We start from the raw sequence: 60948 nt of genomic DNA on the forward strand, positions 1-60948 counted from the left end.
ATTTAGTAGTTGAAATCTAAATAAATCAAAATTATTTCGGTCTGGGTGTGGTGACTCATGCCTGTAATCCCAGCACTTTGGGAGGCCGAGGCAGATGGATCACTTGAGATCAGGAGTTCAAGACCAGCCTGGTCAACATGGTAAAACCCCATCTCTAATAAAAATACAAAAATTAGCCGGGCGTGGTGACACACACCTGTAATCCCAGCTGCTCAGGAGACTGAGCAGGAGAATCCCTTGAACCCAGGAGGCAGAGTTTGCAGTGAGCCAAGATTGCACCACTGCACTCCAGTTTGGGCGACAGAGCAAGACTTTGTCTCAAAAAAATAAAAGTAAAGGCCGGGCCAGTGGCTCACGCCTGTAATCCCAGCACTTTGGGAGGCTGAGAAGGGTGAATCACGAGGTCAGGAGACAGAGACCATCCTGGCCAACATGGTAAAATCCTGTCTCTACTAAAAATACAAAAAATAGCTGAGCGTGGTGGCACGCACCTGTAGTTCCCAGCTACTCCAGAGGTTGAGGCAGGAGAATTGCTTAAACCGGGGAGTCGGAGGTTGCAGTGAGCCGAGATTGCGCCATTGCACTCCAGCCTGGTGACAGAGTGAGACTCCGTTGGAAAAAAACAAAGAAAGAAAATTAAATAAAAAATATTTTTAAATAAAGGTATTTGGGGGAAGTGTGATTTGCAGACTCTTTAGATATAAATTCCTTTATAGACTTGGAGAAAATGTATGGTAAGTTAGACTTTAAAACAACCCATTTGAGCTCTTTCCTTTCGCTGCTGCAGCCGCAGCCATGAGAATGCTCAGGCTTCAGAAGAGGCTCGCTGCTCGTGTCCTCCGCTGTGGGAAGAAGGTCTGGTTGGACCCCAAGGAGACCAATGAACTCGTCAATGCCAACTCCCGTCAGCAGATCCGGAAGCTGATCAAAGATGGGCTGATCATCCACAAGCCAGTGACTGTCCATTCCCGGCTCAAGGCCAGAAAAGCACCTTGGCCCGCCGGAAGGGCAAGCACATAGGCATTGGTAAGCCAAAGGGTACAGCCAATGCCCGAATGCCAAGAAGGTCACATGGATGAGGAGAATGAGGATCCTGTGCTGGCTGCTCAGGAGACACTGGGAATCGAGGAAGATTGAACACCACGTGGTTCACAGCCTGTACCTGAAGGAGCAGGGGAATGTGTTCACAAACAAGCGGATTCTCATGGAACACAGCCAGAAGCTGATGGCAGACAAGGCCCGCAAGAAGCTCCTGGCTGACCAGGCTGAGGCCCGCAGGTCTAAGACCAAGGAAGCACGCGAGCGCCATGAAGAGCGCCTCCAGGCCAAGAAGGAGGAGATCTTCATGACTTTGTCCAAGGAGGAAGACACCAAGCAATAAAAGCTCCCCCTTTGTCTGTACATACTGGCCTCTGTGATTGCATAGATCAGCCATTAAAATAAAACAATCCTTTAAAAAAACATCCATTTTATGGAGGTATCATTCACGTACAATAAATGGGTCCACTTTAAGTTTCTAGTTCAATGAGTCTTGACAACCACACACACTGTGTAACAGCTGCCGCCATCAGAACGCAGAACATTTCCACCAACCCAGGGAGTTCCTTCCCGCTCTCTCCAGTCAATCCCCCCACCCTCGTGCCTCACGCCTTTTTTCTTTGTTTTTTGAGATGGAGTCTTGCTCTGTCGCCCAGGCTGGAGTGCAGTGGCACGATCGCGGCTCACTGCAACCTCCGCCTCCCGAGTTCAAGCGATTCTCCTGCCTCAGCCGCCTGAATAGCTGGGATTACAGGCGTGCTCCACCACGCCTGGCTGATTTTTGTATTTTTAGTAGAGACAGGGTTTCACCATGTTGGCCAGGCTGGTCTCAAACTCCTGACCTCGTGATCCACCCACCTCAGCCTCCCAAAGTTCAGGGATTACAAGCCTGAGCCACTGCGCCTGGCCCCAGGCCATTTTTTAAATCCCTATAGAGCAGTTTCGCCTGTTCTTGAACTTCAGGATTCTTCAGAGAAACCGTGTATGGAATGAGCTTTATTTTCAGGAACTTGCTCACACGATTGTGGAGGCTGACGAGTCCAAAAACAGAGGGTGCACAGGGTGAGCAAGGCAGGCCAGCAGGCGAGAAGCTCAGGCAAGGGCTGATGCAGGAGGCTGGAGGCAGAATTTGTTCTCCAAGAAACCTCAGTATTTGTTCTGAAGGCCTTTGATTAACTGGATGATGCTCACTCAAATTATTATCAAGGGTAATCTCCTTTTCTCAAAGTCAACTGACTGTGGGTGTTAACCACATCCACAAAACACCCTCGTGGCAATACTTGGCTTAGTTTTGATGAAATAACTACATACTATACCCTCGCTATATTGACACATGAGACTAAGTACGGTAAAACAAAGGGGCGCATGCAGCTTGCATGCCTCCGTGTCCGGTTCCTTTCATTTTCATATTTCGGGGACTATTTGGGACTGCTGTTCGTATCAGTAGTAGCTCATGCCTTTTTGTTACTGAATAGTACTGCCTTCTATGATGACAACAGGCTAGATTCTAATACACACCAGGCGTTTTCAATTCAGCTGTGAGAATTTTAAAAAATAAAATTGCTGTCAATACTCAGAAACTTGTAAACACCAATTAGAATCCAAACACAAAAATTCATTGAGCTATTATTAGGTTGGCACAAAAGTAATTGTGGTTTAGCCCAATATTTTAAGTTTTTAGCATCATCAGAAGAATAGTTAAAAATCTCTTGCTGGTCAGCTGATGCACAGTGGGACGCAGGGAAGGCAGCCCACCAGTCTCAAAAATATGTTACTTTTGTGGCTACATCTTGTTTTTACAGTTTAATGGTAGCTAATTAACCAGAAAATATATTCTAAACAAAAACTAATTATATTGTCATCACTTCAAAAGACATATTTAATACACATTAAAGCAATTACATATGAACTAAAAATAAAATCCTATGTCCCCCACTGGCTGAACAAACCCCCCTGTGGCCAGGGGGACCCCAGGAAAACCTTAACACTGAGGCTATAATGGGGGATGGGAAGTCAGACAAGCCCGATACCCCTTCCCTTTTGTGGTTTAGACACAACAGACTAGCGTTAACGTTAAGCTAGAGATCGTAAGACTGACAGAATGGACTCTGTGGCAGTAAGATGCCAAATTATAAACAGGGCCTAAGGCTGTGCTGGGGGAGGGTGAAGCCACACACGGCACACTTACAGAGAAACAGACGTTCTCACTGCTGTCAGGTTGCCTTCCCTCCAGCAGTTAACTAAGCACTGGCCTCGAGATGAGCAACCTTAAGCAACTGCAGCTCCACCAGCCATTAAGTGACCCCCAGTCCTGCTCCAGGAGCCGTAACTACAGCTTTCATTGGACAGAAGACTGTAACTTTTTCCTCATAAGAAAATGCTGACCTGGGACCGGTTCTGGCCGGTTTACAGAGGCTGCACATCTGCATGCCTTCTGTCCTGAAAAGACCTCTGGAGGTACAGGGCCTAGTCGTAAGTTATTTATTTATTTATTTATTTATTTATTTATTGACAGAGTCATGCTCTGTCGCCCAGGCTGGATTGTAATGACACAGTCTCAGCTCACTGCAACCTCCGCTTCCCAGGTTCGAGGGATTCTCCTGCCTCAGTCCCCCAAGTAGCCAAGACTACAGACACATGCCACCACACCTGGCTAATTTCTGTACTTTTAGTAGAGAGGGGGTTTCGCCATGTTGACCAGGCTGATCTCGAACTCCTGACCTCAGGTTATCTGCCAGCCTCTGCCTCCCAAAGTGCTGGGATTACAGTCGTAATATATTCAAAGGTTTAGTCTGCCCCACAGAGTGAGATTGGGTCCGTGTTACACAATACGCATGTGTCAGGACCCCCTTCCTGAGTATTCATAGCTCCTCCCAAAGCCTGTTGACTATGTATGTTTAGCCAACCTGTTCAGTGTAGAGCTTCTGCCCCAATCCCTCCTCCTTCGAAGAGCCATCTCCCATCTTGGCCTGGGGGATGGCCACCTTGCTGGCTGTAACCATGTATAAGAAATAAAGTTCCTCTTTTTCCAAATGTATAAATTGTCGGGTTTTTATAAGAGGGATCTGGTCATTAACCCACTTTTTCAAGTGCCTTCCTGGGCAGATAGGCTAAATCTACATTTTAATAAGGAGATTACAGCCCGATTTTTCTGCTCTTCTCCTCAACAGAGAAGTAGGTATTCACTGCCTCCAGTGAATACCTGCCACTGTTCCCAGAGCCCTCTGCAAACTTGTCATTCCATAGTCACTGCTCCATCCAAGTCAGTAATGGCCTCCCAGTCACTACAACCAAATGGTCCATCCTGTATACTCATCACACAGCATCACAGAGCAGCCACTCCCTCCCGTCTTCAATGGGTCCTGAAGTGGGTTCTCCAGGAGCCCACCTCGCAGGCTGCTCGCTCATCCTCCACATCCTCACCCCTTCAGGGTTCTGTCCTTGGTCCTGTCCCCCATCTGTCCTCCCTCCTGGGGTGACCTCACCCAGTTTCCTGACTTGAAACTCTAAGTGCTCTCACCTTGATGCTCTGGCTCTGACTTCCCTGCGTGCTCCAGGTTTGTCTGTGCAACAGCGCTATGTGTTGACAGTGAACCTCTGGTCGGGCTGCACTGCCCCCACCCAGATGGGCCTTTTGCAGCCCTTCTGTTGCAGAAACTCCATCGTTCCAGGTGCTCAGACCACCCGAGAGCAGTCATTCCTAAGTCCCTGCATTCTCTCACACCACATCTCTTCCATCAGCGAATCCCAGAGCCTCTGCTGTCAAAGTGCTTTTCTCTGAAATCTAACTGGTTCTCACCATCCAACCCCACGTTCACCACTCTATCCTCATCCCCATGCCTGGTCAGCCCAGCTGGCCACTTGATTGGTCTCCCTGCTTCCTCTCTTGGGGTCCCCACAGGCTATTCTCAGCAGAGCATCCACGGTGGCTCTGTGAAAGCCCCAGTCCATCACGATCCTCTTCTGTTCATGAGCCCATCTCACTCAGAATTCAAGTCCCCTAAATGGCCTGCCCACCGTCCATCCTCCTCCACTTACCTCCCTGCCTTGACTCCAACCCCTGGCCTCCCCTCCACTCACTCTGCACCCATGCGGCTTCCGGCTGCCTCCTGCCCATGCCAGGCATGGCCCTCCTTCCTGTCCTGGCACTTGGTAGTCTCTCCTCCTGGCCAAGCTTTCCTAGACGTCTGCATGCTTACTCGTTATCCCTGAGTCTTCTCCAGTCACCCCCGTGCAAGATTCCAACTCTCTCCATACACGTTTCCTTCTTCTCTGATTTTTCTCTCCAGCTCCGACTGGAGTGGACGAATGTTCCTGATTTGCAGCGACTGTCTTTTAGTGGTGCAATACCATCAGCGCCCACTGCAGCTATACTGAAAGTAGTTCTGATTCCGGACATCAATCCCATAGGGACAGTCTCCCTGATGATAGCTCGACTTCACATTTTTCAACTTTACGATGGGTAGATTGGGTATTAGATGCATTTTTGACTTAGGAAGAGCTTATTGGCGGGGAGGGTAGCCCCACTGCAAGTCGAGGAGCACCCGTAATCGCTCAGTATGCCAGAGAAAACCCCCCGCAAATGAAGAAACGATCGGCCCTGTTTCCCCAAGACTGCACTGGGAGCTCCGAGAACGTGTAAGGTAGCCATCTGGTGAGCAACGGTGCGCTATGAAAGGGAGGTGGACGGGGTTGGGAGACCGAGGCAGGCAGACGGCTCGAGCCCAGGAGTTCGAGACCAGCCTGAGCAACATAGACCCCCGTCTCCACAAAAAATTAAAAAATTCGCGAGCCTGGCAGCGCGTGCCTGTGCTCGCAGCTACTTCCGAGGTGAAGCAGTAGGATGGATTGAGCTCAGGAGGTCGAGACTTTAGAGAGCCGAGATGACGCCCCTACACTTCGGCTCGGGGTACCGAGCGAGACTCCGCGCGGGGGGCAGTGGGCGGGAGGTAGGGCTCAGGTGCGGCGCGCTCAGGTGAGGACGGCCCACATGCCCGCCCACCGCCGCCAAGCGCGCCCTCCATTGGCGGTTCGGTGGAGAACCCACACTCCCATTGGCCGATGCGGGATGGGGGCGTGTTCGGCCCAGTGGCGCCCGGAAGGCGTGTCCGGCCGCAGCCCAGGCCCTCCCGGAGTTCCCGGAGAGTAGGGGCGTTCGGCGGCGCTAGTCTTCAGGGGAGCGCCGGGCGCACACCGGACCACTACGGGAGGCCTAGCGCCGAGGGCCGAGGACTTGGCCTGCGCCCGCCGACCCCAGCTACCCTCTGCAGTCGCCCAGGCGTCCCTTCCCCCCTAGCCGACCGGCGCCGGGCCCAGGGCCGGGGTCGGCAGGCGCAGGCGCATTGGACGCCCCCGGCAACCCCCGCGTCCCGCCCCGTCCGCTGCCGGTCCGAGGAGGCGGAGGGCGATGACGTCATCGAGCGGGGCGACGGGCATTGGGCGCCATTTTGAAAAGGGAAAAAAATCCCTCCCCGGCGGCGGCGGCGGCCGGGGCTGAGCGCTCGGCTGTAGCGGCGCGGAGGCCGTCTCCCTGGTCCGCCGCGGTCCCCGCCCGTCCCGCCGCCGGCTGCCATGGCAGGTGAGGGGCCTGCGCGGGCCGGCGGGGGCCGCGGGGGCGGGCGGGGGCCGCGGCCGGCCTGACCGCCCCGTTGTGTTTGCAGGAGCCGGAGGCGGCGGCTGCCCCGCGGGCGGCAACGACTTCCAGTGGTGCTTCTCGCAGGTCAAGGGGGCCATCGACGAGGACGTGGCCGAAGGTGAGGCCCGCGCCGCGCCCCGCCCCGGGACCTTGGCGGGCAGCCCCCAGGCCGACCGCGGCCTCCGGGCCCCAAGCGCCCAAGGAAGGCAGGCAGGAGGATGGGGGCCGGGCGGGGCAGGGGCTGGGGGCCGTGGTGGGGGACCATCGTGGGGCGGCCGTCGTCTGTCCGCTGTCCTGGCCCGCGGGGCACGGGCGGAGGCGCCGGGCCCGCGGCGGGGCTTATGTAAGTCACCAAGGTCACGGGCGGCCGGGCCCTCCGAACCCAGCGCCTGGGGCTGCCTCCTGCCCGGGGCGGAATCGCGGAGACCGCGGCGGAGTCGGGGACGGGAACGGAGTCCAGATTCTGCGCTCAGGCAGCGCGGCACAATGGCCCGGAGGATGGGAACGCGCCTAGGGCTGGGTCGGGGCCTCGGCCCCCGCCCGGCTCTGCGTTTCCTCGCCGGTGCGCTCTTGAGCAAGCTGGTTGCCTCGGTTTGTCCACCCTTAACAAGAGAGCTGGACGCCCTGATTGTTAAGGTCTGCTTTCTGAGGTTCTAACATCCTTGAATTTTACTGTGAAGTATTGCTCCTTTCTCTATTGATATATTTTGAAGTCTCTACTCCAGATTTTAATCTTGAACTTTATGGTATTACTGAAAGTTCGCTGGTCATTTCCTTAAATCATACCCTTAAATTGGCCCAGGCGCAAAGTTTTAGGGTGGTAGGAGGAAACTGGGGAGTGCCTCCCGCCTCAGCTTCCCATGAAGCTTGCATGTCACCCTCGAGTGAAAAAGCTGTGTAGCTTTCCTTCTTCACCGTTGAATGGAGAACTTGGTCAAGTCTTAGAAGTTTGATTAATATTTCAGATTTAGAGCCATAGTGACTTTTTTGTTGTTTGTATATCTTACTGAACATTGTAAACCTTTAACCTTTTCTTAAAAATGATTTGTGTTTGCACCAAATACACCTTCCCTGCCTCAAGTTACTAGAAGCCCCTTGTCAGACATTCTGTTCACTTCCCTCCATCTCAGCCCCTCCCATGACATTTTACTCCCTCTTCCCTACCCTGTACCTTTCCCTGGCAGTGTCTGGTTTGGTGCATGACCCCTGAGGACATCTGGAAGTTCTGAGCCCCCTGGCACAAACAGGGCCTAGGTTATTAAGCAGGTGAAACTGGGCTCTAAGAAATGCATAATGTATACTGTTTGAGATTAAAACTAGGTACATTTTATGTGATGTAAAAAGTTTATTGATTTTATTTATTTAAAATACGTTACCTTTTTTTGTTTGATTTTGTATATGCCAAGCAAGTTTGAAGTGTGACTTCTATCGCAAGTAAAGCAAAACTTGTTTGGGAGTAAGGAAGGTGAGAGGGCTTAATGCCTGCCTTAATTTCTGTTTTTGTTTTTTTTTTTTAACTCTTTCTTTTTTGGAGACAGGGTCTCACTTTGTAGCTCAGGCTGGATGGAATGCAGTGGCGTCATCTGGGCTCACTGCAACCTCTGCCTCATAGGCTCATAGGCCCATCTGAGCCTCTGGAGTAGCTAGGACCACAGACATGCACGCGCCACCACACCAGGCTAATTTTTGTATTGTCGTAGAGGATTTCACCATGTTGCCCAGGCTGGTCTGAACTCCTGGGCTCAAGTGGTCTGCCCACATCATTCTCCCAAGGTGCTGAGATTACAGGCGTGAGTGACCACACCTGCCTTGTTTCTTTACTTGAAAAAAAAAATGATAAACTGAATGAATTAAAATTTAAGTATAACTAAAGTAGTGTATTTTAACTGTGAATTTACACATGTGAAAATAGCATTCTTTCTTTAAAAAAAAATTCTTGGGCCAGGTATCGTGGCTCATGCCTATAATTCCAGCACTTTGGGAGGCCAAGGTGGACAGATCACTTGAGGTCAGGAGTTTGAGACCATCCTGGCCAACATAGTGAAACCTCGTCTCTTTTAAAAATACAAAAGTTAGCTGGGCGTGGTGGTGCATGCCTGTAATCCCAGCTACTTGGGAGGCTGAGGCAGGAGAATCACTTGAACCCAGGTGGTGGAGGTTGCAGTGAGTGGAGATGGCGCCACTGCACTCCAGCCTGGGCAATAGAACAAGGCTCCATCTCAAAAAAAAAAAAAAAAACTTGACAAATACTTTGTTCTCTGAATTAAACTGATGGGAACTTTTTGCAGTTTTAAATCCCTATTTTAAGTTAAATTTTGAGTAAATCCAAAAGTTTGGTATTTTGAGTTGTCGTGGTTTATTTTTTGTAACATTGTTTTGTGGTAGTTATCCACACGTTTTGGTTATTGTAGGTATTCACAGCTTTCTATTTTAATCCATGTATGCTTTGGCCATAGTAACCCATCCAGATTAACACATTTATAACTCACCATCGATTTGTCCCATAGTTGTGATACTGTTGGTTTGTATGAAGACCACACAGTCAGTGATGATGAAGGGAAGTGTAGTCGTTGGTCACCAGTGATTGCTGAGCAGCAAGAATTGAGAAGCTGGTCATGCCCAACGCAACCTTGAGGGAGAGATGTTGGTGAGAGATAAGAGATGGGTGGCCAGGTGTGGTGGCTCACACCTGTAATCCCAGCACTTTGGGAGGCTGAGGCGGGTGGATCACTTGAGGTCAGGAGTTTGAGACTATCCTGGCCAACATGGCGAAACCCCATCTCTACTAAAAATACAAAAATTAGCCAGGTGTGGTGACACCCACCTGTAGTTCCAGCTACTCAGGAGACTGAGGCAGGAGAATCGCTTAAACCCGGGAGGTGGAGGTTGCAGTGAGCCGAGATTGTGCCATTGCACTCCATCCTGGGCGTCAGAGTGAGACTCCATCTCAAAAAAAACAAAAAAAATAGAGATGGGCAGTTCACAGGGGTTTTTATCGTGCACTGCTGCGCAGGCTGTAGAACTTAAGGTATAGCAGATTTTATTTGTTTAGATTTGTGGCTCGTGAGGCATTTTGTTCTTGAAGGCTCTGTTCTGGGCCTAGTTCAGCTCTGTAGAGCTCTACTGCAGCCCTGCACTCTGGCCGTCTTTCTGCCCTCTCTACAATGGGTAAGGAGAAAGGGCCTTAGAGATTGAGGCCTGGGTCCTCTCCTGACTTCAGGGGGGTGGTGCCCAGGGCACAGGAGGTGGCGCAGAGGTAAGAGCAGGCACTCCTGACTTTGGAGATCATGAAGTGAGTAACATAGGAAAAGCCTTTGGTTTTTGCTTTGATTTCTGTCTTGTTTCTAAAACTAATAGTTTTGGGCTGTGGGTCAGAATCATAAGCTCTGATGAAAGTGTTGGCCTGTGTAAAATTTGATGCCCCCCCAATTTTTTTTTTTTTCCAGAGAATTGGGTTTAGCTGTGGGTCAGGTCATTTTGCTAAGAGTCATGATCCCACTGGGTAATCAGACTTCTCATCCCCTGTAAGTAGGAGTATAGCTGAGCTCACAAGGAAGTTATCAAGTGTCCTGCTGGTAAGCAGGTGTATGGGCAGCAGTCAGTGGTGACTTGCCTCTCCTGCCCTTTCTGGAAGATGAGACTAGGTGAGTTCGTATGCCGAGGTGACCAAGAGTTAAAATAGTAAAACCAGGGGGCAAACCAGGGGGCTTCCGGCAGGAAGCGAGGAGAAGAGCTGTTTGTTAGCTTCTATCTCCACAGTGTTTCGATTCTAAATGGTGGTTCTCTTCTGGAAATTAACTGTTGTGCAGATTTTTTCTGCATGTTATGGAGTCACCTTCACCCAGCCCCTGCTCCCTCTCCTGGAATGTACTCATTCAGCATGTGATGTGTTTTGCAGTGTCACATGGTATTTCATCCTTTGCTTCTCTCTCTGGTAGACTGTGAGCTCCTCAAGCTTGAAGGCTGGGTGTCCCCCTTCCCACCCCAGCCTTTGTAGAGGACCCAGCACGAAGGTCATGATAGGTAACAGTTGCTGAGTGGTCATTCTGTGCTAGAGATTGCGCGCAATGCTTTTCCCACGTCAGTTAATCTTCACACAACCCAAGAAGGAGGAACTATTGTTCTTCCCAGTCTCAGAGGCAGAATCCAAGGTGTGGGAGCAATGAACTTGGGTTACAAAGCGAGTATATGGCAGGGCCAGGGTTTGAAGCCGTGCCGACTGGCCGCAGAGCTGTGGAGTTCTATATTGCTTCAGTGACCATTTGCAGCCAGCACAGTACTGACGAAACCGCATTGTGGCATGTGGCCGTCCAGTCTTGGGACGGAGCTGTTCTAAAGCTCAGTAAAAATCTTACCACCAAGAATTGTATGGAAATGTTTTTGAAGGCAAATGAAAATGGAATGCCTTTAAAGGAAGTGCGTATCAAAACGATAGAACGTTAGTGACAAGGATTCAAGAATAGCATCGCTTTCCAACCAATTCTCAAACTATTTGAAGAGTAGATCTCACAGAGACAGTGAGTGAGTGAAACACCTGCGTGTCAAGCAAGTGCTGCGGTACCTTTGCCTGCGACGTCACTTTGCACATGACTGTGACCTGCTTACCTGCAGGGAAGCTTTGGGCCTTGCTCCTTTATATGTTACACCTACTTGCTGCCGTGGAGAAACCATGGGGGGGGTTGGGGGAGGAGAGTCTTATATCGAACCCGGTTTTATATAACTTTATAGCTTGATAACAGCTGGTTCCTTCTCAGAATTTGTAGTTTTAAGTGTATTGAGTTTTTGTTGATTTTGCTTTAATCAGTTTCTTAATCCATGATTTATTGCTTTGAATTAGACATTAACCTGTTTCTCAAGAGACACACTAAACAAAATTGAAGGTTTGTTTGCTTAAGTCAAGCTTGAATCTGGCTAGTTGTGTAAGTAACATGGATATCTGGTTAATCTGGTAGGATAGCCTTTCCAAGGGGTTTACATGGGTACTTTGAAAGAAACATTTGAAGTCACAAAAAGATAACAAAACTTAAGGTAACTTGAGTATCAGTACCAGAAAGTTACTGTGTTTCGTTGAATGTAAGATAATGTCTGGTTTGGTGGCTCACGACTGTAATCTCAGCACTTCAGGAGGCCAAGGTGGGAGAGGATCCCTTGAGCCCAGCAATTTGAGACCAGCCTGGGCAACATCGTGAGATGTTGTCTCTACAAAAAAAAAAAAAAAGAAGTTTAAAACATTTGCCAGGTATGGTGGTGCACACCTGTAGTCCCGGCTACTCAGGAGGCTGAGGTGGGGGAACCACTCGAGCCCGGGAGGTAGAGGCTTCAGTGAGCTATGATTGCAGCACTGCACTCCAGCCTGGGCAGTAGAGTGAGACCTTGTCTCAGAAAAAAAGAAAAAAATGAAATATGTAATATATATAACATATCTATAGTATGTATTATGTATTATATATAACATATAAAATATGTATTATGTATTATATGTATGTTATATATAATGTGTATTGTGTATTATATATGTCTGAAATTAAGTATATCTTTTACATATAATCTTTTATAATATCTTTTATATGTGTATATATAAAATCTACATCTAATTTTGGAAATACTAAGATGTAGGGAAATGCACTGAGAATCAATGAAATATGGTATTGGTGAATGCAAAACTTGTCTGTCATATTTATTGATTTCTTCTGTGTGTAGAAAATGGGCGTTTAGTATTTATGATTGATTTTTTTTTTTTTTTTTTTTTTTTTTTTTTTTGGTCTTGAAGGGACATGGTGTCTGCTTATTTGAGTTATTCCTGGTCTGATTTCTGTATTCCATTGTAGAATTTTCATTTACTTAATATTTATATCTGTGTCATTAAAGAGAACCTTTCAGGAAAGCATCCTCTGGGGAAGGCCGTCAAAGAAGCAGTCAGTCTAGTAACATTTTGCAGTTTGACTTAGAGAGTTTCATAGGAAGCCTCTGTCTTTAGGAAATCAGTTGTGTGCCTTACGATTCACAGACTCATCATGCTTAGTTCAGCCAAATCTTAATGCTCTGGAGGCTGGCCTGGTCATAGGTACGTCGTGAAGTTAAGTTTGCAAGATACATGGTGGTATTGAGTCATAGCTGGTGATTTTCCATGTTCCCTGATTTTAAGCAGTCTGCTGTTCTGATGGGAAGTTCCAGGTTGGGTCTGTGTCTGCTGTTTTCAGCTCTGAGGGCCCCTTCCTGAGCCTCAGCTCGCTTATCTAGAAGTTAAATCGGAAGATTTTTGTTAAGATCAAACAATGTGCGGTGCTTTTATAACTTGAAAAATGCTTTTCAAGTGTTAGATACAACTGTTAATTCTTTTGTATTTTAAGGTATTGGGGCTTGGTTTTAGCTATATTTAAACACAAAACACAAAAATAGTTTCTTGTTTTTTTTCACCTGCTTCATCTCCACCTGCCCAGATCCCTTCCACTGGGCCTGGCCTCTTAATGTTTCCATTATTATTCAGTGATTATTGCCATCCCTTGATCTTTGCCTCTGTTTCTTTCTCTCCCTAAAGTATTCTTTTTGCTTCCTGTTCACTCCCTAAGCCCTGCTGATCCTTCTAAATCCACCTCCAGTCCCCCTTGGCGAGTCCCTGCTCCAGCTCCCCTCAGCGTTCAGTGTCGTCTTAGACTCCCTTTCACTCCCTATTCCGTGTTGTTTAGCAATTGGCTGTGTCCTGCTTGTGGTTCCCTAATTTTATCACATGTATCATTAGGCTTGTCTCTCCCACTGGATGTCAGTCAGTGTATGGAACGCCACTATACTACTAGGTGATAGGCGTTGTGAATGTGGAATTTGGTACACATCCCTTTTCCCCCTCTTCAGGCTTTGTGTTAACTTGGCAAGTTACTTACTGTCTCTTTTCTCATCTGTAAAACGGGTACTATTACATGTGACCGTTGCAGGGTTGCTGTGAAGATTCCAGAAAATGTATGGAAAGTTCTGGCAAACACACACGTAACTGGTAACTGTTTAGAGGCTGTTGTCTTAAGAGACCCTCTTGCATAGGAGAGTAGCTGGCTGTCTCTCTCCAGGGAGCCAGTTTAAGAAAAATGAAGGTAATGCAGGGGCCAGCTTTCAGCCTGGCACATCTGAAAAGTTCACAACAGTGTACCAAAGGGCTGCTAGTGCTGGCTGTTGGAAATAGAAATGCGGTTCTTGCCTTCAGGAAGTTCTGTTCGGACACAGACAAGCAGGTGGGTCCCTGCACCATGGCTGGGCCAGGGCACATTGAGGCAATGTGAAGAAGTACCCAATACACAGGCTTGGGTCGGGAGTGGAGGGGAGGACATCAGGGTGGGTATAAGAAGAGGGAGGAAGGGAAGGGGAGAAGAAGGTTCCAGGTGGAGAGGGCTTGGTGTGGAGGTTGGACAGAGCATGGTATGTTCTGAGAAGTCAGTGCTTGGCATGGTCTGACTTCTGGCAGAGAAGGAAGTGGCTGTGATGAGCAAGAGGCTGGCTGGGGCTGGATGATGATGAATAAAGGACTTGAATACTGTGCTGAGGACTCGGAGTGATTGTGAGCTTTTCAGATCCTAAGCGGAGGAGTGACATCAACTTTGTTTTTAACAAGGTCACTCTGCCCTTTGGAGAATGGATGGTGGTGGGTAAGAATGGAGGTAGGAAGTTACTGCAATAAAGGTTGGGAAAGTTGGCTTACTCTAGTTTCAGGGTGGAGAAGCTTCTTTGTAAAGGGCCAAATGGTAAGTATTTTAGACTTTGAGGCCATACTGTCCCTGTTGCAACTACTGAATTCAGCTCTGCCTTTAGCAGGAAGACAGCCATAGACCCTGCAGAGATGGATGGGTGTGGCTCTGTGCCCTGCTTCCACACGAGCGTGCCTACAGAAACAGGCAGCTGGCCAGATGTCGCCCAGGTTGTGGTTTGCTAACCTCTGCCCTAGAGTTGGTTCGCAAAGTCTATTGGTGCTGGAATACTTTTATGTTCTTAATAGTTCTACTCAGGATCCAGAGAGCCTTTGTGCTGGTTATAGCTGTTGACGTTTTCTATATTTGAAATTAAAAGAGAACAACTTAAAATATTTATTTTACTTTAAAATAATCTACTACATGTTAATATTTTTAGTGAGAAACAACTTTTCAAAAACAAATTGAGCAAGAAGAACAGTGTTTTTTTACACTTTTGCACATTCTTTTAAAATATGTGGCTTAAGAGGTGACGGCTGGATTCTCAGAACTGCTTCTGCATTCAGTGTGTTCCAGTTACTTTATTGAAATGTGTAAAGAAAATGTGGCCTGACGCTTCCATGTGGGCAGAGGAGGGGTCATCCCGGAGGCTCTTCGCGATGCACCATAACTCGCCAGGTGGTAACTTGAGTGTGCCGGCCCTGTGGGGTCAGTGGCGTTTCTGTCCTCTCTTCCGTCCGAACCGACTGTGTGGGGTCAGTGGCGTTTCCGTCCTCTCTTCCGTCCGAACCGGCCGTGTGGGGTCAGTGGCGTTTCCGTCCTCTCTTCCGTCCGAACCGTGTGGGGTCAGTGGCGTTTCCGTCCTCTCTTCCGTCCGAACCGTGTGGGGTCAGTGGCGTTTCCGTCCTCTCTTCCGTCCGAACCGTGTGGGGTCAGTGGCTTTTCCGTCCTCTCTTCCGTCCGAACCGTGTGGGGTCAGTGGCGTTTCTGTCCTCTCTTCCGTCCAAACCGGCCGTGTGGGGTCAGTGGCATTTCTGTGCTCTCTTCCGTCCGAACCGTGTGGGGTCAGTGGCGTTTCTGTCCTCTCTTCCGTCCGAACCGGCCGTGTGGGGTCAGTGGCATTTCTGTGCTCTCTTCCGTCCGAACCGTGTGGGGTCAGTGGCGTTTCCGTCCTCTCTTCCGTCCGAACCGGCCGTGTGGGGTCAGCGACATTTCTGTGCTCTCTTCCGTCAGAACCTGAGGTCTGTCTTGTGCTCAGAGTGGGTCTTTTGCTCATGGACATGATTTGGTTACCATCACATGGGGGTCGTTCGGAAATGTTGTTACATAGAGTTGTTTTTTTTCCTAAATGTTAACACATTCCATTATATAAAATTGAAGAAAATCATATTTTTTAACGTCACCACTGACCTCATCAGAAGAGAAAGTGAGAAACTGTCTAATTAGCAGTAGTAGATAAAAGTTTTCCAAAATTCTAATTTTCTGTTGAAAGCTTGGATTTTATCATTGGTAACAAATACTGTCAGTTATTTTCTGTGAAATGAGATTTTCAAGTAAATTTCTGCCATATACCAAACTCTTAATAAGCCAAAGTTGGTCAGTTTTTTCAAATAAAAATGGCATTCCATGAAAAAAAGGGCTAGTTCAGTTTGTGTGATACTGTGGAATGTGTATTTGGTCTTCACTAGTACACACCTCCTAAAATCATTGGGCTCTTCAGTGGTGTCTTTTGGGAATGAGTTGGCTAAGGGCTGGCAACCCCTGGGTAACTTCACAACGGGGGCTGGTCAGGTCACCAGAAAGACTAGGCAGGATTAGAGGGTTGGGACTTTCAGCCCTAATCCCCAACCTTGGGGAGTGGTGAGGGGCGGGGAGCTGAAGGTTAAGCTGATCACCAGTGGCCAGTGATTTAAACAGTCTTGCCTATGTATGGGCTGGGTTTGAAGATAGCTTCCAGATGTTTCTGTAGGGGGGCCCGCCCGAAGAGGGCATGGGAGCTCTGCATCTCAGCCCCCATCCCTCGCCCTATGCATCGCCTCCGTTTGCATCGCCTCCATGTCCTTTGTGGTAGCCTTTATAATAAACCGCTAAATTAAAGTGTTTCGCTGAGATGTGTGTGCCCAGTCGGGGTTGTGGACACTCTGATTGATAGCGAGTCAGTCAGAAGCACAAGTAACACAACGTGAGGCTTGCCTTTGGCTTTCAAAGTGGGGGGCAGTCTCGTGGGACAGAGCACTCAACCTGTAGGATCTGATGCTTTCTCCCAGCGTCAAGATCTAATGGAATCAGGGGACCCTGGCCGGTGTCCGGCTGCAGAATCGATTGCTTCCTTGCTGTTGGGAGAGGTCCCCACACATCCGGTGTCTTAAGTGTGCTATGAGGATGTGATGGGAGAAACTCAATTTTGTGTTTTGTTTTTCAACACAAACAACTACTGTGTGCTTTTTCTTGGGACAGTTGTACTTGGGGATGCAGCAAAAGTTCTTTTGTGGCACATTTTATCACAGGGTTGGAATTACATAAAGTGGAGAATTATTTTAACTGTTCATCAGGGAATAAGCTAAGCAAAACTGGCCTTTTTCCTTTTTCTTTCCCTTTTTCCCTGCCTGTGTAGGGTGTGGAAAGGAGAGCTTGGGGCTGCTGCCACAGATCGTGCTGAGCCGCCAGCAGCTCCACCTGCCCTTGGCTTTGCTCATCCGTGGAAATGACAACAGCATGAAAACGGCAGATGACGTACAAGGATTATGATGAAAATAGTCTCGACCTCATGGACCCTCTGAGAGGTTCTTGAGGACCGTTGCATCCTCAGGGGCCCACAGACCACCCTTTAAGAACTGCTGCTTGAATGCCAGCCGTTAGCAGTAGGAGTGAAGGACAGGGCAGACCTCAGGGTTCACTGTCCTCTCTCCTCTCTACCAGACTGTCTGGTTTTGTCTCACAATACAAAAATAGAGTGTTTATTATTTAAAGAAAATCAAATGATAGAGCAGCTGAGAACAGCTGGATCAAGAGCACAGAGCGAAAGTTCCTCTTCATCCCACTGCTGTCCTGGCGCCTTCCTCAGAACCCACTGCTCTTAACTGTATCTTTGTAGATCATTTTCTATGTGTTTATGTGTTTGTTTATATTTTAAAACCTAGTTTGTGTATCGGCAATCTTTTTTGATCCACAAATGTGGAACCTTTTTCTAAACGTTGAATAAGATTTTCTGTATTACTCAATATTGTTTTTTGCTATTTCTTTTCCTTTCCTTTCCTTTTTTGGAAATAGGGTCTTACTTCTCTGCCACCCAGGCTGGAGTGCAGTGGTACAATCAGAGCTCACTGCAGCCTGATCAGGCTCAAGCAGTCCTTTCCCTACTTAGCCTCCCGAGTAGCTGGAACTATAGGTGTGCACTGCCATGCCCAGCTTTTTTCTGTTTCTTTGTAGAGACAGGGTTTTGCTCTGTTGCCCAGGATGGTCTTGAACTCCTGGACTCAAGTGATCCTCCCACCTCAGCCTCCCAAAATGCTGGGAATAGAGGCATGAGCCATGGCATGCAGCCGCCACTTGCCTTTTTTCATTAAGAGTCTATAATTGGAGATCTTACAGTGAACTGGGCTTTCTGCTCAGCCATACTCGAGCTCATTTGACCCCCGGCCGCAGCCCCTTGAGATGTAAGTACTACTGTGTTGCCTTCATCATATACATGAGATGATCGAGTATCAGGAGGATGAAGTTACTTGGTGAAGGTCTCAGAGTTAATCGGTGCTATACCCATTATTTGCACGCAGACGTTCTGAGTCCAGAGCCCATACTTAAATTTTTAACCAGGCTGCCTTTTTATGTGGCTCATTTCATCCTTTTTGATGTCTGCATAGTATTCCCTTACTTATTTAGTCCAGTGTTTCTAATGACAGTGCAGGAGAGTCTCATCCTTCTGCCCTTCCTGGGTGGCAGACGCCCAGGAGTGGAGATGCGCTGTCAGAGGCCATGCACATTCCTTGACTGTTTCTGTTCTGTGAATTGCTTTGGTCACATCTTTTGTCCATTTTTCTACTGAACTTAAAAAAGTCAGTCTGTAAAAGTGGGTTTTTTTGTTTGTTTGTTTGTTTGTGATGGGATCTCGCTTCATCAGCCGGGCTGGAGTGCAATGGTGCGATCTTGGCTCACTGCAACCTCTGCCTCCCAGGTTCAAACAGCTCTCCTGCCTCAGCCTCGTGAGGCGTGATTACAGGCATGCCACCATGCCCGGCCAATTTTTTTTTTTTTTTTTTTAATTTTTAGTAGAGATGGGGTTTCACCATGTTGGCCAGGCTGGTCTCGAACTCCTGTGCTCAAGTGATCCGCCCACTTCGGCCTCCTCCCAAAGTGCTGGGATTACAGTTGTGAGCCACCGCACCCAGCTTGTAGAAGTTCTTTATATGTTATGAATATTAGTATTCTGAGTTTTTAAAAATTATTGACCTTGACTTTTAATTCTTCGGCCCCCATTCCACACTCTCCTCTCCAAGTACAGTTGAATTTATTATACATGTGTCTTTGACTAGGTTTTTTTATTGCTGTTGCTACTCTGGAAATGAAGAAAAAGAGCCGAGATCCATGTTTGAGTCAGTAGTTGGGTGGAAGAGGAATAATGAGTGGGACAAAAGGCGATTGGTGAATTGAAGTTAAATACATCATGCGAGGCTTAATGATGGGGGTGGATATTTTCTGAGCAATGCGTCGTTAGGCCATTTTGCCATGCGAGCGTCTGAGAGTGCACTTACCAAGCCCAGGTGGTAGGGCTCACTCCGTTACAGGCTTCCATTATTATCTCATGGGACCGCCATGGCAGATGTGGACTGTCAGGAGTTCAGAGCTCAGAGGCAGGGGCAACCACGAAAACAGGCAATCCTGGAGTAGTCACAGAAGTCTTGCTAATGATGTTAGATACCTGAGAGCATGAAACATACTTGAGCTTATTTTATCTGGATCTCCAGAGATGATAAAACCACAACTAAAATAGGAATGCAGCCGTGTGAAGATACAGGCTGTGCTGATCTTTTCTGCATTGTGCACAGCACCTGGCACTGCACCGGCACACAGGAAGTGCTTTTAGGAGTCCTTGGGTGAGTCACCACACCTGCCCGAAAGAGGCAATCAGTTCTCTGATAATTAGCAATATTTGAGTGAAAAAAACAAGAGGTCTGCATGTTTAACCACATCTAATGGCTGATTTGTTTTAAATGGGTGGTGAGTAAAAGAGTTAACATAAATCATCATAGAAATGGCATTAATGAGCGAAGATACGACCGGCCTCACACCTGTAATCCCAGCACTTTGGGAGGCCAAGGCAGGAGGATCCCTTGAGCCCAGTAGGTTAAGGCTGCTGTGAGCTGTGATCACGCCACTGCATTCCAGCCTGGGAACAGAGTAGACCCTGTCTCAAATAAAATAAGCAAAGACATTCTAATTAAAGCAACAATAATGTTCCATTTTTCCTAGTCATTTCTGGAAAGCGTGTACACTCATTTTTTGGAGGGTAATTTGACATTTCTCTCTCAAACTTAACACAAGGGTTAGGACCCCAAGGTTCCACTTGTAGGAATCTTACAGGAAATAGGCCAGCATTTCCGAAAGATGTGCACTGCAGCAATACAGTGTTGAAAACGCTAAATGCCTAAAAGTAGTGAGGCGGTTAAGTGTGTTAGAACACACACTTTGTGGAGTGAGAGTATTCTGTGCCCCTCGGAGAGCAGTCTGTGTTGGGTGAAAAACAGCAGCTTTTGCAGAAGAACAGTGACCCCATCCGAAGCTGAGTGTGGTCGTAAATGCTGCTCTGGAAAGCAGATATCCAGGGGCAACATCGGGGTGTCTGGGGGAAGGAGGGGTCGCGTCTGCACTGAACAGAGACTTCGGCTTTTGTTCTGCACATTTCTGTATCATTTTATGTTCCACACGAAGAATGCATTGTTTTGTAGATATAAGGAGAAAAGTGCCCTTAAGAAAAGGTAAAGAGGGAGTTCTAGCAACTCGAAGGAGGAAGGTTTTTCCGTCCGTGCACCTCTAATAATGACTCAGCACTGCTCATCACCCCACCTTCTGTTGTGCTCCGGTTTTCTGGAATTTTAACTGTTTTAGGCTGTCATTTTGTCGTGTTTGAAAATACCTTAACCTTTTTTTGTTTTTTTCGTTTCAATAGTTCTGTTCCAGAATCTAGAATGGCAAAGTAGTATCCCTGAAAGTGTATTCATTACAAAAGCTCTGGTACATAACTAGATTTAAAAGAGAGCAAAGCAAAAACTCAGCCAATAGTAATGATTGAAAAGGGGGAGTGTGCCTTACATGTGTCAGTGCGTTTGTAAGAGCTCCTGACTTTCATAGGGTTGAAGGCGGCGTCTCAGCTTTGTTTCTGTCCTTTGCAGTGACCTGTGTACGGGAGGCGCCGTTGTTTGCCACCTCACATTTGGATAGACATATAGGTTGCTTTTAGAATAAATAACTGTATATTATTAGCACAATATATAATATAAATAAACACCCCCGTACTCCACACCTAACAACGGTCCATTGTTTTGGGTTTTTGAAGACGTGAAGGCTACGGTCACATCGAGGGTCTCCGTCTCCGTTTTAACTCCCCAACTCCGTTGCCCGCACTCCTTCCTCGCTGGAGGCAGTGTCTGTGAAATAGGTTCATAGCCTGTCCCTGCTCTTGAGTGTTTATCCGAATAGATCCATGGGTTGCCTTTTATTTTTTTATTTTTTTTTTGAGACGGAGTCTCGCTCTGTCGCCCAGGCTGGAGTGCAGTGGCCGGATCTCAGCTCACTGCAAGCTCTGCCTCCCGGGTTCACGCCATTCTCCTGCCTCAGCCTCCCGAGTAGCTGGGACTACAGGCGCCGCCACCTCGCCCGGCTAGTTTTTTGTATTTTTTAGTAGAGACGGGGTTTCACCGTGTTAGCCAGGATGGTCTCGATCTCCTGACCTCGTGATCCACCCATCTCGGCCTCCCAAAGTGCTGGGATTACAGGCTTGAGCCACCGCGCCCGGCCTTTTAAAAGCACTTTTATCAGACAGGGGCTGATGGTGGATTGCAGCTCTGCCGCGGCCGTGCTTCTCCGGCTCCCTGCAATTTTGTCAGACGCTAGAGATCTAGTTGAATGTCACAGGTCACATTTAGTAGATTTTGACTTCGTTTATGGTAACAGATAGATGTATCAGTAAGTTGTTAAAGGCGTCTGAAATATTAGATAATCCTTGAAGTAGTATTAACCAAAATTATTAATCTCCTCTGCCATAGAGCCCCGGTTAAGTTCAGGTGTGTAATAGTGATCTTGACTTAAAATGGAGAGAATGAGAAAGTTTTTACTTTAACCATTCTCAGTTTACTTACTGTTCATTAAAGAATTCAGTAGTAGAAGACGTAATCTATTTGGATTATGAAGGTATCAGCATAGGGCTTTCTGCGTACTCCCTGAAGCAGTGATCAGTACGTCATAGGTAAAATAGTAATCGTAGAAATCCATTAAACGTCTGCTGCTGGGTTATTTAAAAAGTAGATGGAACCTCTCTCTGGCCATGCGCGCTGGTGACCTCCGTGTTCCCCGCAGGACAGACTGTGGTGGAGGCGCACACACCACCCAGAGGCGGGCTCTGTGGAGTTCGCGTCTGTATCTCAGCAACTTAGGGTGGTTTGGGCCGTGTTTCACTTGACCTACAGAGAGAAACCGGACACCCAGGTTGGCATAGATTGGGGTTTTTTTTTTTTTTTTTTTTTGAGGTCTAGGAATTTTTTTTTATTGTGATAAAATATACATGGCATAATATTTATCATTTTAGCCGTTTGTAAGTGTACAGTTCAGTGGTGTTAAATGCACTTGCAGCGTTGTGTAGCTGTCACTACTACCTCTTCCCAAAACAGCTTCATTATTACCAGCACAACTTTGTCCTATTAAACAGTAACTCCCCTTCTCCCCTTCCCCAGCCCCTGGCAACCACCATTCTACTTTCTGTCTCTGGATTTGCCCAGTCTAGGGGCCTCATGCAGGTGGAATTGACATAGTGTTTGTCCACTTGCATCTGGCTGACTTTACATGATGTTTCCAAGGCTTGGCCATGTTGTGGCATATGCCAGAATTTCATTCCTTTTTGTGGCAGAATTAGATGTGGAGTTTTTCAAGTAGGAGGTTTGTTTCTAACCTACTTTTGTTTATTTTAAAAATTATTGCTGGGCATGGTGTCTCAGGCCTGTAATCCCAGCACTTTGGGAGGCTGAGGTGGGTGGATTACCTGAGCTCAGGAGTTCGAGACCAGCCTGGCCAACATGGTGAAACCCCATTGCTACTAAAAATACAAAAATTAGCTGGGCGTAGTGGGGCATACCTGTAGTCTCCGCTACTCAGGAGGCTGAGGCAGGAGAATCGCTTGAACCCGGCAGGCAGGGGAGGTTGCAGTGTGCCAAGATCACGCCCCTGTACTCCAGCCTGGGCAACATAGCGAGACCCTGTCTTTACAAAAAATAAAACAGGAATCTCAGGGTTGTGTGTGTTTCTCATAAATGCTAACAGAAGACGAATTTCAGGGACAGGTTATTGGGAGAGAGACATGAGCAGCTTGTTTTGCTGTTATGACGGGCTAGGCTCATTTCCTAAAGTGTGAGATGTGTTTTTCCCCTTTCGATGCCACTTCTCAGAGTGATGATCTTTTCTGTAGAGGCAAGGGAAATACTCGTCACTGCCTTCTTCCTAGTTTGACTCTGAAACACTTAAAGATAGTCATATTTGTTGTTGCATGTCTAGATCTGCCACAGGAGATGCCAGAGGGGCTTTGCTGACGTGCAGGGAGTGACCGGGGGGTACCGCAGCCTCACTTTGCGGGTGCGGTTTGAGAAGGCACCATGAGTAAAGGTACTGCCCCACAGCGCACAGGGGTCCTAAGGCTGCGGCAGTTAAGTAGTTACCTGTTGCCATTAGACGAGGGCTCTAGGAGTCAAAAGGCTTCCCTGAACAAGGAACGCTTGAGCTCAGGTGTGAATGAGGGATGGGCCTGGACAGGGATGAGGATGGGCCTGGACAGGGATGAGGATGGGCCTGGACAGGGATGAGGGATGGGCCTGGACAGGGATGAGGGATGGGCCTGGACAGGGATGAGGATGGGCCTGGACAGGGATGAGGGATGGGCCTGGACAGGGATGAGGATGGGCCTGGACAGGGATGAGGATGGAAGGAGCCTGCACACGGGAGAGAAGAACAGGCTGGGCGATGGGGTGTGAAAGCGAAGAGGGAGTCAGATGAGGATTTCGGTCTTTCCTGAGGGCAGTGAGGATTCAAAACCGCATGGTCAGATTGGAGTTTAAAAAATAGAACTCAGCAGCTGCAGTGTGCGGAGGTGGGCTGGAACCGGTTTTGCGCAGTCGGGGAGAGTGTATTTTTAATTTTCCGAAGTGACTATGCTGGTGATCGTGTCAGAGCCCCTGGCCTGTTGTTGGTTATAAAGTGCTTTGATTTGCCTGTAAATCAGAGTCTACCATGGCTCACACAGTTCTTATTTGCAAAAAGAACTTCTAAGCATGAAATTGAGCATAAAATTGCCTAGTAGTAATTCAAGTTGCTTTAATATGTTTGAGAGAAAGGTTAATAAATTCAGTCAGACAGCCTTTTGGATAAAGATGTTCTCATTTTTCAGCATGGCATGGGGGAAATAGCATGGAATATTCTTAGTAAATCAGATTTTCCTTGAAAAGAGTGGTCCTGCCTCTCATAGGCTTCAATGGCAGTGGTTTAATATGGTTCCCAAATTCTGAAGTCTTCTGAAATTTGTTAGACAAGACAAGACTTATGATAACAGAGTGATGCAAACACCGATTTTCCAGTGAAACGTAATAAAAGATTGACGGTTTCTCTCTGATGGCATTTACTTATGTATATGCTTCTGAGAAGTCAAGTAATGGTATTTACAGTAACTATTGTTAATGCTGATGTATTCTTGAAAAATAAAAAGAGTGGATGTTAAGTACTCCTCATCACAAAAATGAGTTGTGTGTCAACTTTTTCTTAAAAAAAATTGGAAAGTAGCCAAAAAGAAAACAAAGTCCCTTTAGGTTTAAACAGGAAAATGAATTTAGTAATTTGTGGAAAACAAATTTATAGCAGATTTTTGTTTGTTGGTTATTTTTAAAACTTGTAATAATTAGTCTACTTTTAGAGTGTATTTGAGAATGTTCGCAAGTTGTGAGGCCCTTTTAGTGACTTGATCCATGGGGTAGTTTTATTTAAAACAGCTTTTGAGCTGTAATTCATCGAGCGCAGAGCTCATCCTTTGTGAAGTGTGCGGGTGAATATTCAGAGTTGTATGGCCATCTGCACTACCCAGCTCTAGAACCTTCCTCCGTCACCCCCAAAAGAAACCCACTAGCAGTCCCTCCCATTCCCTCCCTGCTCCGCCCTCAGGTAACCACTGATTACTTTGTTTCTGTGGATTTACCTGTTCTCCACATGTCATATACGTGGAGTCATGGCCCTCTGTGCCGGCCGCTTCCCACCAGCGTGATGCCGTCGAGGTGTATCCTGCAGCATGCATCAGTCCTCCCTCCTTTCCTGGACAAACTGTTTTCCATTTTTGTTTATCCATTAATCAGTTGATGGGTTCTTCCTACTTTTTGGCTCTTACAAATGCACCTATGGACATTCTTGTACATGTTTTTGTTTAGACATGTCTTTTCTGTGCTCTTGGGTCTATAGAATGAAGCTTGGTCATATGGCAACTGTGTTTAATGTTTTTGAGGAACTACCAAACTGTTTTCCAAAGTGGCTGCAACATTTTATAATCCCGCCGACAGTGTTTGAACAGTTTTTCTTCACATCTTCACCTACGCTTGTTATTGTCTAATTTTAGCCATCCTAATAGTTGTGAACTGGTATCTGGTGTTTTTGATTTGTATTTCCCTAGTGATTAATGATGTTGAGCATTTCCTATGCTTATTTGGACATTTTTATATATTTTTTTTGAAAAATTACATTTTCAATTGGCTTGTCTTTTTATTTTATTTATTTATTTTACAGATAGGGTCTTGCTCTGTCACCCAGGCTAGAGTGCAGTGGTGTGGTCGTAGCTCACTGTAACTCCTGGGTTCAAGCGATCCTCCTGCCTCAGCCTCCCAAGTAGCTGGGACTGCGGATACACCACCACAGCCGGCTAACTTTTTAAAAATTTTTGGTAGAGATTGGGTCTTGCTATGTTGCCCAGGCTGGTCTTGAATTCCTGGGATTACAGGTGTTAGCCACCATGCCCAGACCAGTCTTTTTATTGTTGTAAGAGTTCTTCAGGTATTCTGGATACAAGTCCCTTATCAGACACACAATTTGCAAACAACTTCTCCCATTCCATTAGTTGTGTTTTCAGTCTCTTCATGGCGTCCTTAGATGCACAAGAATTTTTAATTTTGATGATGTCCACTTTATTTTTTTATTTCAAAAGTTTGTGCTTTTGGTATTATATGTAAGAGACCACTGTCTAATCCAAGATTGTGAAGATTTATTCCTTTAGCTCTTACATTTAAGTCTTTGATCCATATTTTTATGTAATTACATATATGTAATTTATGTGCAATGAATTATAATGATATTTATATGTAATTTTTATATGTGGTGTAAATAAGGGTTCAGCTTTTTTCTTTTGCATGTGGATATTTAGATGTCCTGGCATCATTATTAAAATAGTATTCTTTTCCCATTAATTGTCCTGGTACACTTGTTGAAAATCAGTTGACCATAAATGTCCTTCTAGACTATGACCTCTGATCTGTTGGTGTATATGTCTGTCCTCATGCCAATACCATACTGTCTTGGTTACTATAGCTTTATGGTGAGTTTTGAAATCAGGAGATGTCAGTCTTCCACCTCTGCTCTTTTTAAAGATCATTTTGGCTATTCTGGATCCCTTGCACTTCCATATGATTCTAGAATTAGGTTGGCGATTTTTGTTTAAAAAAAAAAAAAGGCAGCTGGGATTTTGACAGGGTTAATACCTTGACTGTTGTAGAACAGTGGAGATATTTTCGTGACACAGGATAACTTTCCTTATATTCAGATCTTCAATTTTTTTCTACAATATTTTGCAATTTTCAGTGTACAAATCTTGTCATTCTTTGATTAAATTTATTCCTAAGTATTTATTCTTTTTGATGATATTGTAAACAGAGTTGTTCTCTTGCTTTTGTTTCTGAATTTTTCATTGCTAGGTGTAGAAATGCAGTTGACTTTATTGGCCTTGCATCCTGTGTCCTTGCTGAACCTGTTTATTAGCTCTGATGGGTTTTGTGTTTGTGGATTCCTTAGGATTTCCTATATGCAATATAATGCTGGCTCTGAATAGAGATATGTTATTCCTTTTTAATCTGGATGCCTTTTATTTCTTTTCTTTGCCTAATTGCCCCAGCTAGAATTTCCAGTAGAATGTTTACTAGAAGTTAACAAATCAAACATCCTTGTTTTGTTCCTGCTCTCAAGGGAAAAGCATTCAGACTCATCATTAAGTGTGATGTTAGCTGTGGTTTTGTAGGTACTCTTTGTCAAGTTGAGAAAGTTGCATTTTATTCTTAGTTGGTTGAGTGTTTTTATCATGGAAAGATGTTGGATTTGTTAAATGCTTTATCTTCATTTATTGAGATGACCTCTGTGGTCTTTGTCCTTTAATTTTGTTAGTATGATGTATTACGTTGATTTGTTTTTGTATGTTAAACCAACCTTGCATTCCTAGGATATGGTATACTTCTCATATTTCAAAAATATGTTTGTTCCTGTAGCAGAGAAATTAAGTTTCAGTTGTTCTTTCTGACTTCTGCATTTTAGAATAATTTGCCACAAACTTTTTTTTTTAGTGCCTAAGTGACTAGAAAGTAATATGCAGAATTTTCTGCTTTGTCACATTTTATCCAGTCTAGTCATAATGATGCAGGATTTTTTTTTTTTTTTTTTTTTTTTTTTTTTTTGGTCAGCTAAATTCAGGTTCTTGCCTTGCAACCAGGAGAAATCAGGCATGCGGACACATTGAAGGGTGAGGAGGGCAGAATTTATTAAGCAAAGGAAAGCTCTCAGAAAAGAGAGGGGTTCTCCAGGCAGGTTTTCCCCTCACAAATTGAATACCAGGCCACCACACAGAGGTTGAAGAGGCCAGGCCCATCCCCAGCATAAGGTGAGTATTCCTGGTGGCTCCGCCCCGTTCTTCAGTGCGCACAGGCCCTTAGTCTGAGCCCCTCCACATTGATTTATTTCCCTTACTGGGCATGTGTTAAGGGGCAGGATTTTTCAATGTGGGTTGTTGAGGTGACTTCCCCCACCCCATGCACAATGACCTGGGCGGGACAGAGAGTCTCCCAGGACCTTTCCCTACTTGCCTACGTATTGCGTTTGGCTGTCCCCTGCCTCTGTCAGTAATTTGGATAAACTCAATTTTGGATGCTTTTAGATTATAGTGTCTCTAGAGGCTTACTGGGTCTCGGACATAAATAGTTTTCCAATTTTTTTAATATATGGTAGAGGCTTATAATTCACTTCTATTTAGTTTCTGTCTGGTTTTTGAACAGAATGGACTTTTTGCCTTTAGGTGAGTTTCTTTGAAAAGACACAGAAACGTGTATATGTGTGTATCTGTGTCTGCTTGTAGAAAATGTCTTACTTCCAGCTGAGTGCAGTGGCTCACGCCTGTAATTCAGTACTTTGGGAGGCTGAGGCAGGAGGATCACTTGAGCCCAGGAGTTTGTGACCAGCCTGGACAACATAGTGAGACCCTGGCTCTACAAAACATTAGAAGAGGTAGACTGTTTCCCACTTTCCTTGTCTGTCAGTTTGTCATATGCAGAGTGCCCTGTGTTAAGCTCACCGCCTGACAGCCTCAGTAAACTGTGCATCCTTGGAGAGCAGCTCTACTCCTCTTTCTGCACACGTACTAAATTCTTAGAGAAGTTTTATGTGAAAGAGTTGTGATTTCCGAAAACCTTCTGGCTGGATGTGTGTTTTGACTGTTGTGTGTGCACCCAGCTCTGTCAGGTGCTGCAGAGCAGGAAACAAATGGCCTCGCCCAGCAGCTTGTCTCTACCCAGCGTGTAGAGGAGAGAAGTGATTGGGTGGGTAACGGTAGGGAACGAACGGATTGCCAGAGTAGGGGTGGGTTGAAATGGGTGAAGTCGGTGAGTCAGGGAAGCAGAGCACTCCCTACAGCGAGTTCACAAAGGACTGGGAGGAGAGGAGAGGGTGTGGTGACCACAAGTCCAGAGAGCTGCCCGGCTTGTGTCATCCTGCTCCAGGTGGTCTCTGCTGGAAGCAGTGGCTTCTTCCATTGCAGGGGGTGTCTTTGGCAGGGAGATTATGGCTGTTCTCTTTTGGGTTCTTCTGTTTTTCATGAAGAATTAATAGGAAGTGGGCAGAGTGAGTGGCTGGGGCGCTGGAAGTTTGAGGGGAGAGGAAAGGTGTGAGACAGTCATTTTGAGGAGGGAGGAGCCGTGGTCTGGGAGCATCAAATGGAGGAAGGAGAAACTCTCCCCAGGGAGTCGGGTGTGAGAGAACAGAGACCCCCGTGGAGAGGGCCTGGGGGAAGCTGCTGTCAGGGATTGCACGTTTCAGATCAAGAGGATGAAGGGAGCCTTCAGAGAGGGCGGGTGCGTGGGTCAGAGGGGTGTGCGGGTCGGAGTGCGGGAGGCACAGAGCTCGGAGGCGGTGAGAGTCCGAGTGAAGATGGACAGCTGCTTGTGCCTGAAGTCCGTGGGATGTTTGCTGCAGTATGGGATACCTGCAGAAGGCACCGATCCCAGGCATGCAGTACTGACTGTCGCCCAGCAAAGACCCCCGGTAAATACCCAGCCGCACCAGGAGCACATTGCCAGGACTCCAGGCCCTCCCTCCCTCCCTCCGGGGCAGCTCCTGCCCCAGCTGGCATCGCGCATTGGACACCCGTTCTTGAACGTGGTATAAATGGAATTGCACCCTAAGTCCTCTGCAGTGTTCAGCTTTCTGTAAGTAACCTGTGGTGTTAGGTGGTGGTCATTTGATTATTTTCATTGCTGCGTGGTGTTCCGTTGTATGAATATGCCACAGTTTATGCATCTTTTCTACTGTTGACGGACATTCGAGTTGATTCTTTTGTGAAGATTCTCGTAAGTGGTTCAGTGATGCACATGTGTAATTCTGGTGGCTGTGTGTCTGGAGTGGAGTTTCTGGGTCACCGGATATGCATGTTTCGCCTTGGTGGATATTGCCCGATGGTTTTCAGAGTTGCTGTACCCGTTTGCTCCAGGAGCGGTCTGCAAGAGCTGCCGTGGATATCTTTAAAGGTCAGTCTCATTTCAGCCGGTGTGTGAGAGTGTGACATTGCAGTGTGGCTTGTACTCGCCCTTCCCTGATGGCTGGGGATGGTGGACACCAGTTCCTCTGCCCCCGGAGGGAGGGAGAGAGGGAGGGTGGGCGGGCCTGGCATCCTGGCAATGTGCTCCTGGTGTGGCTGGGTATTTACTGGGGGTCCGATTTGCTGGTGCCTCCAGTAGGGCACTGGTTTTCCTTATAACCACCTCTTGGGCTGCTAGGCCACCTCAGTTCCTGGTGGCCAGGTGGAGACCATCGGGAAGGGGCCGTGGTCTTGTGAGGAGTACCTGGTCTGTGGTTATGTGCCAGGAAGTGTGTTTAAATGACCACTCCAGAACTAGCCGAAGAGGGGAAGCAGAAACGGACCTGCGGGAAACTTTCATGTCGTGTCTGTCATGGATCCCTTTTGTTTTGACAGTGACTCAGTAATTTTAGGTGATGCGTTTTGAGGACTGTATCTTTTCTGGTGATAGACTGATTGTGGTATCTGGGTATTGATAGGGTGTTTTCAGGCTGGTAATGTTATCTTTATGCTTTTTCATGAGCTTCCTCCTGCTGCTTTCTGGACATTGGGCTCTGAGGCTCAGGAGAGGAAATGGGGGAACCCCTTGAAGGCCGCAGCAACCCTCCAGCAGAGGTGGTGGGTGCCGTGGGCGGAGGCTGGCGGAAATGAAGATCCAGAGAAGTGCAGAAGTGAAGTAGTCACATTTTTATGTTGTTTTGAAAAACCTAGTGAGTTTTCAAAAACTATGAGGAAAAGTCTCAGGACATGAGCCATGCAGCCAGCAGGCTTCCAAATGGGCATCCAGGCAGGGAAGACGGGCCAGGAGACGTTGTCTCTGGGAACAAGAAGATCTGAGAGCTGATCTGATGCATTCATATTTGACAGACCAGTTAAAGGAAGTAGTTAGAAATGGTGTACATATAAAAGAAAAGTAGAAGAATAATACAACAGGCACCTCTGTCCTCAACCCCAGAAGTCACCCTGGAGTTGTTTGTCTGCCTTCGTTGTGTTTCTCTCCAGATGCAGTTTCTGGATCTCCTGAAGGCTGATGGCCCCAGACAGTCTTGTCATTGCCCCCTGCACTGCCTTGGAAATCTTGGTTTCAGGCACTCCCTTGGATTCCTGTCTCCTGTGCTTCCAGCAGAGTGACCCTGCTCCCCACACCGGCTTCCTCCATGCCATTGTCTCCCCTGGGGCTCAGACTCGGGCGTCCCTGCCCTGCTCAGGCTCCCCCTCCTGATCCTCTGAGCCTCTGCCTCCTCCCAGCCACTGGGCAGGCTGGAAATGCCATCGTGGGAACGGTACCTGATGGTCTTGTGTTGCCCTTAGTGTTTCATTCACTAAAGCGTAAGCCACGTGAATACGGGCTTTGTGTTGTCTTGAGGCCACCCACACAGTGCTTGGTTTAGAGCCACTCAGGTGTAGGATCAGCTTAAAAAGATAAGCTGCTGGCCTCAGGTCCGAAGTGGGCATGGATACTGCGAGGCAGGCCTGCATTTCTCAAGACTCGTCACTATTCTCTCTTCTGAGGGGACTTCCGCCGTAGGCTCCCCCACATCACCCGTGTCCCCTCCCTTTCACTCCTAGCGGATGACCCTCCCTCATGCCTCATGGAAACAGTGCAGCCTGAGGGGCTGTGCTCTGTCCCCCACACCTGCCCTCTCCATTCTCACAGCAGCTCCTGGCTGTGCTCCGCGCCTCCCTCCCTGCCACTGGCGGCCGACTCTCCCTGGGGCATGTGGTTGTGACTTCTAGGCCATCTTTTACAGATCCCACTGACTCCACTTCCCCTTCCCCATCCACAGCTCCTAGTCTGCTTCCTCATGGCACCCAAATGGCCTTTAAACCTGGGACCTCCTCGTCACTTGCCCTTCCTCTCCTGCCGTGTGAGGCCACCCTGGTTCTGTCTCCCGTGCTGGGACTGCTCACTTTTCGTTCCGTGATTTCGAGCTGTAAGTGCCAACCTCCTGTGTGGCAACTGATGATTCCGCTTTTCACTGATACTATCTTCAGCCCACCTGTACCCCCACTCCCCACAAATAAAGAGGTTGAAAGAAATCTGTTGCAAGTTTTTGTTATATAGTATTTTGTTAACAGGTAAATATTGTGTATTATTGAACTATGCCTTTTCTTTTTCATACAAGTTTTCACTTTTCTAGAGCTAATGATTGCCTGATTTTCTCATATGCTTAGTTATCTGTGTCTTTAGTGCATTTATTTGTTTGTTTTTTGGTTTTGTTTGTTTTGTTAGCAAACACTTCAACAGGTCTATCAAATACCAACACATCAGATCAGCTCTCAGCTCTTCTTGTCCCCAGACCAGTCTCCTGCGCCTAGACAGCCACTCTGAGGCCTGCTGGCCGCCTGGCTCGTGTCCTGAGATTCTCCTCACCATTTTTTAGAAGTCAGATCCCTGATCTTTCTCTTGGCTTTTTCTCTCATTTTGCCAAATTGCCTCTCGCAGCAGTTTCCTGAGAACACGTTTGTTTGTTTGTTTTGGCTCTTTGCGTATTCAAAAACATTTTTATTCCTCCTTCAGATTTGATTGAAAACTTGACTAGGTCTAGCATTTTGGGTTGAAAATTGGCTTCTCCCAGAATTTTGAGGGTGGCAACCACCCATGTTTCCTGCAACCCGTGTGATGCCATCTGACTCCCTCTCTGTATGTGACCTGTTCATTTGCTTTGGAAATTTTTAGAATCTCCTATTTGTCCCTGGTATTGAGATGTGCACAGCCTGGGTCTGCCGTCAGCCATGCGGGGCTTCTGAGCCTGGGAACGGGGCCTTGGATGCTTCTCCCTTGCTTTCTCTGTTGTGTTTCTAGAACTCATCAGCTGGGAGGTGGGCCGCCGAAACGGATCCTCTGGTTGTCTTATCCTTCATGTTGTCCATCTCTTTTCTTTCTGCTCTACCCTTTGGAGGAGATCTGAAGGTTTTTGTTATTACTGTTGCCCTTTGGATTTCACATGGCACTTTTTCCTCCTATTTCCTTCTCAAGCATATTCTTCCCTTCCTGGGGGCCCCGCTGGATGTCCTGGCTGAGACCAGCCCAGGTGTTCTCCCCCACTCACCAGCAGGGGTTTGTCACCTCGGGCACAGGGTCCCACATCCAGCATCCCTCTCCTCTCCGTCAGGCGGGGTTGATGATAGCCCTGCTTCCTGGGGCTCCTAGAAGGCCTGATTAGGTTAGTGCAGGGCTCGCGTGTGGTTAGAATAGCACCTGGCTCCTATTAAGCACTCAGCCAAGCACTGGGACTGCAGCGTCTGGTGGTAGTTAACAGCTCCCCAGAACATGAATTGGGCTTTCCCGTCTCTCTTTGTTCAGATTCCATCCTTGTTTTTGTTTTTTGTTATCTTTTACTGAGATGGAATCTCGCTCTGTTGCCCAGGCTGGAGTACAGTGGTTAGAGATGGGGCTTTGCAATATTGGCCAGGCTGGTCTTGAACTCCTGACCTCAGATGTAATCCACCCACCTCAGCCTCCCAGAGTGCTGGGATTACAGGCGTGAGCCACTGTGTCCGGCTCCACCCATTTTTGTTTTGGTGACTTCTTGAGGCTCTGCAGGTCGTGGCTGTTGGTTTCTATTTCTGAGTGGAGCGAGGCTGCTGTTTCTGTGGGCGTGGGCTTTTCAGCTGGCAGCTTCACTGTGGTTGGCCATGTCCTTGTGAAACCCCAATGTTCAAATATTGAGGCCCTTTCCCCTGGGCTGGAGTATTTCAGAGGGCACCCTGGGGACAGTGGCTGGTAGCCAGTGTCTGAGGAACAGGAAGCTGGAGTAGCTGTGTGCTCCCACCTGGCAGGGGGGATGGGGGCGACCTGGGGAAAGCAGCTGCGGAAAGACTTTCTGCATCTCTGTGCCAGCCCCTTGCTGTCCCCACGTTTGTTGAAGCTGCTCACATAGATGCTTTTTCTGCTTTCTTCTGACACCTGGGCGGGGGTGGGAGGGTAAAGGAGATGAACACACACGCGTGGCCCACCGTGTTCGGCGGGGGGGAGTCTGAGAGGACTCGGGGTGGCTGCCAACACCTTGCGGATTTGATGTGACCCGGATGTTGGGTGAGGATTGCACAGCCAGCCGGCAGTGGTGCCATGGCAGGTGCGTTGTGACATCGCAGTGGAGCCCATCTGGCTGAGAAGAGACCCGATGCCTCCCCGGGACTGCCAGGAGGTGCCAGGCTGTACTGTGGGCAGAAGCCCCCCCTACCCCAGCAGGGAAATGGAGGCAGAATGCAGCCATGGTGAAGTTTATGGTAGTTTTAAAATACCTAACTCAACTTTGGGACGCTGAGGCAAGTTGATCACTTGAGACTGAGGCGGGCCGATCACGTGAGGCCAGGAATTGGAGACAAGTCTGGTCAACATGGCAAAAACCCCATCTCTACTAAAAATACAAAAATTAGCTGGGTGTGGTGGCGCATGCGAGTAATCCTAGTGCCTCAGGAGGCTGAGACGTGAGAATCACGTGTACCCTGGAGATGGAGGTTGCGATGAGCCAAGATCGAGCCACCGCACTCCAGCCTGTCTCAAAAAAAAAAAAAAAAAAAAACCGAAAACATAACTTGGTGTCTTTAATACCATATTTATGCTTTCAGCATCAGTCTGGTTATTAAAAACTATCTCCATCAGGTTAATTTGATATTGATAATTTAAATGTTGGTTTTGTAATTTTGTGTATTTAGTTTGGGTTTAGAGATTGAGCGCTGCAGTATTTCTAACTTTAGGTTCACGCATGTTTGCGTAGCTTAATGAAATTTCTCAGCACCGACAGTTACGGGAGTTTCTCTTTTAAAAGACTCAGTCCATTTTAATTAAGTTCGAAAATCACTGACAGAGCTAGAATACCATTAATTATGTAATTTTATACACCCTCTGGGTATAAATGACATAGATGTAGACCTTTTTAATCCGATACATAGTATTTTAGTTTCATTTAAGCAAGTTAGGTTATTTTCAGTAATTTAATAGTGACACTTCTAAGAAGCAACCTAATCCTTCTTCCAAAGTCTGAAGGTTTTTAAAAAGAAAGAAATCCCAGGCCAGGGATTCCCATGTGAAGCCGGTGAACAGTGCCAGCCGCAGGAGCTCGCTGTGTAGATGTTGGTGGAAATCCTTCACTAACACGATTAAAATGCCTTTGCAGACCTTTCAGACTTGCATTCTAGTAGAGCCACTTTTAGGGGGAGCTCTTCGAGTTACTTCAGCTTTAGGGCCCATATGTTAGTAAGTAGGTTGTTTACAATACCATTTAGTGGTTTTTTACTTCTTACTTTAAAGATACCATGAGCCCTGGGTGAGCCCTTGAGTTGGTGCCCAGCAGGGGGGTGAGCTTGTAGTGTTCTAGCTGTTCCTGAGACTCCCCCACACTGCAGGGTAAGGCGAAGAGTCCCGCTGTGACCATAGGACAAGCTCCAGTAGGCCCCTCGGGAGACCACACCAGGCCTTATCCTCGTCAGTCCGCACACGACACAGCAGCACTGCAGAGAAGCCAGCTTCCTCCAGAGTCCATCATGGAACTGCTCCCTGAAAATATAAAATCTTTGTCCAAGTGACAGACTTGGGATTTTTTTTTTTTTTTAATGTCTGTCATAAATCCAGACGCTCCACTCCCAACCCGAAGGGTTAGCCTCAGGACACCTGAGGACTTCTGCACTGTTCAGTGATGGTGTTTCTTCTGCCCCGGGGTCTTGGCCTCTGTTGAGCTGGTATCTGGGGTCTTTGTTATGGTGTCAGAGATCTCAAGGCCTCCCTGACAGTTGTCTCACTTGGTAATGATGTCATCATTATCAATGGTGGTAACTGTATCCAGACAGTGACATGGAACTTCTACTGTCTAGAATATTACATTGTACAGAAGCCAACAAAGCATAGAATGTTACAACGTTTTTATTACTATTGTATAAGAATCAGATTTATTGTAAAAGTTAACATTAGGTGTGCATTATAAAGTTAGGCAACATTCTTCAGGACCCATTTTTTTCCATTTTTTTCTTTTAAAAATGAATTTTCTAAATTTCTACACTTTATCCTTGCATCAAGACAACGCAGTCTAGATAAATCCTGGTGCACCGGGGGCCCAGGCGTGGAGGTGGAGTAAAACTCCCATTCACCTGTGCTGGCAGGTTCTCTGCACCAGAACCAAGGAGTGGCCGCTTGGCAATTACAAGTTTGCCATGACAATTTTGCTTTATTCTGGGAGAACGTTGTATATGTTTATCTTTCTTTTGATCCTTTTTATTAGTTTTTTGGTATCGTGACTCCTCCCCAAAACCGCATCTGGTAAATCGCTTCTGTATTTTGTTGACAGCGGACATCATTTCCACCGTTGAGTTTAATTACTCTGGAGATCTTCTTGCAACAGGAGACAAGGGCGGCAGAGTTGTTATTTTTCAGCGTGAACAAGAGGTCAGTAATTTTCAGTCCACAAACCAAATGCAATTATTCAACCTTTCGCATATAACTTAGAAGGGAGGACGCAAAATTATTTTCTCATTGTCTCATTTCATTAAGATTCAGTTCCATCACATTAGCCATACAGAGTCTCCTTTCGGAAAGTCTCTAAGTTCTGGCTTCAGCTGCTGAGCCCCGGTGAAGTCTCCAAGGCCTTTGTCTTCAGAGTAGGGAGGAGATTCCGCTGGGGACCCCATGAAGGATGCAGGGTGATGGTGAGGTGCATTTATGTGCTTTCATTCCATAAGAACTCAGGCGGCTGTCTCTGAAAATCCCTTTATTCGCCTGTGCGGGTTCTGGCCCAGCCCCGCCGTCCTGCCCTGCCGTGAGGGAGAAGAGCGTTCTGTAGGGCACTGTGCTGTGAGCAGCTTTCTCAGCACTTCCTGCAGAGAAGTCTGGCAGGGGTGTGAATTCTCTCTTCCCTTCAAGGAGAGGTGAGCAGCACTCACTCCTCCATGCCCCCTTGAAGGCTTCACCTGTCCAGAGGGAAGGGAACCTTCAGAGTGTGGGCCTTGGAGGAGCCCACAGCTCATAAACAAACACTGGCTTCCAGGTCACGGCACTTCCTTTTCACTGATGCCTTGCCAGCCCCCTCCCTCTTCTTTCTGGAGCCTCGTCAGAGGTCCTCATGAGCAGTGATAAAGGAAGCGAGATCATGATTTGGTAGGCAAGGATGCCGGGCAGGAACCTTGGCTCGGCGCAGCCATGCCTGGAGTCTGAAATATTTGTCCTGCCTTTTCCTTAACAGAGTGTAAATACTGTCCCTTGCCCTTCCTGTCTCTGAGTTTCCTAACAGATGAAAGGGACAGTTTATCATCTCCAAAGTCTGGTCTGTGAATTTACGTGGTGAACTTTGGTTTAGAGGCTGGTGGGCCCTGGTTCCCCACTCTGCAGATCTGTACGCAGGAAGTGCTGGCCCTGCCCCCAGGAAGGGGAGCCTGGAGGAGGACTGTCCCTGGGCCACATGGGGAAAATTGACAGGTGCTAACCAATTTCATTATCAAAACATATCTGTTGCAGCTTTAATTTTGATTATGTCCAGGTAGTTAAAGATTTTTTATAATTCCTGTTTTCTCTGATTTGGGATGGTAAGAAATCCTTTTGTGAGTAGTAAATATATTATCAGTCTTTCTAAATCTTCACAGTTTGATATATTTATAATTTTGTATTTTTATCTCAGAAGTAGAATATCACATGATGCTACTTAAGAACCATATACCTTGGCCAGGCGCAGTGGCTCACGCCTGTAATTCCAGCACTTTAGAAGGCCGAGGTAGGCCGATCACCTGAGGTCGGGAGTTCGAGACTAGCCTGACCAACATGGAGAAACCCTGTCTCTACGAAAAATACAAAATTAGCCGGGCATGGTGGTACATGCCTGTAATCCCAGCTATTCGGGAGGCTGAGGCAGGAAATCACTTGAACCTGGGAGGCAGAGGTTGCAGTGAGCCAAGATCGCACCATTGCACTCCAGCCTGGGCAACAAGAGCGAGACTTCATCTCAAAAAAAAAAAAAAAAAAAAAGAACCATACACCTTACCTTTTTCAACAGAAGTAAAAGTGGGTTGTGGTGTTAAATAATACTTTTAAAGCGGGACGAGTTTTTGTTTTTTTGAGATGGAGTCTTGCTCTGTCGCCCAAACAGGAGTGCAATGGCGTGATCTCGGCTCACTGCAACCTCCGTCTCCCGGGTTTAAGTGGTTCTCCTTGCCTCAGCCTCCCGAGTAGCTGGGATTATAGGCACGCACCACCACACTCGGCTAATTTTTGCATTTTTAGTAGAGATGGGGTTTCACCATGTTGGCCAGGTTGGTCTCGAACTCCTGACCTCAGGTGATCCACCCACCTTGGCCTCCCACAGTACTGGGGTTGCAGGCATGGACCACCACGCCTGAGCAGCAGGAGGATTTTTTAACAAATTGCTGAGTCATGGTTATCTTACTGCAAAACTTCACTTTTAGCTTCTTTAAAAAGTCTGTCCTTGTAGCAACAGCCTTAGGGAAAATACCTCATCCCTGCCTAACAGATTTTAGGATAGAAAATGGAATTTCTCTTGTTTTTGTGAATCGTTGCTTAACCCCAAAAATAATAGTCTCAAATATAAAACAGACCATGATAAAAGTCAAGCATCTCGTTCTAAAATATGTTGGGTATTGGAGTTTTAAGTGCTTATTTAAGATATATTAAGTTGTTATGTGAGTGACAGATTTACACAGGAGCAAGTCCCTACTAAAGTTCTTTAATAAACCCAGTCAACTGCAACTTGATAAACCCCAGGCAGTTTTTTTCTTTTCCTTCATATTTTGGTTAACATCTGAAAGGCCTGCATGTTCCATCTGTTTTTAGAATATTTCGCTGGTTGCCACGTGTGACCCTCACTGTGGTCCTGTGTTTCTGTGTGGGTGAGGGTGGCAGTGCATGTTTTCATCCGTGGTCGGAGAGGCCACGGATGGTGTTGCAGCTGCCAAGAGGATGAAGCTGCTGCCCATTAAGCGACCCCAGCTCCCAGTTAGAAGCTGCAGCAAGGTTCAGAGGTGTCCACCTGTGCATCTTAGAATCAAAGGAGCATGGGGGATTCAGAAGGCTAGTGAGTGCCCCAGCAGATTGTGGAAGGTGCAGGGCCTGAGGTTCAGGAGTCAGGCCCATAGAAGCTTGTTGGGAAGCTCTGGCTATGCAGAAGATGAGGTAGGGAGCATAGTCAGCACCTTGAGTTTCAAGCTTTTCTTATTTTTCTGTGCAGATTAAGTCTTACAGGAAAGCCCAGCTGGTAAAACTAAGGCACACAGAATTTATGGATGTGGCTGTGCAGCTCCCTGCCCTCCAGGCTCAGCTCTAGTCCCCAGGAATCAGGTTAAATCAGAAATCAGCATGTCCAAAAAGAGAAGGTGCTTGCTCCCTCCTCCTCTTCCTGTGTGTTACTCCCCTACTCTCCTGTCTCTGTCCCTGCCGAGGCTTCCTTTAGAGTTCCTTTCCCTAGCAGAGCGGCTCTCCATGAGATCTCGGAGTGTTGGAGGAGGCTGAGGGGTTGCTTGGGTTTTGGGTGTCTGGGATGGGAGTTGGAACCAGTACATGGCAGAGAGACAAGCCTGCAGCCCAGGGATCATTCTTGTTCTGGCTCCTGGGAGAAAGGGTGGCGCAGGCAGCACTTTGACTTGGACATTTTATTTTTTTGCCTATATTCCGCTGGTTTTTCTTGATAGATGAATGTCTCGGGTATAGGACTAATTTAGTTAGACAGATTTTTCTTTTTAAATAATTCGGTTCCATTTTTCTCCCTTGCAATAGAACCGTCTGTTGAGGGGCTGTGCTTTTTTGTAGAGGGGTAGGAGAGGGTCAAAGGAGAGCAGTTTCGACATCTGCCCTGTGCAGCACACGCGGGGCAGTCAGCGGCGAGGCGCTCAGCTCTTGCCCACGGAGGCTTCGGTGGAAGGAGTGCCCTGCACATCGGACTCCGTGTGGCGGAGAGCTGTGGCCTAGCTTCTTGGGATGTCTTCTGATACGTGATCAGATTGGAAATATAAAGGAACATCTGTCGAGACTTAAAAGTTTGTTTAGTTCTGTTTCTTTAGCATATGTACTAAAATGTTAAACACCTAAGATATTAGATACTGGTTATAGAGCAAGAATGAAAATACTGGCGTCCTTGATTTTGAATTATGAAATATTTAATACTTAATAGAAAATTTCATTTAGGGCGTGCAGAAGATTCAGAGGTTAATATAGATGTACCTGCAAACCCACTACCCGGAGATTATCCCTTCATCAAAGGAAAGAGAGTGCTTGGGATACCGATGACGCTCCTGTTGTCCCCTCCCCGTTTCATCCTGCTACTTTCCTCCCAGTCTTTTTCCTTCTCCCTCTCTCTACCTTCCCAGAGTTGCTCATGATTTCAAAGATTGTATATATCTTCCCAAGCATGTTTCTCTACTTCTGTAACAGAATCGTTCTGTGCATATGTAAGCAGCGCCTCACTCTGGGTGCCTGTGCGGCCTGCTTCACTTGGGCAGCACTGTGCCGTTGTCTGTGCTTGCTCATTTATCTCAGCCCGCACGGCTCTGTGGCTTACTGGTGCCCTTCTCCTCTGGTTGGCATGCGTGTGGCATCTGGTTCACTACCACTGTGTTGGAGCCGCCACATCGCTGTGCCGCGCTCCTCGGGCCCGTGCCGGCTCTCCTGTAGAGCAGACTCTGCAGACGCTTTCTCTCCAGGGCCAGATTGCAAACATTTTTGCCTCTGTAGCTCATGCGGCCTTTTCACAACCACTCACCTCTACCCAGATGGTACAGAAGCAGCCAGACACAGTATGTGCACACATGGGCCTGACTGTTCCACTAACACTTGCCTTAAATACAGCAGGCAGCATTTGGCAGACCCTGCTCCAGATGCATACCTAGAAGTGGAATAGAAGAGTTGGAAATCAGGTTCTTTCTTTTTTGTTTTTTTCCCCAAAACATTGATTCTGAGTTTCATCTGTTTGAGATTTTTTTGAGCCAGGATTTTTTAGCTTTAAAAAATACGTATGATCATTTGATATTCAAATTTATAGTACAGAAATTTTCTCTGCACTGTGCTTTGTTCATTAAAACAGCTCTCATGTTTCTTTGCAGAACAAAAGCCGCCCTCATTCTAGGGGAGAATATAATGTTTACAGCACTTTTCAAAGTCATGAACCAGAGTTTGACTATTTGAAAAGTCTAGAAATTGAGGAAAAAATTAATAAAATTAGGTGGTTACCACAACAGAATGCTGCTCATTTTCTACTCTCTACAAATGGTAAGAATTGTTTTCTAAGTGGCTGATTTAGTGTTTTATTTTTAATTTTCTGTGTGTGTAGATTTCTTTTTATTTTAGAAGTTAATCCTGCTTTAAATTTTGTGGGGAGGGTAAGTTATCTAGGGTAGCAAGTGATAGGTTGAAAATTCAAAGTATGCAACAAAAACCACACGTGCAAGTTACTAGGATGTTACTCTGCACGTCTCCACATCTTTGTTTATTGTGCAAAACACCTCCAATTGGAAATATTCATGTTCAAAGACCCCATAGCTTATAAACCAACATAGGACCACACCGCTTTCTAATATAATACTCAAACAGTAGTGATGCATGTTACAGTTTTTCTTTTCATATGGAGAATGAGGTTTTTATTTTCAGATAAAACTATAAAATTATGGAAAATAAGTGAACGGGATAAAAGAGCAGAAGGTTATAACCTGAAAGACGAAGATGGAAGACTTCGAGATCCGTTTAGAATCACAGCACTACGGGTATATGTTGCCTTTTCTTTATCCAATGCCGTTCAGAAGTTAAGAATAAATGTTTACGTCTGCTGTTTGGAGAGTCCTGCTGGGTGGAATACTGTGAGGTCCGCCTCCTGAGTCATGAAAGGCATTTGCGCTCATGACACATGTGTTTAAAGCAAGGTCTTTCTCCTATTTTCACAAAGGCAAAAAGTCACATGTGGTCTTTAGACAATACTGCAATACTAAGGGGAAAACTCACATCTAATTCTACAGCAGAAATCTTGGTGGACGTACCGACCACCCTTCTCTCTGAAGGTTCGGAACAGCACCTGGCAAGTTGAAGTTCAGATGGAATTCCGAACACTTCGCAGGTGAAACAGCACAGGCTGCAGATCGAAAGATAGGCTGTGGGCCACCAAGATGCATTCAGGATGTTCTCATGGCATTTCTTTGGGGTTGACTTAGGCAGATGCTGACAGTTCAGAACTCTTCACCTGTCCATCCATGAGCATCATTACTTTTTTAATTGTTAAGTTATTTGCTCCATTGTTGGCGCCCCCCTATCCCCACCCCCCCCCCGCATCATGCAGTATGAAATGACCATATTTCGTCAATTCCAGGGCCTAGATTTTTTCACATTTTAACATCTATGAAATCGGGTAAAACTTAAAACCTCAATGTCTTATAATTGGCCTGGTGCTACGTACGACTGATGTGTGTCTTAAATTAGATGGAACATGGTGAAGGGTGTCCAGCAAACTGGACTCCAGCCCGGGTGTGTCTTGGTGAGAAACCAGCACCTGTGCAGAGGTGTGTCCCCTGGAAGGAAACCCTGCCTGGTCCCAAGGGAGTGCCATTACTAGATCTGAAAACGGTTGGTGGGTGGGTGGGTGGGTTGGCTGGTTGGTTAATTGGTTGGGTGGTTTCGTTGCCGGGGGGTGGGTGTGGCTGGTTGAGTTGGTTGGGTTGGGTGGCTGGTTTTTAATGAGATTTCAGCCCGTTACGCTATTGTTTATCAAGTGAAGACCGAGTGAGCGAGCCCATTCCACATTAGCCTTTGAAGTGCTACAGAGAAGGACGCTGAGCTGCAGAAGCCTTTCCCTAACACACGTGCCCCTGGGAGTGACGCTGGGTCTGTTCTGATGCCATTTCTCCAGCTTTGCCGTGCGGGGTGGGTGCACCTGGGGTCGTGCATTCCCCAATTTCCCAGGAGGAGTGTCCTCAGACTTCTCACATCGAGGTTATCACCCTGTTTCCTATGAGCTCATCAAAGTGAGAAAGGCTGTGGCATGTGCTGAAAATGTAGTTTATAGGGTCCTAATGTGAGCCAAGATGTTTCAATCCAAAATGGTGGTGGTGTCTGATACGCAGTGCCGCTGCCTTTGCATCCATGAATTAGTGTAAATCATTTTTAGTGACAGTGACACGAGTTGTGCAGTTCCTTTATCATGAAACTGCTGACCCTAAAGTAGAAGTGTGATGGGACCCCTGAGGGTGGGCACTTGACCCCCTCCAGTCTCGTCCATCTCTTCTACAGGCAACACCACCTCCCACCCAGGTACCTGTGCATACCCCACCCTCAGAAACCCCTGTTCCTCCCGATCAGACCCTGCCACAACCCATGAGTTCACATGCTCATTTTGGGAAAACAGTAGGCCTTTACTAGGCCCAGTCTTGGTTTTATTCAAGGCTGCTTTTGTAGGTTTAGCCTAAATAAAATGGGTATAATTGGTGGCCCTACTGAAGGCTTGTGAGAAGTATAGTTATTTCATTAGTCAGTGCATGGGGAAGAGACCACAGACAGGTAATTCTGTACAATGACTTAGGTCAGTATTTGAGATTGTACCTCTCTAACAGTTCAGAATGGGCTATTTATGTATCTGAGCCTAACTGGGTAAGAGTCAGAAATGTTGCTATTTTTAAATTTTTGCTCTTAAATTATTTTAGTGCCAGAAAAGGGATATAATTAAAAGAAGAAATCTTGGCCAGGCACGGTGGCTCATACCTATAATCCCAGCACTTTGGGAGACTGAGATGGGAGGATCACTTGAGCCCAGGAGTTCAAGACCAGCCTGGGCAACATAGCCAGACCCCATTTCTAAAAATGAAAACAAATTATTTTATATGTAAATTAAAATTTTTTTAAATAAAAGAAGGAATCTTTGTAAGTATTGCAGCCATCATGTGTTTTGATTAATGGGAGATTTGTTAGAGGATTGTGGCAGGTGTGTGTTTTTTAAGCCTGAACTTCATTGAACTGACTCTTCTTGATCTAAAGAATCCAAGGCTGTGGTCAGCACTAACCGGGTTAAAATGGGGGAAGTCTCACTACACACACTTCTCCACGTTCGTTTTTTACAGAATTTGGCCAGACAAGACTCAGTTGAGAGATTTTTTTTCCCTAAGCTTTCAAGGCTCTCCCTTTTGGTTTCTAATTACAAGAATAACAAAAAATACTCTCATTAATTTTTTGTTTTGATTTTAAAGCTTATGTTTTTCTTCCAGCTGGGTGTTAGGGAGATGCAGACCTTTGTCCTTTTTTCATGTGTGATGCTATTCCTCACACCTGAGCTCTCACCTCTGACCGCAGGCGGCCTCCAGCCAGCACCCTTCTCCTCTCTGTCCTTTCCATTTCAGTGTGAATTGGGCTTCCCTAGAAGCCTCCCTGACCGCCGCACTCGACACAGAGATGGGTGCGGGAGGTACCTTTTACTTTTTGTTTTAACCTCAGATGAAGTGTAATGAATAATACATACCTCCAAATAATATGTCTGCCCTATAAGTGACCAGCTCCATGAATGTTTGTAGACTGGACATGCCCATGTAGTCAGCCCCAGACCAAGAAATGGAACATCCTCAGCTCCCCAGCACCCACCTGTGCACCCTGCCAGTCCCTGGAGCCGGTGGAGGCTTGTGGGGTTTGCACCAAGAAGCATAGTCCTGGTGCAGTGAGAGGAGTTTTGTGCATGTAGCTGCAAGGAGAGGACAAAGGGAGGGGCTCAGCTGAGCCACCCAGGAAGACTTTGCTGTCCAGCGTCTCAGTGTGGCCACCAGAAGACGCATAGGAGAGGGAGCCGCAGGCCTTGGTGCCTGGGCAGCTTGTACCGTGCCAGCTGATCTTCTTTTCTTCAGCAGGAAGAAAATGTCGACCTCGGTAATGGAAGCAAGGGGGAACACTTGGAATAGACAGTATTCAATTTTGTAGCGTATTTTCATAACTCTGCTAATTGGTTATTTGGGGGTATTGCCTGAACAGAATTATTAGCCGTGAATATAAACTTGTCCTCTTTCGTTATCTACTGTAAGTGTTCTAATTCCATGCTGCTGTGATCTTTGTTTTGAATTCCTATTTCCTTCCATTTTTAGGTCCCAATATTGAAGCCCATGGATCTTATGGTAGAAGCGAGTCCACGGCGAATTTTTGCAAATGCTCACACATATCATATAAATTCCATTTCAGTAAATAGTGATCATGAAACATATCTTTCTGCAGATGACCTGAGAATTAATTTGTGGCACTTAGAAATCACAGATAGAAGCTTTAGTATCCTTCCTCAGAGGGACACTGGCGTTTTCCTGAGGGTGCTCTTTAGATAGTGATTTCTCTTGTTCCTTTATGCACCTGTATCTCAGAGTCTGGTCTTGTAAATACCGTCGCTGCACAGCAGCCTGTGATATAAGTTCTCTGTGATTTGAAATGTTTGTCCCTAAAGATACAAATTTCTTTCTACCTTTGGGAAAAAGTTATCTGTGTGATGGGAATTACCCGAAGTCCACTGCTTGCCTGCTTTAGTCAGAGACAATTTTAAATAGGCTGCATTTGAAAAACCAACTTTATGTGTTTTTTTTTCTAAATTTGCTGCATTTGAAAAACCAACTTTATGTGGTTTTTTTTCCTAAATTTGCTGCATTTGAAAAACCAACTTTATGTGGGTTTTTTTTTCTAAATTTGCTAACGGATGATAGAAAATACTGGCTTAGGTTAGAGCGGTGTTTAATCACCCATCTGAGCAGCAGCTTCCAGTTAGAACTTGCATTCTTCTGTGGCCATGCACGGTCTGGGCGGCCCCAGCCCTCCTCATATGGGCCCCTTTCCAGCCAGCAGGCGGGAGCAGGGGGCTTGCTTCATCTGCAGCCTCTCCAGGGTCCCTGCCGTCCTCCCTCTGCTGTCCAGCGGCTAGAGCTGGGGTTCCACGTCGTGTTGGTTTTCTTAGTTGTTTCAGCTTACGGGGTGAAACGGGGCCGCTGGTCTGAGTTGACCCACAGCTGAATTCTGCCCTTCCTTCCTTTTTTTAGTCGAAGGATTTCTGTATAGGGCAGCCTGCCATGTTGGATCTGCTCTAACTACACAGAATAAACTTCATGTCAGGAAGAGCAACGTCTTTTGCAATATGGCGGTTTTCTTGCATTTGTAGTTTTGTATGGGAGTGTGGGATTTTGCACAGATGGTGCTAGCTTGCTCTTCCTATTTATATGATTAAGTATGTACTATCTTGCTATTAAGGGCTTTCTGTATAACAATAATAACAGCAAGATAAAAGTGGTGTTCGTGTGTCGGGGTCTCCCCCGGGCCGGGGCGTTGCTGCCATCTGAGTGTGCTCATCCCAATCCTCTTACCAGGCGCTCCTTTGGAATTCAGGATGTGTAATCGGCCTTCTTAATAGCTAATCCCCTAAACCTCACCGTGTGGATTATTTTCATCCTATTTCACGTGACTGAATGTAACTAATGAAAACCAGCTGAGCCGAGCACTGTGCCTTAACCACGCCCTTCCAGACATCGTGGACATCAAGCCTGCTAACATGGAGGAGCTGACCGAAGTCATCACCGCAGCCGAGTTCCACCCACACCAGTGCAACGTGTTCGTCTACAGCAGCAGCAAAGGGACCATCCGACTGTGCGACATGCGCTCCTCGGCCCTGTGCGACAGACACTCCAAGTGTAAGTGCCTGCGTCTTGTTTTTGAGACGGAGTCTCGCTCCGTCGCCCAGGCTGCAGTGCAGTGGTGCAATCTTGGCTCACTGCAAGCTCCGCCTCCCGGGTTCAAGCGATTCTCTTGCCTCAGCCTCCCGAATAGCTGGGACTACAGGCACGAGCCACCATGCTCAGCTAATCTTTGTATTTTTAGTACAGTCAGGGTTTCACCATGTTGACCAGACTGGTCTGACCTCAGGTGATTCCCCCATCTCGGCCTCCCAAAGTGCTGGGATTACAGGCGTGAGCCACCATGCCCAGCCGTGCCTGGCGTCTTTTAAAGCCTCTCATTTAGAACCACTTGTTCTTCAGACGTTGACTTGTCTCCAAAGACTTAGAGGGTTCTTCCTGTTCCCCAAGTACCTTTGCGCACCTGGGGAGCCCTCCTTTGCTGGGGCCGTCCAAGCGTGGCTGTCAGAGCTGCTGCTAGTAAGTGGAACTCGAGGTCGTGCTTCCCACAGGCTTGCGGCTGTAGGGTGGGTGCTTGTGGCACCACCGAGAAGCGGGTCATTTATGCCCAGAGCCTGGGTGTCTCCTCAGGCTGCCAGCACTGGGTCCCACCAGGAGCCACCCGTGCCTCTGCCTCTGTGCGTGAGACCTGGGCTGAAGCCGCCAGCACACAGGAGGCTGTTCCCAAGTGCTGGAACGAGCTCTGTTTGTGTTGAGCTTGGCTGGATTGGAAGCCACTTCCCTGAGCTGAAAGTGTAGCATTTTAATCCTCTGAGCTTTCAAGTTCCTTCTAGGTGAGGGGGTTCTGGTTTTGTTTTTATTTTTAGCCATAAAGAATGGGCTCGACTTGACAGAGCACTGTAGTCAGCGTGTCCCAGTGTCCTGAAACATTGCTGACCCTTCTCCAGTGCCAACAGGTAGACACGTGTCCAGTGACTTCCTCTAACGGGGAAGCCGCCAGTCAGTCCCACCAGACTGAGGCACTGCTCGTGTGCAGCGGCGCCCCCAGCGCCTTGGTGGAATGTGCCACCGACCTTGCTCAGCAGCCTTTCTGCCTGTTCTCTTTCCTGAGGTTGAGGTGTGTTTTTAAGAATTCCGTATTTCTACTAGAATTCCTGCGATGAAGATAAGTGTGTCATAGCATTTGGCCTGTATCTTAAGCGTAACATTCTTGAGTAAGTAATTTCAGATTCCAGTTCTATTTGTCATCAGAGTGACTTATTTGAGTAAATGCTTGGTGTCGGCACAGCTGGCTTGAAGTTAACTTCAGATACTAAGCCAACAAACACACAGGCTCCTACATCAAGAAAAAAGAGAAAAAACCTAAAGCAGCTTAAGGTCAAGGAAGCACAAGCCAGGTGCAGTGGTGCGCACCTGTGGTCCCAGCTACCCTGGAGGCTGAGTGGGGAGCATCACTTGAGCCCGAGAGTTTGAGACCAGCCTGGGCAGCATAGCAAGACCTTGTCTCTTAAAAAAAAAAAAAAAAAAAAAAAGAAGCACATCTCTCCTGGCCTGAACTTTACAAAACCTTAAGGCATGACCTTATGCTAGGGCGGTCAGTGGCCCAGTGGGGCCGTGGGCACCTCTCTCTGCCACAGGTGCAGGTGGAGGGAACTCTGTCAAGTTACTGCAGAGAAAGCAAAGTCTGCTGAGGAAGCACTCAGATCTTTCTGAAAATAGGAATCCAGTTTTGTCACAGTAGAACTTGAGTGTTCAGTATTGGAGACAAACCTTTGCTGGCTGGCTTTGACAGGCAGGACCATCTTGGTGGTTAAAATCGGGACCACAGTGTTGCCGGTCAAGGTGGTCACTCCTGCAGACCCACAAGCTGTCAACCCTCCGAAAAGCAGGCAGTTTCTCAGAGGCGCAGACCGCTGTGTCTGCGTGACCATATAATGCTGTTTATGTCTTCCTGTGATGTGTATGTGATAGGATTTCACGTGCTCGGGCCTGGTGCCATGAGGATGCAAAGACACTCCTACAGGAATGCGGTGGTGCTGAACCTGGGCCCACATCAGGATGCCCCGAGGAGCTCCCACAGATTGCAGTGCCCAGGACCTTGCCTAGAGGTTCTGATTCAGGGTCCGGATGAGACTTGGGTGTCTCCGCTTCTGATGCCCGTCCCTTGTCCATAGCTGGTGCTAGAATGTCGTATCCGAAGCTTTTGCCCACGGAAGTCACAGAAGATCAGAAAACCTAGAGAAACAGAAAGATCAGAAGACCTAGTGTTGTTGAGGCCAAGCCCTTCCAGAGTCTCTGTGAAGGGGCCACGTCCTACTTGAACTTGCAAATGATTTGTTCTCTGATTTTTAAACAGAAGCTGAAAACGTTTTATTTTGTTTTTCAGTTTTTGAAGAGCCTGAAGATCCCAGCAGTAGGTCCTTCTTCTCAGAAATAATTTCATCCATATCTGATGTAAAATTCAGTCATAGTGGGCGGTACATGATGACCAGAGACTACCTGTCGGTGAAGGTGTGGGACCTCAACATGGAGAGCCGGCCGGTGGAGACCCACCAAGTCCACGAGTACCTGCGCAGCAAGCTCTGCTCTCTGTATGAGAACGACTGCATCTTTGACAAGTTTGAGTGTTGCTGGAACGGTTCGGATAGGTAAGGCCTGCGTGGAGATGAGCCGTCGCCCCAAGCTTGCTGGTTTCCCAGAGTGCAAGGTCAGTGAGGGAGGCGAGTTGTCCTCGAGCATCAGAGGACGCTCATAGGTGTTGTTTTCCAGACGTTTTGATTGATGGATGATAGTATCAAGGTAGAGAAAATAGGATCTCTGAGCAAGTTTCTCACCTAGCTTGTCATTCCATCTATATTTAGACAAGAAGTGTAGCACTAGGTACAGGCCGGCTGTGTTTTAAATGATTAGTGAATGTTCGTTTTATTACTTTTTATTATGCCAAAGATGAGTGAAAAGGAAGGAAGTGGGGAGGGATTCACCTCACTGGAACGGCCGTGTTGCAGTCCGCCTGTCCTTCCGGAGAGAAGTAGATGGAAGCACCCCAGAGCCACTGCCTGTCGTGCCCAGACACAGCGTGGTCGTGGCTGGTGTGAAACGCTGGTGTAATTTGTAATGTGCTGCTTCTAGGATCTTGATAATTTATTTTGTATACATTCTTTAAAGATATTATGATTAGTGTGGTTGACAGTTATGTTTCATTATTATGCAAAAAGTTACGTTTCAGATGATGGAAGATCATCTTGCACCATTTTAATACAGAATTTTTGTTGAGAATTTAAAAGTACAGAGGAGTCTGCTATTGGCAATAGGTGATTGACTGGATATTCTGCGAAACCCTCTGGCATAAACACCTAGAAATGCTGGATATGATACAGCAGGTGTCTCTTCAGGTGCGTAGTTGAGCCCACAGATAAGCAAGGGAAATCTCACAACAGCCAGAAACTAAGAGGCAGCGAGACCAGAACAGCAGCCTCCGAAGGCGTCTACTCTGAGAGCAGCCTTGCAGCCCCGGCTGGCCTCAGGGCCATCAGCCCATAGCGGGAGCCACTGCGCCCGTGAACAGCAGGTTGTGGTGCGGAGCTGGAGCCTTGGCCCACACGCGGTGACTGGCTCACGGTGGCTCTGCCTGTGTGAACGTGGTATTTTCAAGAGCTGAGGCCTGGGCCCACACGCGGTGTGGAGTTGGAGCAGGGACCCTGGAAGATGATGTCCCCCTCCGCCGGCAGGTGGAGTCCAAAGGGCAGTTTGTCTGTCTGAGGCCTCGCATGGGGGTGGCCAGCACTCTCTTGAGACGTGGAAGCACAACCTCCCTGCACAGGGTTTGCAGTGTGGGTTTGTTCGGCTGCGTCATGATCTGTCAGGTCTCACGCCGTGGAGCTCCTGCCTCCACCAGGGCTGTGTGCGGGCATCGGGACGGACGGGCATCTGGCTTCTACTGTGAGGGCTGTGTGCGGGCATCGGGACGGACGGGCGTCTGGCTTCTACTGTGAGGGCTGTGTGCGGGCATCGGGACGGACGGGCGTCTGGCTTCTACTGTGAGAGGGCTGTGTGCGGGCATCGGGACGGACCGGCGTCTGGCTTCTACTGTGAGGGCTGTGTGCAGGCATCGGGATGGACGGGCGTCTGGCTTCTACTGTGAGGGCTGTGTGCGGGCATCGGGACGGACCGGCGTCTGGCTTCTACTGTGAGAGGGCTGTGTGCGGGCATCGGGACGGACCGGCGTGGTTCCGGCTCTGGCTTCTACTCTGTTTGCAGACTGACCTGTCAGCCTGTAGCATCTCACAGATGTTGAATGAAGACATGAGGTTCCCGGGTCCTCGTGGCACCGCAGGCAGCATGAGCCTCTCGTTGGTCTGGGTTCCCCATGGGTGGACACATGAGGCCATGGCTGATGCACACTGAGCTTGGAGAACCCCACTGCTCTCACAGTGGGCAGTAAACACACCTGCATTTTGACCAGAAGAGACATGATCTCATTCCTCAAGGCCACTTGCTGGAAGCACAGCCCTGAGAAGTGGCCCAGGTGGAGAGAATGGCGTTGTTGGCAGACTCCATGAGAACACACATGCTGGGTGGCTGCTGCCAACACACCTAGATCTCTCTGGATTTCCTCACATTAAAATCATCTAAACATTAGCTCACGGGTGAAAATTACCAAGCACATACAGGAAAAGCCACCGTGAGCAAGTCAGCAGAACCATGGTGGAACTGAACCTCCAGGAAGGCAGCTGTTGAGATCCTAAGTTAAAGAAGATAAACTAAGAATGCTTGAGATATTCACAGACTAGAGGAAGGAAACAGCCTAAACCAGGAACCACGTGACTGCTAAACATGACCTGGAGACTGGAAAGGAATCAGATCATCTAGAAATGACAAGTGTGATAGATGAAACTGTGTGGGTTTAGCGGCAGGTCCATTTTGGCTAAACAGATCTTCTATTAGTGGATGGAAAGGAAAACCAGAAGAAATGGGGGCTAAAGAGCCAAACAGAAAACGTGAGACAGTAGGAACTGTGGAGGCCAGGATGAGGCACAGCACACGTTTAAACGGAGAAGTGTGGGGTGTGAGGCTTAAAGTGACGGTGGCCAGCAATTTTCGCTAATTTATGAAAGCCGGAATACACAGAATCGGGAGGCACAGAAATGCTCACCCATGTCATCATGAAATTGCAGGACACCAAACACAAAGAGAATATCTTAAATGCACCAAGGAAAAAACACAAACTGCCTCCGAAAGCGGACACCGAGAGTGAGACTCGGCTTTGCCATGGCCACAGTGGGAGCCAGAAGCCGTGTGACGGATCCAGCAGGTGTGACTCGTGACACTCCACTGCCAGCTTAGAGGCAAGCCTTGAAATAGATGACTTGTTCAAGAATCTGCTTGCGATAAAATTATTTTCAAATGGGAAACAACGTGTCACCACAGGGAACTCAGTAGAGTGAGCTGTGAAGGGAGCGTGGCCCTGCAGAAAGGAGCTGAGACAGATGGGGAACGCAGCTGGCAGGGAAGAGCAGTGCGGACTCTGCAGCTCTGCCAGCTGGGCGACCTTAGTTAACTGTGCTGGGGGGAGAAAAATTAGAGCCCTCGCCAGCCCCACACAGTAAATAAGCTCCGAGCGCTTGTAAGCCTGAGGCGTCTTCATGAGCTCTGGAGACAGAAGGGCTTTAACAGGCCCCAAAGCCCAAGGAAAACATTAAGAAATTCAACTACATTAAATTTTAAACTTGTTTATATTGAAATTAAAAGTGAAAATCCCCAAAAACGTAACAAACAGAGATTAAGTATCCAGAAGATGTGCAGAATTAGGAGTCAACAAGAAGGTGGCAAACAACTCAGAAAAGAGCAAACACCATGAATGGGGTTTCGGAGAAATGGAAAAATAAATAGAAATGTTCATCCTTTTTAGTGATCAGCAAGTAAAGCCAGAGGGACGTCCTTTCACGCCCGTCAGAACGATGAGGGTGTAGGGGAGAGGGTGGAGACTGGTGGTCTCACCCAGTGCCCTTCTTGTGGGCCTCGGTGACATTCAGTCCGGTTGGGAGCTTCTTGTGTGTACAGACAAGAAAACATGCTCAGATACCTGAAACAGCAAACACTTGGAGACAGCCCACAGGTGCAGAATTAGGGGAATGGACAGGTAAGTTGTTCTCTGTCATAACATATACTGAAAAGCAGTGAGAATCAGTTATTAGAACTACATGGATCACATAGGTGGATCTCACAAATTTCAGGAGGAACGTGTACAGCACAATGACTACAACGTGTTTAAGACATACAAGACAGTTTTGTTTTAAGACGCAGTAACTGTTGGCCAGGCACAGTGGCTCATGCCTGTAATCCCAGCACTTTTGGAGGCCGAGGAAGGTAGATCATGAGGTCAAGAGTTTGAGACCAGCCTGACCAACATGGTGAAACCCCATCTCTACTAGAAATGCAAAAATTAGCTGGGCATGGTGGTGCACGCCTGTAATCCAACTACTCAGGGGGCTGAGGCAAGAGAATGGCTTGAACCTTGGAGGCGGAGGTTGCAGTGAGCTGAGATCGTGCCACTGCACTCCAGCCTGGGCAGCAAAGCGAGACCTTGTCTCAAAAAAAAAAAAAAAAAAAAAAAATCTGTAACTATTCAAAATGTAAATGTGTGTGGGGATGACACATATGTACTCTAGCAAGTGAAGACCCCAACTGGGAACGGGATAGATCATCTTTCTTTCCAGAGTGGTAACACAGTGTGGGGGGTTCACTGTCTTAGCAGTGACTTGCGGGTGTGGGTGGTTCACTGTCTTAGTAACTTGCGGGAGTGTGGGGGGTTCACTGTGTTAGTGACTTGCGGGAGTGTCGGGGGGTCACTGTCTTAGTGACTTGCGGGTGTCGGGGGTTCACTGTCTTAGTGACTTGCGGGAGTGTGGGGGGTTCACTGTCTTAGCAGTGACTTGCGGGTGTCGGGGGTTCACTGTCTTAGTGACTTGCGGGTGTGGGGGGTTCACTGTCTTAGTGACTTGCAGGTGTGGGGGGGTCACTGTCTTAGTGACTTGCGGGTGTCAGGGGTTCACTGTCTTAGTGACTTGCGGGAGTGTGGGGGGGTCACTGTCTTAGTGACTTGGGGGGGGTTCACTGTCTTAGCAGTGACTTGCAGGTGTGCGGTGGGTGGTCCCTGTCTTAGCAGTGACTTGTGAGTGTGCGTGGGGGGAGTCCCTATCTTAACAGTGACTTGGGGTGTGTGGGGGTGTTCACTGTCTTAGCAGTGACTTGCAGGTACATGGATAGTTACTGTATTCTTTATTCATCTTGATACATTTCAAATATTGCAAAATACCCTTAGATTACATATCCCCAAGACCATCTAAAAGCATTCCCAGTAACACTTGCTTAGTCCATTTACTTTCACAGACACGCCCGTCTTCCTGCCTGGAAACTTCTGTTGAGGGACCTGATGAAGGGGAGTGAGGCATTGCAGTGCTGCCTCAGCCCAATCCTGATTCTGTGTGTGGCAGTGCCTCCTCGTGTTCTAGGTCGCCTCACAAAACCAGTTACGCGCTTGTGTCTGTGTCTGTGTCTGTGCTGTTCCCTTCCTGGGCCAGCACCGGGCTGCTGGGCAGCGCCCTTGTTTGCAGTGTGGAAACACCCGCTCTGGGGCTGGCACTGTCTGTGAAGAATTTAAAAGTGATCATAAATCTGTGTAAAAGCTGATCTGCTTTTCGTTATTACCACGCACCAGCAATTCCAATGTCGGCCATACATCTTTTGTCGTCTGTGTTCTGAATAATGGTTGCTGTTGAGTTTTAATAACATAAATGTGAGCTTCAGATTCACACATTCTTATACTTACCCTTTCGTAAACATTGTGTTCTATGTGGAAACTAATTTCGGGAACTCCCAGTCGATGGCCCTCACGTGCCAACTTGGCTGCACACCCCTGTTCCAAGACCACGTGCACAACTTGGCATTGCTGGAGGGCGCTGGGCACATCTTGTGTCTCCTGCCCCTGTGGTGACGTGGACTCCTGGATGGAAGCAGGAGATGTGAAATAAACGTGGATAGCTGAGTGCAATTTCTCTTTTCTGAGTTTGTCTTTTTTGTGTGTGTGTGTGCTTTGAAGTTTTAGACAAGGTCAGCCAGACACTAGATATTTGCCAGCAGCTGGGGTCAGTGCTGGGCCATGGAAGGGAAACAGCCTGCTTCTTTCTCGTGGCACCTTGAAGACGTGCCGGCGCGAAGGCCTCTCGCCGTGCATGACCCTGGGGGCAGGACGTGAGGGTGCGGGTCAGTGTCAGAATACGAAGAGCAGATGAGCTTCGAGGACTGCTGGAAAAATCAGAAGGGCATTGTTTGAACACATCTTTCATCAGAAACTGGACTGATAAAGCCATGGGTCAAATCACGGCAGTGTTTGCTATCATTCAGCCATTTTTCTGCCATTTTTGTAGAAAAAGTAAGATTGCAGAGGTGTTTGCCAATATGAAGTTATGAGGGTGTGTGCGTTAGTGGAATTTTTCAACTGCAGAGAAATTTGAAAGCCATTACAATTGATCTTGAAGAAACAAAAGCATGGACAGTATTGTATTGTCTGGAATGTGTTGTGAAATGCAGTTGTTCTAAAATTCTGCCACACTTCGCCCAGTGTTTAAGATTTTTACTATTTCTATCCGTTGCTTCATTTGAAGGAAACTTTTTGAAATTAATAGAAAAGCAGTTTAACTCTGAAGAAACATTGACAGATATGACTAGTAACTGTTGAACATGATAAGGATTATGTTCAGGTCATTATGAATTACTGACAAATTGCAGAATTTAAGGCTTAAAAATAAACTGTACTGTTATTCATGAGTGAGATAAATAGGTGGGATTGTTTCAGAAAATATACTAATGTCATTAAAAGTATGACTCCATTATTTTGTTTCTCCTGTGACTATTCTTACTGACATGATTATATATAAAGTTCAGTAAGAATCTTCACTGCATTTCTCTTCTGTTATTGTGATTGTTCATTCCTGATTTCTGAAAGTAACTGGGTTGTGGGGGAGGGTGGTGTGCACTGTGCACCCCAGGGGTGGGGTCTGAGTCCTTGTTGCTGCTCCCCCCACTTAGGAGTGCTGCTGTCTGCTCTTGTTTTGAACAGCGCCATCATGACCGGGTCCTACAACAACTTCTTCAGAATGTTTGATAGAGACACACGGAGGGATGTGACCCTGGAGGCCTCGAGAGAGAGCAGCAAACCACGCGCCAGCCTCAAACCCAGGAAGGTGTGTACAGGGGGTAAGCGGAAGAAAGATGAGATCAGTGTGGACAGTCTGGACTTCAACAAGAAGATCCTGCACACGGCCTGGCACCCCGCGGACAATGTCATTGCCGTGGCTGCCACCAATAACTTGTACATATTCCAGGACAAAATCAACTAGGGACGCGAACGTGAGGACCGTCTTGTCTTGCATAGTTAAGCCGATCATTTTTCTGTCAGAGAAAGGCATCATCGTCCACTCCATTAAGAACAGTGACGCACCTGCGACTTCCCTTCACAGACATGGGAGAAAGCTGCCTCCGCTGGAGGCCCGGTGTGTTTCTGCCTTTGGCGAGGCGCGAGGCAGGCGCTCCTGCTCACATGGAGACGCTCTCGAAGCAGAGCTGACAGACACTGCTCCCAAAAGGCCATTACTCAGAATAAATGTATTTATTTCAGTCCGAGCCTTCCTTTCCAATTTATAGACCAAAAAATTAACATCCAAGAGAAAAGTTGTTGTCAGTTACCGCTCTTCCTCTGACTTTCCCTCTTTCTCTGCCATCGCACTTGGGCCTTCACTGCAGCGTGGCGTGGCCACCGTCCGTGTCCTCTCGGCCTTTCTCTGAGTCCGGGTGGGCTCCGTGGATGTGTGGATGTGGCCCGAGCAGGCTCAGGCGGCCCCACTCACCCACAGCATCCGCCGCCACCCCTTCGGGTGGAGCACTCAATAAAAACAACACGCTATAAAAAGTGTTTTTAAATCCAAACATAAGCATTGCCTTTTCATTGCATAGAATGAAGTTATGCAGGGTTCTTCTTTGGAACTACCTGTTTGAGAAATGTGTCCCCTTCTTTGGCAGCGTGGGGGGATGTGTGCAGCATTTCTGTCCCCAAGCTGCCACCCGCTGTGTTTCTATAGAAGGAGCCCATCAGATACACCAGGTAAGGTCTAGGAAAAACCAGAACCGAGGCCACCTCTGAGAAAGAAAATTGCAAGGAAGAACCGAAATTGCTGCCATCTAATTAGCCTGGTTTAAAGTAGCCTCAAATTCACTACAGATGAAGAAACGTGCTTTCTTTCTAAGGCTTTTGAAAAAGTACTTTGGGGGCCGGGCGCGGTGGCTCAAGCCTGTAATCCCAGCACTTTGGGAGGCCGAGACGGGCGGATCACGAGGTCAGGAGATCGAGACCATCCTGGCTAACACGGTGAAACCCCGTCTCTACTAAAAAGTACAAAAAACTAGCCGGGCGAGGTGGCGGGCGCCTGTAGTCCCAGCTACTCGGGAGGCTGAGGCAGGAGAATGGTGTGAACCCGGGAGGCGGAGCTTGCAGTGAGCCGAGATCCAGCCACTGCACTCCAGCCTGGGCGACAGAGCAAGACTCCGTCTCAAAAAAAAAAAAAAAAAAGTACTTTGGGGGAAGTATACTTTTTAAATATTGCTAAAATTATATGCATGCTAAATTGCATCCTGCATTTCAAGCCAGGAAAATTAAGTAATTTTAATTACATGATGCCACCAGCACGTTGGTTTATTTTCAAGTAAGATCTTTGATACCAGAAATCAAGATTTTCCAAGACAAATAATACAGAGCTGTAACAATGCTGAGTGACCAGAGCTTGCTTCTGTGGGATTTAACACACACCCACTACGTGTCCCCGAGGGCAGTGGGGAGTCGGGCTCCCGTGCCCCTGTGGGGATGAAGGTGTGTGCTGATCCCCCATCCTCCTGTGGGGATGAAGGTGTGTGCCAATTCCTCATGCCCCTGTGGGGATGAAGGTGTGTGCTGATCCCCCATCCTCCTGTGGGGATGAAGGTGTGTGCTGATCCCCCATCCTCCTGTGGGGATGAAGGTGTGTGCTGATCCCCCATCCTCCTGTGGGGATGAAGGTGTGTGCTGATCCCCCGTTCCCCTGTCTAGATGAAGGTGTGTGCTCATCCTGATTCCTCGTGCCCCAGTGGAGATGGAGGTGTGTGCTGATTACTGATCCACATGCACAAGAACAGGGTGTCCGTCAATACCCTGAATTAATGCTAACACAGTGCCACTTGAGTTCACATTAAGTTAGAAATTGAAAATCTAAAAGTACTTTTATTTTAACTTAAAAATAATTTCTATACTGTATATTGATTGATTGTGACACAATTTACAAAGTCTGAGGTGTGGAACAGAGTTATTTAAACATTAATCAACCCTGGTCCTTAAAAAGACAGTTCTAATAAAATGGGATTGTATATATTTGTTCAACTATTTTGACCAAAAAAAGTTTAATAAATTTTAAATGTTTAACTGGATTCTCACTACGTATTTGGACACCTTTTGCCATCTTTCCTCTAGAACGTATTTCCCACTGAATAGCCGCCTCCTCCACCTCCGGGGCAGAGCAGAAGGTGCAGCCCAGGCGGATCCGTGTGCAGAGGCTCTGTGTGGCACTGCTGCTCCCATGGGACCGCCAGTGCCTCGAGGTCTGGGGTGCACGTTCCCTGGAGGTGTCCTCACCTGGCTCTGGGGCCCCTGTGGGGGAAGTCACCTGGCCAGCAGCCCTGTCCATTTCCGTGGGTTCTCCCCAGTGCAGTCTTCATGTTCTGAGAGGCACTGGCGATTGCAGGCACCTATGTCCGCAAAAAGCAGGATCCATTCACTTCTGAGAAGGAAGTGCCATCAATAGGCATGGAGGAAGTTTCTCCTGGGTTCTTTTCCCTTTTATACTTCAGATTCCATTCAAGCCTTTTTCCGTCGCAGTGAGGTGAGAATCCTGTCTTTTTCAGACTTAATATTTATTATTTATATTCAAGCTTATGAAATACCTGTTATTTCTCTTGTTCTAACTTTCCTCTTTTCTGCTTAAAGTGAGAACAGTGTCATCAGCTTCTGAAGGTTAATGCTGAGCACACTTTTCATTGATGAAGGTTCTGTGCCTGTGGTTCACGTGAAGGTGTGCTGTGCTCTGGGGTGATGACCTGGATTCCATGAACACACTTCCCTCATATGTGGATTTAACATGCCTTTTTTGAAAGAAAAATGGAGCTCCTAGGAACCAGTTTATGATGCCATTGTGGACACACACGGTCTGATTTCGGAAGCCACACGACTGGCAGGTGTGGGCTGGAGACTGCAGCATGTGCATGTCTGTCTGTCCTGTGTGGAGCCAAGTTACCGCCGTTAGCGCCAGAAGCCACCCGAAGCGCAGTGCCGTGGGTTTGGTGTGTGTCCTGCTCCCGGCCAGACAAGGCTGGCTCCGGATCCGCCTGGCCCGGCTGCTCTGCGTCACCCCTTTGCTTGCTTGGGAGGAACAGTGGGTCTGGATCTGCAGAGGCTGAGTGGCCCTAAGCTTGCTTTCTCCTAAACCTGTGCCGTGTGTCCTTGGCCAGCGGCTTTGGCGTCAGCCAGGGAGTAGAGGAATGAGGTCAGACCCAGCAGGAGTCCGGGCTGTGCAGGACAGCAGAGGTTGCATCTTCCCAGAGCTGCAGGCGAAGGGACATGAATGAAGTGCCTGCTGTATGCAGGGTGTGGCTCTGCTCGCCCTGGGCTGGGCCGGGGGTCCTGAGTGGGGCTGGAGCGGCATTTTCCATGGTGAGCTGTCCTGTTGGTGCTGTGCTGGGATCACCAAGGGAGTTGGATGGAAGCCGTCTGTGAGCTGGTGAGACAGCCAGCCAGGAATCCAGCCGCAGGTGGGGAGAAAATGCAGCTCAAACCCGTGGAGCTGAAAGGGGCCTGCAGACCACCTTCAGACGCTGCCTATGGCCACCAGCAGAGGCCTGGGCCTGGGGGCCTGGCAGGCCCCGTGCTCTTACCTTGGGTCCCATCCTGGGCAGAAGGACTCGCTCGTGCCCTCCGAGGGGGCTGCCTGCCGAAGCCAAGCTCAGCAGTCCCCGACAGTGGGTCTTCTCTGCTCAGGCAGTGTGCAGGGGTGGGTGGAGTGTAGACCAGATTTGAGTAAGGGCAGCACCTCCAGCCCCATGGGGCTGTCACAGGTCAGGCCCTGCAGAGCTGTGGGGTTTGACTGGTGTGGGTGGCAACCCCTCCTGAGTGCCTGCTACAGGCAGGCTCTGTGCCAGGGCTTTCCCTACAGCCATCCTGGCCATGGGTCACAGATGCACACACCACAGCACCCGGCTGGGCACTAGGGTGATGCTGGGCTTGGCTCTGAGCTCCGTGCCTCTGTGCCCCGTGTGCCCCTCAGAGTGCTGGTGACAATGCGGGGCTGCCTACAGGACACCCAGGGCTCCTTGATCTTTTAGGAACTGCGGCACCCCTGAAGCCGTGAGAGGTGCAGAGGCGCTGCCGTCCTAGGCCAGGCCTCAGCTTCTGCTGTCTGCACCTCTGGCTGCAGCGCCCGCACCCAGTCCCAAGAGCACAGCGGCTGCGACTTGTCTCTGGCCAGGGGAGGTGGTGGCGTCATACCCAGGACGGAACCCACACTTGATGTCCTCTGGGGTCTTTTTACATTATCTTAAGGACTGACAGACTCCCACCTGTCCCTAATTTCATGCACCTCCGCCTGAGTTCCTGCACGCATTTCCTGAATAAACACCCCCCTGTGCCAGTCAGAACCCGCAGGGATTTTGGAAGTGAGAGCCCAGCAAGGCAGCTGGCCAGGGGGCGGCACTGCCCTCTGGGGAGCACCGGTGCCCAGGACTCTGCTTCTGAGGCTGGCCTGTACAATGATTTTGTATAAATATCTCCAATTGGAACCTTTTAGTGTATTTCTTAATATAACAGAAACTGGTGTCTTAAAATACAAGACTAGCTGCCCAGTGATAGACACCAAGTCGATCCTGGTTTGCAGTGGCCAGGATCCCTGACAGTGGAATGGTGAGGTTAGAACTGAAACCGCAGTTCATGAAATCACACCATCATGCGGGAGAAAAAAGGTTTGGGGTGAGGGGCAGTACCGTCCTAAGAAAGCTCACCAGCTCCATGCATCACCTTCACTCACTCACCAGATGCAGATTGCAAAGAAGCGAAACCTGTGATTTCTTTAATCATCACAGTCTCCATCTGGTGAGTGGTTGAAGTCACATTCTGTTTTCATTTTCCTTTTGGTTGCTGGGAAATGCTTCGGATAGTAATAGTTTTCGATTCTACAACTCCCATTGTCTTAGGCTCTGTAGCTCTCCATTTTCTTCTTATCCTTGGGACGTGTCTTAGACATTGCTAACAGTCTGTGTTCCTGGACCTGCAACTCAGCTGGAGATTGGGTCCCTTGTGGATTTGCAGGGACTGTCCATCGCTGGTGTATAGATGCAAAACACTGGCACCACCCAGTCAGAACTGGCAGGGGCTGCCTGCACTGCACCAACCTCGAAGATAGCCAAGCCCAGACCACACAACTGCCCACCAGGCTCCACCCCACAACCTCAGCCCAGCCAAGGCCGAGAGGTGGCTGCACTTCCACCGATCAGAGGTCCAGATAGAGCTGCGTCTGCTTGGAGTGGTCGACTGCATGACATCGAGTTTCATAATCAGTGGTACTTACTTTCCATTTATTAATATTATA

At 47.7% G+C, this 60948-nt stretch overlaps 1 protein-coding gene and 1 pseudogene across 6 annotated transcripts; both read left to right on the forward strand.

Moving 5' to 3' along the window:
* The first annotated feature begins 763 nt into the window (after positions 1-763).
* On the forward strand, positions 764-1531 carry LOC718357 (large ribosomal subunit protein eL19 pseudogene; annotated as a pseudogene).
* Positions 1532-6520: 4989 nt separating this feature from the next.
* On the forward strand, positions 6521-56215 carry PPP2R2D (protein phosphatase 2 regulatory subunit Bdelta). 6 transcript variants are annotated; one of them, XM_001091312.5, is made up of 9 exons: positions 6521-6616; positions 6699-6791; positions 35965-36062; positions 40715-40880; positions 41259-41371; positions 44714-44891; positions 46124-46288; positions 48618-48879; positions 55350-56215. In XM_001091312.5, exons 1-9 carry the CDS (start codon positions 6610-6612, stop codon positions 55627-55629), a joined length of 1362 nt encoding a protein of 453 aa, XP_001091312.2. In that variant the 5' UTR covers positions 6521-6609; the 3' UTR covers positions 55630-56215. The 6 variants fall into 6 exon arrangements, with proteins under 6 accessions (XP_001091312.2, XP_015003951.1, XP_015003954.1 ...); XM_015148465.3 differs by lacking the exon at positions 41259-41371 and having other exon boundaries at positions 44841-44891; XM_015148468.3 differs by lacking the exon at positions 35965-36062.
* The last annotated feature ends 4733 nt before the right edge of the window (positions 56216-60948 follow it).

The sequence above is a fragment of the Macaca mulatta genome, chromosome 9, assembly GCF_049350105.2.
Source record: "Macaca mulatta isolate MMU2019108-1 chromosome 9, T2T-MMU8v2.0, whole genome shotgun sequence".
In the NCBI taxonomy this organism is placed as follows: domain Eukaryota; kingdom Metazoa; phylum Chordata; class Mammalia; order Primates; family Cercopithecidae; genus Macaca; species Macaca mulatta.

Coding starts and splice junctions, on each gene's coding strand:
- PPP2R2D (XM_001091312.5), top strand. Junction 40,881..41,258: donor TTTTCTACTCTCTACAAATG/GTAAGAATTGTT, acceptor TTTTATTTTCAG/ATAAAACTATAAAATTATGG. Junction 44,892..46,123: donor AATCACAGATAGAAGCTTTA/GTATCCTTCCTC, acceptor ACGCCCTTCCAG/ACATCGTGGACATCAAGCCT.